Consider the following 72,089-nt stretch of genomic DNA (forward strand, 5'->3'; position numbering starts at 1 on the left):
ATAGCCTTTTAGATATTCAGTGAACGATATGATCAAATTGAGACAAGCATAAAATATGACAGTAGGACAATGCAACACTACATGAGGGTAGAGATAATAATTCATGCATACATCCCACATCTCATAAAGCAATAGAAAGAACAAGCACAATAGGCATTACAATAGATAGACATTGAGGTGGACGAAAGAGTGTAATTTGAACCAAACCCAATGAAGCAGAACCCAGACAAGACAAAAGATAAAAACAACAATTGAGAGAGACACACATACACACAAACATGAGGGATAAGCAAGAACTTGAAAAAGCCCTTGCTTGAAACCCACAAATAGGACTCATGGATACAATCAACCGATATACAATCTGACTCCCACATTAGGATAACAAGAATTGATGTAAAAGACCTACACACACTGACAACATTCACATAAAAAGCAAGTTTCATGAATTACAACATTAGAAGTAGAGAGCAACAAAGACGAAACTCATGTCAAAGCCAAAATAACCCGATACTCGTCCTATGACACAATTCTTTCTTTGCACCTTTCAAGAAGATATTAGTTTTGCGGATTAGTAGAGATCGGAAGTAGTAGGACGCAAGCTTGTTGTGGTCCAACGTTGAATAAAGACTTTCATTGTTTAGATAGATGGAGCAATTCCCACCAGATATAAATTGGTACCAATTAGGTCTGTGATGCTCCCCATTGGAGATAGTACCATTTGAATGCTACTTCTTCCATCATGCACGGTCTTTGCACTATCGTAGGCAACATGAGACCCTTGTATGGTCCTAAGCGACCCGACAAGAAAGAATGGCATTTTACCTAAGATTCTTATTCGCTTCTCTCATAGCTGTAAAAGACAAGTTATATAATTCTAACCTCATAACCATTTATTAAGTGTCTTAGCTAAATAGTACACAGTAGGTTATTTCTATGAAATAACTGGCATTTGTGTGTTGTGTAGTGTTTTGTGTGACTTGGGAGAAGGCTCTTTAGGAGAATGGCAGTAGATTGTGCATCTTGATGCAAGTTGTGGTTTCAAAGTCGTTCAAGCTTTCACTCCTAAAATCTATAAAAGCCTAAGTTCCTTCACTATCAATTAAATATGAACAATGTTGCAAGGAGAATTAAAAACCAGTATTGAGGAACATCAGTTGTGATGCATCATCAAGATCTCCACTTCAGCCATCACCTCGTTCAAGCTTTCACTCCTAAAATCTATAAAAGCCTAAGTCCCTTCACTATCAAGCATAAAATATGAACAATGTTACAAGGAGAATTAAAAACCAGTATTGAGGAACATCTGTTGTGACGCATCATCAAGATCTCCACTTCAGTTATCACCTCATTCAATCTTTTGTTGCTTTTTGGCCTACCATATGTGGTAGCCGAAGTCAAGCTGATGGGCTTTTGAAGAAGCTCATTTTTCCACGGGATCAATGCCACGTGGTGGAAATCTAGAGATCTTTCCCTCCACATTTTTAGCTCCCTCCTCTCTCTCTCTCTCTCTCTCTCTCTCTCTCTCTCTCTCTCTCTCCCCCCGCCCCCCTCCCTTCAAGTCTCGACTCCCTCTCATCCTTTCTCTCTCTTTCTTCCTCCTCTCGGGCAGGCCTATTGAATGATACATATCATTCATCTTGTTTCCTTTTCACTAGTAAACAAGGCTATTATATAGTTGAGAGCAATATCAAAGATCAATACAGAGGTTGCTTGAAGATCGCCATTGAACCCAGCAAGCAAGAGAACGTGGTGGCAAACTTGCTCGATACATTCAAATGAGTCCCGGCTTTTATTTCGCTTGACATTAGAAGTTGCTTCTATCACTCCTTTTGCAAGCGACAACTATGGCCTCTCTTTCATTACATGCATGCCCTTACACTTGACCACGATGGATGCTTTGATCGCTACCTCTGGCAAGCTACATCTTTGTAAAGGTTTTGCAGAGAAGATAATGGATTATGTCTCTAGAAGAAAGCAAGCAAAATCGTTGAACTAGTTTTTGGTGGGGTGTAGTCTATTAAAAGGCAATGAAGGAACCTAGCTTTTCAATTTAAAAAATTAATAATTACACGTGGAAATTCGCAAAGGAGAATCCAACTCTCCTCCCTCTTAGGAGGTAGTGCTAATAAATAAATCAGACCTATGGATTTTGATTGGCCCACTTTTTCAGATGTTAAGGGATGGCAAAGTAAAGGCTAACATGTGTAGAAACGGCCCTATTTCTCCAAACGTCTCCGTCATTTGTGAATCCTGTGGCGTACCACATTGCATTGCGGACGTCCGCTTCAATGGCCTCGATCAATCAAATAAAAAAAGGAAGACTAGTGGGTGTAGCTTGCTTTACACACTAAGCCCGAGATGCCTTGCAAAAAGGGAGGGCATTGAATGCTCTATTCTCCATTGATTATGGTTTGGGAAGCTTTCCCCCCATCTGCCAACAGTCCACCAATCGTTTGGAGCCTATAAGAGTGGTAGCTTGTAGTGGTCGACTATGCAGGGGGTCCACTCCAAATTCATCTCATAGACGTGTGTAAAGAGATAAGGACTTCTGATTGCGGTTCTCTTCTTGCCTCTCCGGTCCACAAACTAGGCGCAGCTTAGGTGAGGGGTGGTGGTGTGTAACCAACAAGCTTTGTAATTAAAAAAAATTGCACCCACACTCACCCACCTGTGGTTCTATCGAGGGGGATCATGCCCTAGAACGGTAGGCACAGGGTCCATAGCCATGATTAACTCACACACACCACACACACCACGAGCTAGGACATGAGGCATGGTGTTCAAGATTTGAACCACTGACTTGAGGATATGCTCAAATCACTATCACACCACCCGCCGCCATCCTCCAAAAGATGGTGTGAAGGACTGTTGTCCTAGTTGGCCCAATAGGAGGGATGGGCCTGGACACTGAGAAGTCCCACGCATCATTGCATGTGCTACCTGGTTGGCCCAATCCATCTCTTGGAATCGACGGGCGGTGTGAACCGCCAAGAGTCCACCACACCAAGCGAGCTGCATTCTCCAATTCTATTTCCTCCTAGTGCGGGAGTGGTCTCACTAAGCCATTTGGGTATTGGAGTCATCTTCCTCATGTTGCTGGATATGGGCATTTGTATTTGCTACAGCTTTGGCTATGGCGATTCCACTCCCGTTTAGGGTTTCTCAGCAGATTTCTACTTGCCCCGACGATCCATCATCCCTCATCCATCGCGCCTCTCCGATTTTCCTCAGCAGCTTCAAACCATCAAAATTCCAGCAGTTTTGTCTCCCGAGCCTCATAAATTTCTGCAGATTGTTGCTTGCCTGAATTGCGCAATCGGCAACTCCCTCGACGCAATAAACGAGTCGGTGCTGCCATTTTCACGCCGTCCGTCAGTCTGATTGATGAAGTTTGAGAAACTTGCTTGCCGCTGCAACAACAGATGGCATCACATGACGAGGAGATATGCGCCGCGCTCACCCGCATGGCTCTTGCGGGAGATGGTGTCGTTTTGGGATTTGGAGTAGCAGTGCTGGCTTTTCGCACATGGTTGAGATTTTATTCTCATTCGAGAGCTCTCAAGAAACTGGAAGAGACGCCCGAGTCTCGCATAGCTGATCTGCGCTCCTTAGTTTTGGAAGCTTCGCACGATAACCACGAAAGTAAGGTGAGTTCTGGTCGCGGTTTCAACAAGCAAGAGCACCGCCAACGAGGGGAGCCGTTGGTCATCGTGAGAGGCAAAGTCAGTACTAAAGCTGCAGTAGATTCTCAATGGAGAAAGAAAGACGACCAATTATTAACAGCACATAATGCTGGAGAGAAAGCGGTCATCGTGGAAAGGACTCAAACGGTCTGTTATTTACGTGCTTCAGAAATGAACAAATTTCACGAACATGATGTCACTTTTCCCCGACATAAATGATGCCTTTGTATCTTTCTTCATGTCCTTTATCATTTCTCTTTCACCCTTTCTGCTTTTTTCAAGAAGTATGCTTATTTCTTGGTATACACCGGAATCTTGTCTTGATCTTCTTGAATGTTTATTATAAATTAATAGCAGCTTTTAAAATGTGGTTGCATTCTTGGGTGCCTTCGGTATTCTTGGGCTTGCATGTTGTCTGTGATGCCTGCGGACCCTCTACTGAGATGAGAAGCATGGCGTTTCTCAATTGCATCTAGTGATATGCTCGTGGAACGAACTGGACGAAGGGTGCAGAAAAGAATGTCTCAAGGCTGGAATTAGGAGGGGCCTCAGGAAGCTTGAACCTCTACGGTCTGTTAGGCTGATGTTCAAATGCCCTGGCAACTTACTTATATGCATAAATTTGTATGCTTAGACCTGGGCAGAGGATGGGCTACTTGGTTATTGGGTCAGCGGGTTTGTTCAATCTCAATTTTCAAACGGAAGCTCTCTTTGTTTTGCAGCCTGAACTTGCTCTAAGCTTCTCTCTGTCTCTGTCGCCGTAAACATCCCCCCCCCGCACCCCCTTCTCTCTCTGTTTCTCACTTTCTCTCACCAACGGTTTATTGGTAGACTGGGAGCTGTAGATGAACATCAATGATGGAAGAGGCTGTAATAATACTATTGCCAGGATCCTATACCTTCAGCCATAACTTTTCAATGCATGTAGGAACTTGTAATCTGTTCTTTCCCCCTTTAAGGAGTATGCCTTTCTTACTCTTGTTTGCTGCCCTATTGGCACTTGGGGTCTTTGCAGGCCAAACAACACAAGGATGACCTTTAGGTCACTTTGCTTCAATCGTGCTTTCAAGTAAGAAGGGCAGCTTAATCATACGTGTAGAGATCATAACATTAGATGCATAAGTTCAAGAACCTGTCAGTTGAGCTGCTCCATTCAGATTGCCTTATCGAAAAGAGCAACAGTTTGGTATGCATCTTAGCAAGCTTCTGAAAGCAGCCTTCTTGATTGTTAACGAGTGACCCAAGTGGTAGGTGCTCTGCCTTGCAAGAGAAGGTTGGTCCACCATTGGAGCGCATTGCCCCTTAAAAAGGTGGCTGCCTTTTGGACTTTGGAAGATTCTGTGAAGTGTCCACTTGAGTAGGTAGCATCAAACTGTCGTATGAATGTCAAAGCCTTCAATTTGTCTTGCATCCCATTGAAGGTCTCAAACTTTATAGTTGCCCCTCCCTCCTTGTAATCTTTCGACTTGCCTTTAGGGGTGAGATTATCATAAGCGGGGGGCTGTAAAAATGGTGGAGGCATCACTGCTCCCGCATTTGGAGGCATTCCACTTGTACCCATGGTGGAGTTTGGCGTTCCAGGTCCCACTCCCTGCATCTGTGGCATATTTTAAGTATTGCCCATTGTCCAAGGCATTCCTGTTTGCATTCCAGGTTGCATTCCAATGTTCAAGTACATCATATTGGCATTTGCAGGGGGCATTCCACCCATCAAAGGTTGCTGGAAATTCTGCATTCCGAGCTGCGTTCTGCCCATAAAGCTACCTGGCAATCCGGGTGCCTCTGCGGATGGTGTAACTGACCTTAGAACACTAAGGGCAGTGTCTCTGTCTGTACTATCTCACAATGATGAAAATACAGCCAACTTAATTGATTGCCTTTCTTCACAAACCAAACTCAAAGCATAGAACTTCATTGCACAGCATCATGGAACCATTCAAGACAAGGGAGGCTAGAATGCCCCTACTCAGAAACATAGAGAGTGACACTTGTTGGCCCCAACACTTGGCGCCCCTTGCAGTATTTATTTAAACTGGTTAGCTCAAAGATACAAAGGGACTCCCTTCATGAGCTCACCCGCAGGTGCAACCCAGTACAACGCCAACCCGTGGCTGTGCTAGTGACCAACTCCCAGTGCTATTACCTTGGTTCCTTTCAGTAGACATGCATAATCACAAGTAGACCAGTCTGACAGCATACCAAGCAATGCATTACCCATTTCCAAACCATTACCGAGCCCAAGGCCAACCACTGCACCCCCGGGAAGAGAGTATCACAACCAGTGCCCCAATCCTCTCCCGGGCCAACGGCAGGGCATCCAACCTAGTAAGACTTAGTAAAGATAGCTGTAGCAAAGAGTAGAAAGGGAATATGAGAGTTCAGCCAATAGAAAGAGCTTGTTTCAGCCCGAAACAGCTCCAGAAGTAGGATGAGAAGCGGACAGCAAACTCTGGTAGGAGAGAGCTGTCTAGGAGTGTCTTCTAACACCAGAAAAGATCAGAGAAAAGTGCATCCAGCAAGCTGTAGCAGATCAGCCAAGAATTCGTCCACCAGAACAGTGTTTTCAGCCCACAAACAGCTCCGTTTTCAGTGCACCTTGCACCATGGAGGAGCAGGAAGAGAGGCGCCCGTGAATATGGCTTCAGATTCAGAAAAAGAGAACTTTTGTCGCGAAGAAAGTCAAAAACAGCTTCAAAAGTGGCCCAGAATGAAGGCGTCCAGGTCCCAAAACCATGCCAGCAAGAGAGGGCACCAAGGGGAGGAGAACTGTCGCGAAGAAAGCTCGAAAATAAGAGATCCTAAGAACTGGATGATCCTGTGATCGGAGCGGTTTATTGTGCACAAGTTTATACAGGATATTCAGTAGTGGATCTTGTTTTAAGAGATTTCGGATGGTATGTTTCCGTAGTCTTTGGATCACATAGGATGTTATTCCTATGATGGTTGACTATATTCATGTCTAGAATAGTACCATTGACTGGATATAGCCAACTGAATTTTTACTAATTATCCTCATGTTGGGGCATTTTGAGGATAGATCAGGGGGACCATATCTTTTCCATGAATATTCTTCCATCATGAGTTATGAACTGATACCTAATTGTTCTGCGATGGAAAGTCTGTCATGTATTTCCCAAGAATTTGAATTACAAGGGTATTCCGTTGAGGGATTTTCTAAATACTAAGTAATTCAAGAATTAGGGCTGATAGAAATTGCAACTCAAAAATTGACCTCGAGGGGTTCAATTGATGGGGTTGTTCGAACAATGATTCCTTTATCTCAACCTAAGATTTTGAGTTCAAGGATACTCAATAGATAAGGTTGATAGAATCATTTACCTTCAGGTACATATTTTACCATGCTTGTGTACGGGATATGTCAAAGGAACTAACTCTGTGGATTCAAGCGTTACTGGATTTCTTGAGGAGAGTACTCGACGATACGTAACCTTGTTTAGATTCAGAGATTTACTTTCCTTGGGTTAGTTATCAAAGATTGTGGCTTTGGCCTTAGATTCTCTTTGATTTGAATCTCATGGAACGTATAGCACACTCAAATTGATAGTCAGAGTATAGTTATTGGCATTGACTCATCTTCTCAGAGAGTTTTCAGGCTTTCTAGTGAACTCAGGAGTGAGTTCTTAGAGGAAGGGGAGTATGTCATGTGCATGGTGTACCTAGGGTTGGATAGTAGGTTAACGTGGGTTACGGGATAGCATAGGGCTGGATGGCTATTTTTAGCCGAGATTGCTATATATAGAGATTGATTCATATATAGTGCTCGCTTTATATGGAGGGAGCTATTCATAGCATTGTGCTATCTATAGCGGGTTTCCTTCTATATAGAGGGAGGGCCAGTGCTATTGTGCAGATCGGTTGAGCGCTCCTCAACTGATGGATGGGGCTTGGACCCAGGCCGAGACTCTGGCCATCTACATGGCGGATCATAGGTGGTGTATCAAAGGTCCTCTGGACGGGCTCAGGTGGTATGGGACGCCTGGGTTAGATATGGGCCTATGGATGAGTCGAGTTGTAGCCCACGTGCTCGGGGGTGGTCAGGAGGATCGAGGCACCTGCGCTATGATTCTCGTTGTATTGAGGACGAGATTCTAGGTCAGTGATAGGGTCTGATCCTGCAGGGTCGTGTCAACATCCACTTCAAAAGTAGTGGTGAGCCATGCGGTTGAGAATGCCTTTTTGAATTCAACCCATGTAGCAGGTGTTTGGCCCTGAAGGAGAAGGTTAGATCACCACTGCATGGCATTTCCCTTAAGGAATGTGGCTGCCTTCGTGATTTTCGAAGACTCTTTGAAGTACCCTTTAGCAAAAGCCAAATCAAATTGCTGCAAGAAAGTAAGAACCTTCATTCTATATGCATGACCATTAAAGGTCTCAAACTTCACTGCTGCCCCCCCTTCCTTGTAATCCTTCATCTTGAGCCTGGGCTCCAGCTGATCATAGCCAAGGTGCTGCAAATGAAGGGGCTGCTGTCCTTGGGGTCCTTCAGGAGCTTGAAGAACACCCCCACAGCTGGGTTTGCAGGCACATGTGGTATTGGCAGAGTGTGTGACATCATAGGGCTGCCTCCCTGCAATCCAGGCTGTATCCCCACATTAGCATACAAAGAATTTGGGGCTGGCTGTGAGGTCATGGCCTGAAAAATGGATCCTCCTCCAAAGTGTGTAGGCTGAACCACATACTATGGTTGGGCTTGCTGCCCTTGCTGCACGTTCTGAGCATTGCTACCATGCTCATTCCCATTGGTCCCTGCCTCTGTGGCACTGCAAGTGGCTGTACCAATGGTGTAGGTGGCTCTGATAGTGGCTGTACCACTGGTGTCGGTGGCTCTAGTGGTGGCTGTCCCACATGCATCTGTGGACCCTGAATGGGTTGTGCCTCTGCCCTTGGCATCAAAGCTGGATTATGCACAATCTCAGCAAAGCTCTGAGTGAGCTGAGTCAAAACTTGCAACACAGAAGCTATCTGTGTTTGCATTACTGCCATAGCATTTGCCTGCACACTTGGGTCAACACCCAATGCGACTGTACCCACAGGATTTTGCATTTGTGGACCTGGCTGCCCCAATGCATCAGCTTGAACATTTTGCCCTTCATGGGCTGCATCCTGCACTCTTATTCCGGGGTGTGCTCCCCTTATCTGTGGCTCTTGGTGAGAGTTTGAGTTTGCATCCTTACCAAGCCTGATATTATCCATATCCAAAAGCAATGGATGGCTGTACCAAAATCAGCAAAGGCTTTCTCTATCCAAGCTGCCCAGGGACTCCTCTAGATGATTTGATGAGGGTCCCGGCAATGGAACCACTGTAACCGACCTTAGAACACTAAGGGTAGTGTATCTGTCTCTACTATCTCACAATGATGAAGATACATCCAACTTAATTGATTGCCTTTATTCACAAACCAAACTCAAAGCATAGAACTTCATTGCATATCATCATGGAACCATTCAAGACAAGGGAGGCCAGAATGCTCCTACTCAGAAACATAGAGAGTGACACCTGTTGGCCCCAACACTTGGTGCCCCTTGTGGTATTTATTTAAACTGGTTAGCTCAAAGATACAAAGGGACTCCCTTCATGAGCTCACCTGCAGGTGCAACCCAGTACAACGCCAACCTGTGGCTGTGCTAGTGACCAACTCCCAGTGCTATTACCTTGGTTCCTTTCAGTAGACATGCATAATCACAAGTAGACCAGTCTGACAGCATACCAAGCAATGCATTACCCACCCATTTCCAAACCATTACTGAGCCCAAGGCCAACCAGTGCCCCAATCCTCTCCCGGGCCAACGGCAGGGCATCCAACCTAGCAGGAACTCAGTAAAGATGGCTGTAGCAAAGAGTAGAAAGGGAATATGAGAGTTCAGTTAACAGAAAGAGCCTGTTTCAGCCCGAAACAGCTCCAGAAGTAGGATGAGAAGCGGACAGCAAACTCTGGTAGGAGACAGCTGTCTAGGAGTGTCTTCCAACACTAGAAAAGATCAGAGAAAAGTGCATCCAGCAAGCTGTAGCAGATCAGCCAAGAATTCGTCCACCAGAACAGTGTTTTCAGCCCACAAACAGCTCCGTTTTCAGTGTACCTTGCACCAGGCAGGAGCAGGAAGAGAGGCGCCCATGAATATGGCTTCAGATTCAGAAAAAGAGAACTTTTGTCGCGAAGAAAGTCGAAAACAGCTTCAAAAGTGGCCCAAAATGAAGGCGTCCAGGTCCCGGAAGCATGCTAGCAAGAGAGGGCACCAAGGAGAGGAGAACTGACACGAGGAAAGCTCGAAAATCGACTTCAGCAAGCAGAGGGAGAGCTGCAGAAATCCACCATGAAGAGAATGAGGCTGCTCTGGTAGGGGTGAAGTCTCAAAACAGAAAGGAGAGCCAAGGAAGGGATTCAGGGCCTTCCAGGGGCTTCCAGAGGTGACAGAAGGCAAGCAGATAGGCCACCAGCAGACACCTAAGCAAAATGAGGCGTGGGATTTTTAATGCCCCTAGGGGGTCAGATGGCACACCATGACCCTAGTGCAAGGAACCAATGACCCTATTTTGAAGGATCTCTAGGGGGTTAGTTTTTAAAGGATGACCCCACTGAACCAAACCAATGACCTTAGAAAATGAAACCACTATAATAGCACTTAGAGTTGCACTTGTTGCACATAAAATCATAGGTACCTTTTGGGCATTAACTAAGGCCCCTAGCCTAGTACCCTAGGCCAAATTCAGTGACAGTTAGTTTAGACACTTCACCATCACCACCACGTCCCCGTGACAGATGGTGTCACCATTGCCTGAAAAACCGACCCCCCTTCAAAATATCTTGGATGGATCGTGGGCTGAGGAAGGGCTTGCTGATTGAATGAAAGTTGTTGGCATTACCTGCTACAGGGGTGATAGAAGGCATCTCTGAAGGCTGTCTGCTGAAAGAAACATGCCTAGGGGTCTTCTTATGCTTCTTATGTTTCTTATGAGCTATCTTTATGCTTCCAGGGGGAGTAACCATGGAGGGAGGAGCTTGCATAATCTCCATGACAGCATGTTGCAATTGTGACAGGGGTCCCGCTACACTTTGCATTCGCAACTGAAAAAGGGCATTGGGATCAAGCTCCTCTGCCTCATCTACCTCATCCTGTAAGTCCTTAGTGGCATGTTCAGGAGAAACTGGTTGTGCCCCACTATCCTGCTGGTCATCACCCTTGCTGTAAACTACTCGGTGCTTTCTATCAATTCAGACAACGGATTTTGCAGAGGCGTTTGAATGAAATGATTGCGAGTTGCCAAACACATATACTTGAACTTCAGAGATTGCAATTTAGCTGGAATTAAGACTTATACAGCTTTAAACACAAAGTGATATCATTGGAAATTGCAATATGATTGAGGGGCCAAGACGGGCCCGCCCCCCCCCTTTATCCAGGCTCACTTTATTCTTGAAATTGGAGATACAAGACCAAGATGCAATGCACCTTCCAAACTGATGAACTCAATGAAAACCTAGGACCTAGATACAAGACTCAAGAGCATATGTACAAGGTCGACAACAAAAAGGAGGACTCCAAGCTCAGGTTTCAACTCTTGGCTTGCCCAATCCACAAGGAAGAGGCCTACAACAATCACCACTTACATCTAACATTAGAGGCAAGTACTAGTTTCTAGAAAGATAGTAGAAACAACATGAAATAGTGCTGTAAATGAGATAAACTTGACAATACAGACTCCCTTCGTGACTTGACCCTTTTGTAGATGAAGTCCTCGATGCCTCTGAAGCTACCTTGGGTGAGGAGAGTGTGAAAATGGGGCTGGAATGAAAACAGCTTGTAGGCTAGAGAGAGAAAGCCTTTATGGAGTGATAGCTGTAGAGAGAGAGTGTCAATGCTGATCTCAAGGGAGGGGATGTAAGAGAGGAGCTGCTGCTGTTCCAGAGGTGCAGAGAAAGGCAGATTTTTGCAAGGGGAATGGGCTGGAACAGTAGAGAGAGAAATTCTGCAGTAGAGAGAGAAAGGCTGCAGCAGGAGAGAGAAAGGGGCTGTGGCTGCTCCAGGCTAGGAGAAGGAGAGAGGATGATGCTGCTGTTCCAGAAGAGCTGACAGGGGGCAGATTTCTGGAGAGGTGGGGCTGGAACTGTAGAGAGAGAGTGTGTTGCTGTAGAGAGAGAAAGTGCTGCTGAGGTGAGAGAATGGCCTGGGGAGAAGCTGGCTGCACCCAAGGAGCTGGAGAGGTTCTGCTGCATCAACCAAAAGGAGGGAGAAGAAAAGTGACGAATTTTTCACGTAGGGAATGAAGGGGAGAGGCCTTCTTTTATAGGCTCAGCTCCCCCCCCAGGCCTAGAGTGGAAGGTGGACACTTGTCCCATATTTTTGGTGGGCTGCAGTCCCAAAGAGAATAGCCCACAACCTGCCCCATATCTACCAGATTTGGGGCCAGACACTTGGCCTGCATGCCTTGCCACTTGCCATGCATGCTGCCACATGTGTGGGACAGGTGGACTGACCTGCCAGCTCAGATTCCATGTGGCAGTCTGCCACGTGTCAGCTGCCATGTGTCTCCAAAAAACTTTAAAATTTCAAAGTTGTCAGAATTCAATTCTGATCGCACCCACAGGTTCCTAACAGCTTGGACTATCTATTGACGTACTCTAAGGTCATAATTGAGCCATACTGAGCTCATTTGTTTGTCGTCTTATCTTGTATCTCCATTACTCTTGGCATGCTGCCAGGCCCACACCCAAAGCTCAGGGAACATTCTCTTGAATGGTTCCTAGGTCAGTATGCAATCTGTGCATTTGATTGGTCCCATGTTTGCTGCATTTTCAACTCAAAAGCCCTAAAAATCTTGTGCCTATATTTTTCTTTAAAAGATTCCAAGTTGGCACGCAAAGACATATCCTGAGCATCTATAGACAATGAAGGATATATTTGAGCCAAGGTTTGCAAAAGGTTCTTTGCCTCTCTCTCCAAATCAAAAAGCCATGTCTCCTTTGCAACCCACAATCTAAAACCCTTGTCCGAAACTGGGATTCCAAATGAACTCCGAACTGCTATCCCTCCACTCAACTTTATTAAACATTGCACGCTCATCTCATTTGGTAACTGTGCATTTCTAAGGAGGTCTAGTTTCTCAACACCAATTTTAACCCCTTCCCCCTCTAAGTCAATGCTAGTCACCAATTTGAACCACTCTTCACCCAATTTAGGATTTATAATTCCCAACCACTTGTTCATTTTATTCTCCCATTGTTTTTTCACAATTGTCTCAGGGTCAATGTTCTTGTCCTGCACAAAAGTACTCAGGTGGGGTGTGGTTTCGAGATGTCCCTCTCAAAGAGAGGCCATCACTCTTGTGGGTCACTAATGCCCATAACCCCAAGCAAGGGGGTCCACCCTCAAATGCTAGACCTAGTCCCCATTGTTTGTTACTGAACAGTTGGAAACCATTTCATTTCTTAATAAGCATACTATTGAAAAACAAAAAGAAATAGTACCAAGCAAGTGGATACATGTTGTTGAAGCAGGATGACACTTGCTGATGCTGTGCTCCTCTTCAAAGCTCTCTGATGCTTTGTCTTCCTACTGCCTCTCTTGCTTAGAGATGGTCATTGACCTCTCACGGTGTGACGTGCTTGCTAAGATTGATGGCTATAGCAACAATTGCAATGAAAGTGTCCTTCACCGAACACTACTAGGGCTCACCTCTATAGGAAGATGGTGATGATCCCGGCAATGGAACCACTAAAACCGGCCTTCGATAAACAAAAGGGCAGTGATCTTCTTTTACTGAGTTATAAACTTGATAAATGGCCACAATGCAAGCTTCAATGACTTCAATCACTTGCACAACTTAGAAACAAACTTCAACAATAACAAAGGTGAGGCTAGAATGCTCCTGCTTAGTACACAGTGCACCCACTGGCCCCAAATGCCTTGGCGCCTTTTCGGTATTTATTTTATACTTGTGAATAGAAATGCTTTACAGCAGGGTTTAACCATGCACTGTTCCTCTCTACAAATCCTCTACCTGTCGTCGAGGCATCTAATCCAAGTGCACCACTAGAATTCCCATTGGCAAGGCAAACTCAGGCATCCACTTCTGATCTGACCTAACTGAGAGTCATTCATGCATCCAAACCACTGGCAAACTGAGTTCAAGGCAGCCTCAAGGCTATCACATGCATCCACACTGTCCTTAGGCCTACCATAAGAACACCCTTGCCTCTGGGTGCTTGCGAGAACTTGTAGGAGTCCTCAAAGGATTGTAAACAACACACATGCACTGCAAAAAGCTGCAAAGCAAGAAAGAACAAGGAAAAATAAAACCTAGAACCAATTCCCACTGTTTGTGGCAGAGGGGTGAGTTCCTTTCTCTCACCTATCCTTTGTCTAGGCTCCCCGCAGGGTGCAGGTGGCTTCCAACAATCAGGATAAGAGAGAAAATGAAGGTAGAGAGCGGAGGGTGAGCAAGAAAGAGCTGTAGAGGTCAACAGGTAATTAGATATGCCCAAAGCCTCGACCTTGGGATCTGATGCCCCCACAGGCCATACAGCAGCAAAGAGCCTCGAATCCCGTGCCAAATATTCCGTACAGCAAGAAAAATGCCTCGAAATTCTTGCCATAGGTTGTACAGTCTTTAGGGAAGCGTGCTTGCAGCCAAGCTGTCTCAAAAAACGTGCCAAAGGGGGGGGGTAGCCAGATCAGCAGCACACGAGCAGGAGCAGTAAAAAGCAACGAAAAACACACAGGGAGCTTTTGCTTGACGTCCAGTCCCTCTAGGAGAGTGAGGGGAGAGAGATGGAAGGTGGGGGAAGGGCATGCATACACATGCATGACAAATGGCACCTCCTTCTTGCCATTTTCATTAAAGTCCTAATCCTCACATCAAGGACAACGTTGGTTGTCCTTGGGCCCAATCTTTAGACCCCTCTTTTAAAGTCTTTTCCTTTGCCTTGCCCCTAGGACCTAGTGGTGCACCTAGACTTTGCCCTTAGGAACTTCTAGAAAGCATGCAAATCCTCTAGCCAATCCCTCATAGCCAAACCATTACTACACTTAACCATGGTTAACCCTGGGTTGAGTTACAAAGATACCTTACATCACTTTTCACGTCCTCGTGACAGTATCCTACTTGTAGCCTCACAAGGACATGCCATCTCACGGTGTGACACGTCTGAGAGTCGGACCTATAGAGTAGGCCAGAAGGTGGCAAACATGGATCTCTGACATGCTCCCGAGGCACTGGGATTCCATTTGGGACCCTTGCCAAACTCATTCACATCTTCAGTCGCTCAAGATAGAGTCAATACAAAGTGTTTTTGCTCCTTGTCGTCAGCCCACTCGTTGGCAGACCGCAACACACTTCCTCCATACATGAGACATAGGGTAGATAGGGGGCGATAGTTGCAGACTTTAGACATCTTTCAGAGATATTAGAGCCCATTAGATCCTAGACATTGAGCAAGGTAGAGTGCTAGTACATTCTCAATATCTTCTGTGTTTTAAACATTTTAGAGTTATACCTTAGATGCTTTCGTTGTTTCATTTATGTGATATGCACTTTAGGAGGGCACCTTTAGTTGCCTATACGGGGTGTATTTCATGATGTATTCAGATTTTAGTCTCATAGGCCTTTTGGGTCTTTCACAGACGTTAATAAATATGTCTTTCCTTTCTTTCTCCCTCCCCTCTCTTTTATGGTGAGGTTATGTTGTGAAGATCCATATGTAGTCTCTCATAAATCAAGATTGCACCTATTTTAAATATGCTAGCGATGCTCCATCATTGCATCACGTGTATTTGTTTTGCTTGAATGTTCTTGTTTTGCCTTTTTTGAATTGTCGATTTTTGTCTTTCTGAAATCTTTTAGTTAATATTCTTTTATAAAGGATTTTTAAATTTTAGTCATGCTCTTTTTATTTTAGTCATGTTCTTTGAAAATAAAAGTATGTGGTTCTTACTAAGAGACTCCGCGGGTCTTTAGAAACCCAGTATAGCTGCTTATGCTCGGGCACTGATGACGACATAAGTGTTGCTTTGCTTGCTAAGTATGTCTTCCTTTTGCTTTTCATAAAAGTTTTTGTTTACCGCTTTTTTCTTCTCTTTCATTTTCTCTTTTATTTTCTTTGTAGATTTTTGATCTTTAGAACAACAAAAAATTCTAAATTTGTATGATTGGACTTATTCTAGTCTTACAAAGGTATATAAAGGTTCTTACTAAGATTTATGTACATTGGAAGGCTTTTTGAAATTGAAACTTGTGTTTTGTGTTATGATGTTGCTAGTGTCTATATAACGAATGGAGGGGGCTATTTGGATGGAGTTCTGATTGGAGAGGTCTTCTCGGTTGGGGTTCATTGAAGGAGCGTGTTACAGTGTCAATGAGAAAGGTATGTGAATATAATTATTGGAAGCACTATGGCTTCAAGATTTGGTTTTGTTTCGTTTTAGATTGTTTTCGGATGGATACATTTGGTTACCCCCCCCCCCCCCCCCCTCGCCCAATCCTGTGTAGAGAGATCCCTGTAGATATAGATCTACTCCACCAGGAATGCATCCAAAAACTCTGAAACTGTATCTAGAAGCCTCCGGGCCATAGCTCTTCTCAAGAATAAACCCCAGTCGTCCAGAGTCACCATTGAATCCTCCAATGGCCACCCATTCTCCAACATAAAGTTCTTGACTGGATCTATCACATACGACCCAGCCCGTGTGCTGGTCGCCTATATTCTCCCTCCAATGCCGGCCTGAGTCTCTCTCCCCAGCCCTCCTACCTCTCATTGCCCCTTGTCCCCTCAAATCGGGGGCTCACAGGTGGGCACAGGGAGATTCTAACACCCCCCCTCAATGTCACAACTGTGGGCCAATCCCCATACGTCTGATGAGGTGCTCCATCTGTTCTCGAGGGAGTGCCTTCGTGAAGGGGTCGGTCAAGTTGTCGGCGGTCAAGCAGTACATGAGCTCGATCACATCGTCAATGATGAGCTCTCGAACAAAGTGGTAATGAACTTCGATGTGCTTGGTCCGCGCATGGTACACTGGATTCTTGGCAATGGCTATGCAACTCTGCTTGTCGCACATCAGCACTGTTGCGTCCTTCTGACACACGTCCATGTCCTCCAGAATCCACCTCAACCACAGTGTCTCACAAGTTGTTGTACATGCGGCTCTATACTCTGCCTCTGTAGATGAAAGGGCCACTGTGGGTTCCTTCTTACTCAGCGAAGAGATGGCACCACCTAAGAAGCAATACCCTGTTGTTGATCTTTTGGTGTCAGCATCACCCGCCCAACCACTGTCACAGAACCCGCCTAGTTCGATGCCTTTGGTGTAGGTAATCCCGTAGGTGCAAGTACCCTTTAGATACCTCAGCACCCGTAAACCTGCATCCCAATGACTCTTTTTGGGAGAAGCAGAGAATTGGCATAATAGTCCAACTGCATAACAAATATCAGGTCGAGTATTGGTAAGGTAAAGCAAGCTTCCTACCAATCGTCGGTACAAAGGAGTATCGACCCGCTGAGATGTGTCGTGAACACTTACCGACCTCCATGGGAATTACTGTTGTCTTGCAATCCTTCATTTGGAATCTTTTCAGAAGTTCTCTGCAATATTTCTCCTGTGAAATGAAGATCCTATCTTTGGCCTGCTTTACTTCTATCCCAAGGAAGTAGTGTAATAACCCAAGGTCAGTCATCTCAAACTCAGACATGAGTAGCTCCCTGACCTGGGAAATCTTCTTGACATGGTCACCTATCAAGATAAGATCATCAACATAGAGAATGAGTACCAATCGCAACCCTTTCTCAATGAACTGTGAGTGGGAGAGTGAGAGAGTAGGAGAGTAAGAGCTGAAGCAATAGTTGCAATAGAAGAGTGTGTTACAACTGAAGAGTGAGATAGGTTTTGTCTAAGTGACAAAACCTTATCCTTCACTAACCATAGTTAGTGAACTAACTGTGGTTAGGGGGGAAAACCTTTAAAATGAGGGAAAAGTGCCCCTAACCTACTTATTACATTACATTGGTCACTGCTAAATTATAAGAATAATTCTAACACCCCCCTGCAATGCCAATGTCATGTACAAGGAAATGATCAATCACCAAAAGGAGATAAGTTATGGCACTGCGAAATGCCTCAAACTTTTCACGTGGAAGTGCTTTGGTGAAAATGTCTACAACATTGTCATGTGTTGACAAATAGATCATACTGATCTCTCCTGCATGCAACTTCTCTCTGACGTAGTGATAGTGAACCTCAATGTGCTTTGTGCGAGCATGAAACACAGGATTCTTTGCCACTGCAATAGCACTCTGACTATTAGTGAGACTTGGAGAAGGACCCTCCAATGAAAGATGAAGATCAGCAAATAAACGACGCAGCCAAACACATTCAACTGTTGCTGTGAAAGCTGCCCTGTACTCAGCTTCACATGAGGAGGTAGCCACTGTAGACTGTTTCTTGCTCAACCAAGAAATACAAGCTTTGCCCAAAAAGAAACAATGGCCACTTGTGGACTGCCTAGTGTCATAGTCTCCAGCCCAATCTGAGTCACTGTAGGCATGCATCTGCAAGTCACCCCCCCGGGAAACATCAAGCCAAAAGACTTTGTACCTTGCAAGTAACGGAAGATGCGTTTTACAGCCTGCCAATGCATAGTCTTTGGGCTGTGCATATATCTGCTCACCTGAGAAACTGCAAACTGAATATCAGGTCGTGTATTGCAGAGATAAATGAGGCATCCAACAGCCTGACTGTAGAGTGTGACATCAATTGATTCACCTGCATCATGCATTGTAAGCTTCAGCCCCGGCTCCATGGGAGTAGCTATGGGCTTACAATCCTGCATGTTGAATCTATCCAAGGGTTTCTGCACATACTTGGATTGAGACATAACGATGCCACTTTCTCTTGAGTGAATTGGATCCCCAAATAAAAGTGTAGCAGCCCCAAATCTGACATGTCAAAAGTGGTCTGCAATTCAGCTTTAAAATCTGCAATATTATCCTCATTTGACCCTGTGAGCAGTAAGTCATTTACATAAAGAATGATGACTAAAATATCCCCCCCATCCTTCTTGATGTAGAGGGTGCTTTCAGTTGAACTATTGTGCAGCCCCTTGCTGGTCAGAAAGGCATGAATTTTGGCATACCATGCACGCGGGGCTTGTTTCAGCCCATACAAAGCTTTATTCAGCTTGCATACTTGATGTGCATTTCCTGAAATTTCAAAGCCCGGAGGTTGTTTGACATAAACCTCTTCCAACAAGTCTCCATTAAGGAAAGCTGTTTTAATGTCCAACTGATGAACATTCCATTCAAAATTTGCAGCCATGGCTATAACTGACCGGATGGTTGTTATTCTGGATGTAGGAGCAAAAGTCTCCTCATAGTCTATGCCCTTTTTTTGAGCATATCCTTTTGCAACCAGCCTTGCCTTGTACCGATTAACGGACCCATCTGGCTTTCTTTTGACTTTGAAAACCCACCGTGTACCTATGGCATGTTTACCTGGTGGCAAATCGACAACTTCCCATGTCTGATTTTTCTGAATGGACTGCAATTCATCGTGCATGGCATTCATCCAATGCACATTATCCTGTGCTTTTTCAAATGTCTCAGGCTCCTCCTCATCAAGAAGAGTACCTGCATAAGCTGATTCAACTAAAAGAGCTCCCCCCCATGCCTTACTGCACTCCCGAGTTTTGCCAGGTAATGGAGCATCAATTTTACTCTCCGTGAGAGTTTGTAACAGCCAATTTGGAACTGTTTTTACTGCATGTATATCTGCAATTTCTTGCTGAACAACCTCTTCCACTACTGTGGAGGTGGTAAGATGTCCTGTGGCTGAATCGGAGCATGTGGAGGTATCTGAAAATTTTGATTTGCATCAGATATATCAGCAGGGGAACCCAAGGCAATGGGTAGTAATCCCTCAAAGACATCATCGGAAGAAGTAGGCAAATCAAATTCAGCTTGAGTGTGAGCTGAATTTTCTGAAAATATAACATCTCTACTGAGAATAATCTTGCGTGTGACAGGATTGTAGAGACGGTAGCCCTTGCTTTCTGCACTGTACCCAACAAAAATGCATTTGATTGCCTTATCAAACAACTTATGCCGAAACTCAACGGGCACATGAGCATATGCAAGGCATCCAAAAACACGAAAATGGTCTACAGAAGGCTTTCTCCCTTGCCAAACTTCATAGGGAGTCTTGGTCTTTAAAACTTTTGTGGGAGCCCGATTCAAAACATAATTGGCACACATGAGACCTTTAAGCCAAAATTTATGAGGCAATTTTTTGCTTTTTAGCATGCATCTATCCATCTCCATAAGAGTACGATTTTTCCTCTCAACTTTGCCATTTTGTTGAGGTGTTAGCCTCACTGTAAGCTGATGTGCAATGCCCTTGTCTTTCAAAAATGCATCAAAATCTGCAGACAAATACTCCCCTCCTCTATCTGTGCGTAATGTGTGTATCTTGAGTCGTGATTCATTCTCAACCATGGCTGCAAAGTGTTTGAAAACCATAAACACTTCTGATTTGCGTTTCAGCCCATAAACCCAAGTGTAGTTGGAGTAGTCATCTATAAAAGTGACAAAGTAAAGATGACCACCCAATGATGGAGTCCTCATGGGACCACATACATCACTATGAATAAGCTGTAATTTCCGAAAAGGCAATATGTGCATTTTACCAAGAATGCACCCTTCACAGGCATGTGGAGGAGGTGTTTCACGAGGAGGCAATGCATTAACCATAGCATGTTTTTGAAGTGTCATCAAGCTGCCATAATGCATGTGTCCATATCTGGCATGGCATAACTCCGCATTCTGCATAGCAGCAGTAGGAGTGGAAACTGCAAGAGCATGTGCTTGTCAAGCTGAAAAAGACCACGTAACAAAGTGCCAGACAATCTCAAGGCATAATCATTCTCTCCGTCATGGACTGCACACTTGTCATCTTAAAAAATGACCTGAAATCCAGCTCTATTAAGAGTGGACACTGAAAGTAGATTTTTTGTGATACGAGGCACATACAAGATATCAGAAATTTTGAATGTTGAGCCATCAATGGCTGTAAGTCCAACTTCTCCTATACCACGAACTGAATAGGAGGAGTTGTTGGCAGATGTGACTTTTTTACCAACAGGAGGTGGATGCAGAGATGTGAAAAGACACTTCCTGGAAGTGATATGCTTTGCGGCACCGCTATCAAAATACCATGTATTTTGCGTCTCCCTTTAGCGACCAAACGGGGCTTCTCTCAAGGTAAAGCTGTCTTGACATCCATCTGCATAAGCTCCATATCCTCTACTGCCACTAGTCCAAGCATGCATCTAAGTGTGGTCATCTTCACAACCGGAGAGAATATCTCATCAAAGTCCACACCCTTCTCTTGCTTGAACCCTTTAGCGACCAAACGGGCCTTGTACCTAGGCACATCATCACCTGTGACCTTCATCTTGTAGACCCATTTACATGGCAATGCTTTCTTTCCATGTGGCAAAGAAACCAAGTCCCAAGTCTTATTCTTCATAAGTGAACTCATCTCTGATTGCATAGCAGATAAGCGAAAGATAGCCATGGACCGTCGTCATCGTGCGCTACAATTCAAAGAAGACAATTGGGTTCTCTTATGCTTTCAAAAAGCACAGCTGAAAAAGAAGGGTAAGGCATGTAAAGCTTGGTATGTGGTACTACATTCCCTTTCAGATTCTGCAAAAGATCAATGACATAGCTTACAAGATGCATCCTTGGAAGAATCATAACTGCATGTCAAAAAAGCATAAGAGTCATCATCACAAGTGGCTGTAATATCCGGAGCAGCCAACTGAGAGTCTGAAATGCAAGGCAAGAAGGCATAGTCGTGCTCCACAAAGTTGGCTGTAGCTTGCTCATTGTCAGATGCATGAGGAGCTGAATCTGAAACAGCCATACCGGAGCTGTTTTTCTTTTCTTTTGCAAGTCTTTTCTTGCATTCTCCGATGTAGTGACCTGGCTTTTTGCAGTAATGACATATTCCCTTCTTCTTGGGCTTACCTGCATCACCCTTAGCTTTTTGAGAAGGCTGTCCTGAACCACTGGAAGGCTGATTTGCTGAACTCTTTGTTTGTCCCTTTGTTTTAGGCTTGAATTTTGAAAGCATGGCATGTTCACCTGCTCGTGAAGCCATGTTTTTCCTGGTCTGCGCTTCCTGTAACAGAAGTCCTATCAACTCGTGAAAATTGAGAGGATTTGCACCCCCCCTCAATGACAAATTCAGCGAGGTATGAAAGCTGAGATAAGACTCAGGAAGAGAATTCAGAGTAGTGGTAATCATCTCTGAATCAAGAATGATCTCATCAATATTCAGCAATTGCTCTCGTAAATCCTGTAGCTTTGTGAGGTGCACTGTCATGGAGTCACCCTCTTCCATATGTGTATGAGGCAATTCTCTTTTCAAAAAAGACACCCTGGCATCATTCCGAGCTGCATACATGCTCTCCAAAATATCCCATGCTGCCTTTGAGGTCTTACACGACCGGATATGCGGAATGATGAATCTTTTCACTGAAAGAGAAATACACGACAAAGCTAAAGCATCACGTGAATCCCATCTCTTTTGCTCTGGAGTGGTAGGTATAACTGCACCAATAACTTGTCCTACAGCTGTACCCTGTGCACGACCTCTGCCTCCTCCTTGCTGGGGAGGGGTATTAGGTGCCACATTTGCTGGACGGATCTCATCCCCAATTACATGGTCCCACAAATTACGGGAAATCAGAATGTTGCGTACCATAAAACTCCAGAGTGAATAGTTGGTACCATCCAGCTTATCCTCTTGTGAGAGACCATTGAACTGGAAATCATTCTGATTTTGTTGGGCCATGTTTGAGAAAGAAAATACAGCGAATGCAAATCTGAATTCCCTTGCTGGGAATGTAGTGCACAATTCCCAAAAAATACAGCCAAACACTGGCTGAAAATGCAACTCAAAACTTTGTAATGTCTCTGTCAGAAATCTGCCAGAGCATCCAATCTCTCCCAAAACGTGCCAAAAGTGCTTCAAAACACTCACAGAAAGGCAGTGTGAAGTGAAACCTGCAAAATTGCTCTCCCAACACAAAAGCCCCAATTTGTGGCTTGAAATTGCAACCAGAAAGGGGCAAATGGTCTAAAAGCCCCAAATGTTGCACAAATTGCACTCTGTCTGCAAAAGCCCCAAATTTCAATGCAAAATTGCAGTGTGATTGCAAAAGCCCCAAATTTTTGCAATTCTCTGTAACAAATGCAAAAGCCCCAAATTTGACAAAATTCCCAATACACAAAATGTGTCCAAATCTGCCCACAAAATGGCCTGCAAAGCAAAAATCATTACATTACATTGGTCACTGCTAAATCATAACAATAATTCTAACATGAACAAGTAGAGGTTTGCCTCATAACGACTCCGACTTAGCTCCATCTTTTGAAAGAATACATCTATCTTTGGTACCAAGCCCTGGGGGCCTGTTTTAGCCCATATAACGCCGCCTTCAACGTGCAGACCTTTAATGGGGACCCTCGATCTTGAAAGCCCTGTGGCTGCTCGACGTATACCTCCTCCTCCAGGGTTCCATTAAGGAAGCCAGACTTCATGTCCATTTGAAAAATAGGCCAATGGAATTGGGCAGCAAGGGCAATCACTGTCCAGATAGTAACCATGCGAGCTGTGGGAGCAAAAGCTTCATCAAAATCCATGCCTTCGGTCTGAGCAAAACCTTTGACCACTAACCTTGTTTGTACTTATCCAAGCTGCCGTCTGATTTGTATTTAAGTTTGTATACCCACTTAGTGCCGATGACTTTCCGTCGCGGGGGCTTGGCCACTAAGTCCCAGGCATTGTTCTTCTGGATAGCATCCATCTCTGCCTGCATGGCAACCTGCCATTTTGGATTGTCCTTTGCCTCCTCGAAGGTCCTTGGCTCTTCAAGCTGAGCCACCAATGCAAAATTCACGGATGGGGTCTTCTTAAGACGTTGGGACCGACGCAATCCGGAACTGCTACTCTCTGGTATATCAGTGACCCGAGAGTCTTCCAATGTTCTTAGGTACCATTGGGGCAACCTCTTCTGCTTCTCAGTGGGAGGAGGAACTGGAAGTGCTTTTGGAACATCCTGCTCTTTCTCAGTATCTTGTGAAACATCAGTTTTCGATTTCTTCACGTCTTGGATGGTCAACCTGGGGCGGGTGGGTTCGGGGATTGAACAATCTCCTCCTCCTCAATCTGAGGCTCCTCCTGGGGTTCAGATTCCTTTTTCTCAAAGATGACATCCCGATTGATAAGGATTTGCTTCTTTATTGGGTCGAAGAGTTGATAGGCCTTGGATTCTTCGCTATACCCAACAAAGATACATTTTCTGCTTCGGGAATCAAGCTTGGTTTTTTCTTCCTTGTGCACATGCACCCATGCGTTAGAACCAAAAATGCGAAGATGAGTGATAGTGGGCTTCTTACCATATAATGCCTCATATGGAGTCTTGTCCTTGACGGCTTTCGTCTTGGTCCTGTTGAGAATGTGTACTGCTGTATTGACAGCTCACTCCAATAGGCTTTAGAAAGGTTCTTCCCTCGGAGCATAGCGAGCCCTATCTCCGTGGTGGTTCTGTGCTTCCTCTCGGCTACCCCGTTCTGTTGAGATGTATGTGCTGTGGTGAGTTGTCGCTTAATCCCATGCTTGCGACAAAATGTGTTGAACTCATTGGAGGTGAATTCTCATCCCCTGTCTGTTCGGAACATCTTGACATTCTGCCTTGTCTCCTTTTCAACTCTAGCCTTCCAGTCCTCGAATTTCTCGAAAGCTTGTGACTTTTAAACCAAGCAATACACCCAGGTCATTCTACTGAAATCATCCACAAAGGGAAGTGAGTACCTGGATCTTGCCCATGATGCTGTAGACATTGGGCCACAAATGTCGGCATGAACCAACTCAAGTGGTTTGCTGGCCCGAAACGAGGCCTCTTGTGGGAACTTGTCCTTGTGTTGCTTGCCTTCGAGACAAGCCCTACAGACACCATCATTGCCTGTAATGGGTGGAAGTCCATCCACCATCTTTGACTCTGACATTTCAGCCAAGGTTCCATAGCTGACGTGACCGAAGCGCTCATGCAAAAGTTTGGACTTTCCGTTGTCTTCATGAACCAACATTGCACTGAGGCGGTACAGTCCGTTTTCTTCAACTCCTTGGGCCACCATCTGTCCATGTGCTTTGGATGTCACGGTGACCTTGCCATCCTCAAAGAGAACTGACATGTTGTTCTTGTCCATCTGACTTACAGACAGTAAGTTCTTGCAAAGGTTGGGTACATAAAGTACTCCAGAGATTTCCTTCTTCTCACCCGCGGTTGTAATGAAAGGAATGCTACCAATGCCCTTCACAGGACATGTCCGGCTATCCCCGACATAAACTTTGGAATCATGGTTTTGAACCAAGTCTTTCTGTTAGACATGTGCTTTGAAGCTCCGTTGTCAACATACCAACCCTCTTTTCCTTCACTAACTGCATATGCTGAACAATGTTCACTGATTAAAAACAACTATCTTGTCGTCACATTGGCATAATCATTCTTAGGCTTTTCTTTGATCCTGGCTTCTCTCTTCCGCTTCTGATCCACCTTTCGGCATTCTTTGACGGAGTGGCCAAGCTTTTCACAATAAAAGCACTTCATTTGCTTCTTTCGGTCAGCGTCCTCTGACTTCTTGAACTTCTTTGACTTGCCTTTTCTAGGCTTGTCTTTGGCCACTAATGCCTTCTCGTCGGTTTGTGTAAAGAGTTTCTCTCGAGCCTCCTTCTGAAGCAGGAGTGGGCCAAGCTTCTCAAATGTGATTGGTTTAGTCCGTTGACCCGTAGTGACCGTAGTCAGAAAACTTTTGAAACTCCGTGGCAACTTGTGGAGTGTGAGCAACGCCAATTGACTCGAGTCCACCTTCTGACCAACTGCTGCGAGCTGGTCCCGCACAACTTTCACCTTTGTCAGATGGTCATGCACACTATCACCCTCATTCATATCAAGATTATAAAGTTGATGCTGAAGAGTAATGATATGGGATGTATTGTCGGTTTCATACAGCTCCTTCAGTATGGCCCACGCCTCTGAAGACGTCTCTGCCAACTGGATATGAGGGATCACAGCATCTGCTGTCGTGCCGATTAGCATTGCTAAGGCTTGAGCATCCCTTTCCTCCCATGCACTGAGTTCATCCGCATCTGCTTCAAATAGAACATCACCTCTTTTGTCCACAATGTCCTCTGGCTTTACCTCGGTCCCAATCACTATCTTCCACAACTTCCGTGCCACCAGATGGCTTCGGATCTTGACTTTCTAGACAGCTTCACCAAAATTGGGAATGAATGAAGAAGGAAGATGACTAGAGGAGGAAGGACGAGCAGTGGGTGTAGAGGCTTTTGAACGCTGATCCATCTCGGTGAATAGCAAACTGAAAAACTGAAGCAAAAAAGATATACTGACCTCCCGTGCTAGCCTGAGCTGAAAACAGAATCGCCTTTTTGCCAAGGGACTCCTTCCTTCAGAGAGTGCTTTGATGAAGAAGAGTTGAGAGCCTATGGCTCTGATACCATGTTAGAAATGAAGAGGGAATGAATCACTCAATCCTTCACCCAAGATCTCTCTAACTTTTACACACTCAGCTTAGATAGATGACCACAGATGCAACAGAAACACACTCAGAAATAACAGCAAGAATAGATGGAGAGAGAGAGAGTATATTCATCCACCGGATGGTGGGCAGAAAATGGCTCCAAGGGAGCAGTACAAATCACAGCAGGATGTTGGAGAAAACTGATGAACTCTCTCTCACAAACTCCCCCAGATCTGGGTGCTGAACACTGCCTTGGAGAAGGCTTTCTGTCATGCACTGGATGCTGGGCTCAATGGAGAAGTGGGCCTTTTATAGGCTCTGCGCAGGCCCCTTCAGATGACCGACCAGCAGGGTCGGTACCCTGTCTGGTGGCCGACTTCATGGGCCCCATAAACAGACCAGGGTTGGCCCTGGTTGGGCCGACTTGGCCAGCCACAGGCCCCTATATAAGAGCACCCTGGGCGGCCAGTCGGTGCTGCTGCTGGAGCTTCCATGTGAGGCCTAAAGCCCCCCTCATACCTGCTGTTGCAAGCTGCGACCCAGCCCGTGTGCTGGTCGCCTATTTTCTCCCTCCGATGCCGGCTTGAGTCTCTCTCCCCAGCCCTCCTACCTCTCACTACCCCTTGTCCCCTCAAATCGGGGGCTTCAGGTGGGCACAGTGAGATTCTAACAAGAAGAACCTTTTTACATCTCTGCATCCTCCACCTACTAAAAAGAAGGTGACATGTGCAAATAATTCTTCTTATTCAGTGTGTGGAGTGGGGGACATCATCATCACATCCACTGATGGCACAAATTTCAGAATTTCAGATGTTCTTTATGTGCCAGGTATAAAGAAGAATTTGCTTTCGGTGTCCTCTCTCAATAGAGGAGGATTTTAGGTTATATTCGATGATGCTAAGTGTGCAGTCAGAGACAAAGAGAATGACAATGCTTTGATTTTGTCTGGCACTTTGTATCGGGGTCTTTTTCAACTTGACATATATGAGAAAAGATCCGATTTTGCGCTTTGAGTGAGCACTCCCACTGCTGCGATGCAAAATGCGGAGTTATGGCATGCTAGGTATGGGCACATGAGCTATGGCAGCTTAATGACATTTCAGAAGCATGCTATGGTTGATGCATTGCCTCCTTTGGAGTCACCTCCTCCTCATGCATGTGAGGGTTGCATCCTTGGCAAGATGCATAGATTTCCTTTTAAGAAGAATGGTGCAGTTTGAGATACTCGAAAATTACAGCTCATACACAGTGATGTATGCGGTCCCATGAGGACACTTGCTTGTAGTGGTTATCTCTATTATGTTACATTCATAGATGACTTCACCAATTATACTTGGGTCTATGGTCTTAAGGCAAAATGTCATCCTGCTTCAACATGTATCCACTTGCTTGGTACTATTTCTTTTTGTTTTTCAATAGTATGCTTATTAAGAAATGAAATGTTTTCCTACTGTTTAGTTACGGACAATGGGGACTAGGTCTAGCATTTGAGGGTGGACCCCCTTGCTTGGGGTTATGGGCATTAGTGACCCACAAGAGTGATGGCCTCTCTTTGAGAGGAACATCTGGAAACCACACCCCACCTGAGTACCCAAACATGGGACCAATCAAATGCACAGATTGCATACCGACCTAGGAACCATTCAAGAGAATGTTCCCTGAGCTTTGGGTGTGGGCCTGGCAGCATGCCAAGAGTAATGGAGATACAAGATAAGACGACAAACAAATGAGCTCAGTATGGCTCAATTATGACCTTAGAATACGTCAATAGATAGTCTAAGCTGTTAGGAACCCGCGGGTGCGATCAGAATTAAATTCTGACAACTTTGAAATTTTAGGGTTTTTTGGAGACACGTGGCAGTTGACACGTGGCAGACTGCCACATGGAATCTGAGCTGGCAGGTCAGTCCACCTGTCCCACACATGTGGCAGCATGCATGGCAAGTGGCAGGGCATGCAGGCCAAGTGTTTGGCCCCAAGTCTGATAGATTTGGGGCAGGTTGTACCAAAAATCTGGGACAAGTGTCCACCTTCCACTCTAGGCCTAGGGAGGGGGGCTGAGCCTATAAAAGAAGGCCTCTCCCCTTCATTCCACACATGAAAATTTCGTCACTTTTCTTCTCCTTCCTTTTGGATGATGCAGCAGAACCTCTCCAGCTCCTTGGGTGCAGCCAGCTTCTCCCCAGGCCATTCTCTCACCTCAGCAGCACTTTCTCTCTCTACAACAGCACATTCTCTCTCTACAGTTCCAGCCCCTCCTATCCAGAAATCTGCCCCCTCTCAGCTCTTCTGGAACAGCAGCAGCATCCTCTCTCCTTCACCTAGCCTGGAGCAGCCACAGCCCCTTTCTCTCTCCTGCTGCAGTCTTTCTCTCTCTACTGCAGAATTTCTCTCTCTACTGTTCCAGCCCATTTCCCTTGCAGAAATCTGCCTTTCTGTGCACCTCTGGAACAGCAGCAGCTCCTCTCTTACATCTCCTCCCTTGGGATCAGCATTGGCACTCTCTCTCTACAGCTATCACTCCATAAAAGCTTTCTCTCTCTAGCCTATAGGCTGTTTTTCTAAGCTGTTCTCATTCCAGCCCCATTTCCACACTCTCCTCACCCAAGGTAGCTTCAGAGGCATCAAGGACTTCATCTACAAAAGGGTCAAGTCACGAAGGGAGCCTGTTTTGTCAAGTTTATCTCATTTACAGCACTATTTCATGTTGTTTCTACTATCTTTCTAGAAACTAGTGCTTGTCTCTAATGTTGGATGTAAGTGGTGATTGTTGCAGGCTTCTTCCTTGTGGATTGGGCAAGCCAGGAGTTGAAACCTGAGCTTGGAGTCCTCTTTTTTGTTGTCTACCTTGTACATATGCTCTTGAGTCTTGTATCTAGGTCCTAGGTTTTCACTGAGTTCATCAGTTTGGAAGGTGCATTGCACCTTGGTCTTGTATCTCCATTTTCAAGAATAAAGTGAGCCTGGATAAGGGGGGGGCCCGTCTTGGCCCCTCAATCATATTGCATTTTCCAATGATGTCACTTTGTGTTTAAGCTGTATAAGTCTTAATTCCAGCTTAATTGCAAACTCTTAAGTTCAAGTATATGTGTTTGGCAACTCGCAATCATCTCATTCAAATGCCTCTGCAAAATCCGTTGTCTGAATTGATAGAAAGCACCAAGTAGTTTACACAAAATCAGAAGTGTTTATGCATTTCAAACACTTTGTGGCTATATGAGAATAGGACAGGACTCAAGGTGCAAACACTTCGCACAGATAGAGGGGGGGAGTATATGTCTCATGAGTTTGAGGCATTCTAAGAGAAAGGCATCATGCATCAGCTCAGAGTGAGGCTTACACCTCAGCAAAACGGCAAAGTTGAGCACAAGAATCGCACTCTTATGGAGATGGATAGATGCATGCTTACCAATAAAAAGTTGTCTCACAGGTTTTAGCTCGAAGGCGTCATATGTGCAAATTATGTTTTGAATCGGGCTCCCACAAAGGCTTTGAAGACAATCACTCCCTATGAGGCATGGCATGGGAGAAAGCCTTCAGTCGATCATTTCAGAGTTTTTGGTTGTGTTGCATATGCTCACGTGCCTGTGGAATTTCGACATAAGTTGTCAGATAAGGCACTTTGCATTTTTGTTGGGTATAGTGCACAAAGCAAAGGCTATCATCTCTACAATCCTGCTTCACGCAAGATTTTTGTGAGTAGAGATGTTATATTTTCTGAGAATTGAGCACATACACATGCTAAATTTACTATTCCAGGTTCTTCAGATGATGTTTTTGAGGGGATGCTTCCTATAGCATTTGGTTCCCGAGGCTCATGCTAAAAATCAGAATTTACAGCAACTTCCTCCAGATCCAGATTCAGCCATAGGCTGATTTTGTACCTCCACAGCACAGCCAAAACAGTCCCCAAATTGGTTACTACAGACTCTCAGAGAGAGTAGGCTTGAGGCACCTTTGCCTGGTAGGACTCGTAGGTGCAGTAAGGCACGCAGGGGGGGCTCTTTCAGTTGAGACAGCTTATGCAGGTACTCTTCTTGATGAAGAAGAACATGACTCTTTTGAAGAAGCAAAGGATAATGTGCATTGGATGCATGCCATGCACAATGAATTGTAGTCCATTGAGAAAAATCAGACTTAGGATGTTGTGGATTTGCCACCAGGGAAGCATGCCATTGGTACCAAATGGGTTTTCAAAGTGAAAAGGAAGCCGGATGGGTCCATTGATAGGTACAAGGCAAGGCTGGTTGCTAAAGGCTATGTAAAGAAGAAGGGCATAGATTATGAGGAGACTTTTGCTCCTACATCCCGGATGACCACCATACGGTCAGTTATTGCCATGGCTGCAAATTTTGTTTTGAATGTCCATCAGTCAGACATAAAAATAGCTTTCCTTAATGGGGACTTGCTGGAAGAGATTTATGTCAAACAACCTCCTAGATTTGAAGTTTCTAGCAATGCATTTCAGGTTTGCAAGCTGAATAAAGCTTTATATATGGGCTCAAACAAGCCCCACGTGCATGGTATGCCAAGATTGATGCATTTTAGTATCAATTGTCGGAACCTCCAATTGGGAGGCCTATCTCGTCCCGTATTCCATTATTATCCTAGGTTACATAATAGTGCCACAGAAAGCACTCTCTACATCAAGAAGGATGGGGGAGATATTTTGGTCATCATTCTTTATGTAGATGACTTGCTGCTCATAGGGTCAAATGAGGAAATAATTGCAGATTTCAAAGCTGAGTTGAAAGCTGAATTTGACATGACAGATTTGGGCATGTTAAATTTTTATTTAGGGTCCAATGTTGCATTGTTATGTCTCAATCCAAATATGTGCAGAAGCTCTTGGATAGGTTCAACATGCATGATTGTAAGCCTATAGCCACTACCATGGAGCTGGGGTTGAGCTTACTATGTATGATGCATGTGAATCAGTGGATGTCACACTTTAAGCCAGGCTGTTGGATGCCTCATCTATTTGTGCAATACTAGGCCCAATATTTAGTATGCAGTATCTTAGGTGAGCAGGTATATGCACAGCCCAAAGACAACACATTGGCAGGCTATAAAACGCATCTTCCGTTATTTGCAAGGCACAAAGTCTTATGGCTTGATATTTCCCAGGGGGCGTGACTTGCAAATGCATGCTTATAGTGATTCATATTACTAGGCAGTCCACTAGTGGTAATTGTTTCTTTTTGGGCAAAGCTTGCATTTCTTCGCTGAGCAAGAAGCAATCTATAGTGGCTTCTTCTCATGTGAAGCTGAGTACAGGGCAGCTTTCACAGCGACAGTTGAATGTATTTGGCTGCGTCGTTTGTTCGCTGATCTTCGTCTCTTATTGGAGGGTCCTTCTCCAATTCTCACTGATAGTCAGAGTGCTATAGCGGTGGCAAAGAATCCTGTGTTTCATGCTCGCACGAAGCACATTGAGGTTCATTATCATTATGTCAGAGAGAAGCTGCATGCAAGGGAGATCAGTATGATATATGTGTCGACACATGATAATGTTGCAGACTTCTTCACCAAAGCACTTCCATGAGGCATTTCACAGTGCCCTAAACTTATCTCCTTTTGTTGATTGATCACCACCTTGTACACCACATTGGCACTACAGGGGGGTGTTAGAATTATTATCATATTCTAGGTAGTGGCCAATGTATTGTAATAAGTAGGTTAGGGGCACTTTTCCCTCATTGAGGTTTTTTCCCCTAACCACAGTCTAATCCCTAGCTACGGTTAGTGGATAGGATAGGGTTTTGTCACTTAGACAAAACCCCTCACTCTTTCTTTGTACTCACTTCATTTCACTATTCTATTCAGTACACTTACGTTTGCTCACTCTCATTCTTACTCCATTTTGTTCACAATATCTAGATGAGTCTAGTAATATGCCCAAACTCATCCTCTACAAACACAACACACAGTTTAGTTTCAATCTCATGACAGTCACTCACAAGGTTCAAAACCATAAAATCCATCATGCATAGCAAGGACTAGCTACTATGGCATCACCATTGGCATCATCAGCGCCCAACAGTGGGTGTAGGCCTTAGTATAAACATATGTCCTAATACATATAAATCCACACACCCACACATACTTGAGTATCCAAAGGTCTTCGTGTTGAGTTTCCGTCGGTAACTCCAAAGGTGAAAGTAGACTCAGTGATGACAAAGGCTAGCACTAAAGCAGAAGGCTAATCGAAAAGTAGTCCACACCTTCATTCAAGCTACAACTGCTTGTGAAGATTGCACAATTTCATTCATTACCACTTCTGCTCTAGTCAGGGTTTCCAGAACCATCATATTGTCCTATCCCGTCCTCATCTCCACCGATGATGATAGTTATGTACTTAGCTGCCTTAATGAAGAAACTGCAATAGTTGTCAATCGCCTCTAAAGCATCTCGATCTATAGACTCCACACACCACTGCTCCATGTCAGACATAAACATGGCCACACTCTGAATACCTTATCTTAGTACCCTCATGGACTACACAATGAGCATACAATAGGAATGCCTTTTCAGTCCCATAGCTAATGAAGTCCTCATCAGAGGCACGCAACAGGAGGAGGGAGAAGCATATTATGGCAACTCTTGTGGCCTCAGTGGGGCAGCTCCACATAGTATGGTTTGTGAGTGTAATATTTTGTAATACATTTTGAGTCCTCTCTTGGACGTTCTTATTCATTTATTGGTTGCCATATCTTGCTGTCTATTCCCAGTCTGCCCGTGGTTTAGATTTACATGTATGTGTGCACAGCCCAAGTGGTCTCAGCATGGGTTACAAATGCATGTAGGTGTGCACATCCCGAGTAGGATCTAGAGTTCTGAGGAGGGGGAAGGGGGAGCACGGGAGGAGGGGGAGGGCCTGGAGAGGGAGAGGGGTCCGGAGGGGAAGGGGGGCAGAAATAGGGGCAGTCACAGGCTGATCATGCACATCTGGGCTCTGAATCCCCTTTTTCTCAACTGTTGCCGGGCTGCCCTCTGCAGCTTTTGCCATCGCAACGTCAGGAGCTCCTAAGGCACACTACTGACGCAAGGGTGACTGTGGTCGCTGTTAGAGACTCACTGTTCCCACCTGTGAGCCCCCGTTTTGTGGGGACAAGGGGCAGTGAGGGTAAGATGGGATGGAAAAAGAGAGACTCAGCAAACAGCAGCATTCTGGGGGGGCTCCATGCCTACCTAGAGGCAAAGGACTGGCTGCACAGGGCGCCCTTTTATAGGGCCCTGTTGCAGGACCAGTCGGTCCAAATGAGTGAGTATTGTATCTGTGATCAGTTATCTGAGTTGAGTGTTGCTAGAGTGGGAGAGGTCTTGGCTGGAGGTTAGAGTGATTCTTTCCTTCTGTTTTCTAACATGGTATCAGAGCCATAGGCTCCCGACTCTTCCTCATCAATATCACTCTCTGAAGGAAGGAGTTCCTTGGCTGTAAGGAAACTCTGTTTTCAGCTCAGTTCAGTACAGAAGGTCAGTTCATTTATTTCTGTTTCAGTTTTTCAAGTTCTGTAGCTATTCACCGAGATGGATCAGCGATCAGAAGCCTTTACATCCATTGCTCGTCCTTCCTCCTTCTCCAGTCATCTTCCTTCTTCGTTTATCCCTAATTTTGGTGAAGCTGGAAAGCTTGATGGTACAAACTTTCCAATATGGAAAGTCAAGATCCGAAGCCATCTGTTGGCACGGAAGTTGTGGAAGATTGTCAATGGTACTGAAGAAAAGCCGGAGGATATTGTGGACAAGAGAGGTGAAGTTCTAGCTGAAGCAGATGCAGATGAACTCTGTGCATGGGAGGAGAGGGATGCTCAGGCCTTAGCAATGCTTATAGGCACGACAGCAGATTCTGTTATTCCTCATATCCAGTTGGCAGAAACGTCTTCAGAGGCGTGGACCATACTGAAGGAGTTGTATGAAACCGATAATACAGCTCGTATCATCACATTGCAGCATCAGCTTTATAACCTTGATATGAATGAGGGTGACAGTGTTCATGATCATCTGACAAAGGTGAAAGTTGTGCGGGACCAGCTCGCAGCGGTTGGTCAGAAAGTGGACTCGAGTCAATTAGCATTACTCACACTCCACAAATTGCCACGGAGTTTCAAAAGTTTTGTGACTACGGTCACTGCGGGTCAACGGACAAAGCCAATCAACTTTGAGGAGCTTTGTCCACTCCTACTTCAGGAGGAGGCCCGAGAGAAACTCTTTACGCAAAACGACGAAAAGGCATTGGTTGCCAAAGACAAGCCTGGCAAAGGCAAGTCAAAGGATTCCAAGAAATCAGAGGACGCTGAACGTAAGAAGAAAATGAAGTGCTTTTACTGTGAAAAGCTTGGCCACTCTGCCAAAGAATGCCGGAAGAAGAAGGCAGATCAAAAGCGGAAAAGAGAAGCCAAAAACAAAGAAGAGCCTAAGAGTGATTCTGCCAATGTGACAACTGGTCAGTTATTCTTACTCAGTGAACATTGTTCAGCTTATGCAGTTAGTGAAGGAAAAGAAGGTTGGTATGTTGACAGTGGTGCTTCTAAGCACATGTCCAACAGAAGGACGTGGTTCAAAACCATGGACAGTACACACCCGGATTCCAAAGTTTCTGTTGGGGATAGCCGGACATGTCCTGTGAAGGGCATAGGTAGCATTCCTTTCATTACCACGGCAGGTGAGGAGAAGGATATCTCTGGAGTACTTTATGTACCCGACCTTTGCAAGAATTTACTATCTGTAAGTCAGATGGACAAAAACAACATGGCAGTTCTTTTCCAAGATGGCAAGGTCACCGTGACATCCAAAGGGAGTGGGCAAGTGGTAGCACAGGGTGTTGAAGAGAATGGACTTTACCGTCTCAGTGCAATGTTGGTTCATGATGATCACGGAAAGTCCAAACTTTGGCATGAGCGCTTCGGTCATGTCAGCTATGGAATCTTGGCTAAAATGTCAAAGTCAAAGATGGTGGATGGACTTCCACCAATTACAAGCAAGGATGATGTCTGTAGGGCTTGTCTTGAAGGCAAGCAACACAGGGATAAGTTCCCACAAGAAGCTTCGTTTCGGGCCAGCAAACCACTTGAGTTGGTTCACGCCGACATTTGTGGTCCAATGTCTACTGCATCATGGGCAGGATCCAGGTATTCCCTTCTCTTTGTGGATGATTTCAGTAGAATGACTTGGGTATATTGTTTGGCTAAAAAGTCTCAGGCTTTTGAGAAATTCAAAGACTGGAAAGCTAGAGTTGAAAAGGAGACAGGGGAAGATGTCAAGACATTTCGCACAGACAGGGGGGGAGAATTCACCTCAAGTGAGTTTAATACATTTTGTCGCAAGCATGGGATCAAGCGACAACTCACCACGGCACATACTTCTCAACAAAACGGGGTAGCCGAGAGAAAGCATAGAACCACCACTGAGACAGGGCTTGCTATGCTCCGAGGGAGAAATCTTTCTAAAGCCTATTGGAGTGAAGCTATCAATACAGCGGTACACATTCTCAACCGGACCAAGACAAAGGCCGTCAAGGACAAGACTCCATATGAGGCATTTTATGGTAAGAAGCCCTCTATTTCTCATCTCCGCATTTTTGGTTCTAACGCGTGGGTGCATGTGCCCAAGGAAGATAGGACCAAGCTTGATTCCCGAAGCAGACCATGTATCTTTGTTGGGTATAGTGAAGAATCCAAGGCCTACCGCCTCTTCGATCCAGTAAAGAAGCAAATACTCATCAGTCGTGATGTTGTCTTCGCGGAAAAAGAACCTGAACCCTAGGAGGAGCCTCAGATTGAGAAGGAGGAGATTGTTCAACCCCCGATCCCACCCCGTCCCAGATTGACCATTCAAGAGGTTACCCAATCAAAAGCTGATATTCCACCCGATACACAGGAAGAGCAGGATGATCCCGCAGAGGCTCCCGTTCCTCCTCCCACAGAGAAGCAGAAAAAGTTGCCCCAATGGTACCTCCGGACATTGGAAGAGTCTCGTGTCACCTCTTTACCTGAGAGTAGCAGTTCCGGATTGCGTCGGTCTCAACGTCTTCAAAAGACCCCATCCGTGAATGTTGCTTTGGTGGCTCAGATTGTTGAGCCAAGAACCTTCGTGGAGGCGAAAGACAATCCCGAATGGCAGGCTGCCATGCAGGCAGAGAGATGCTATTCTAAAGAATCATACATGGGACTTAGTGGCCAGGGCCCTTCGACGGAAAGTCATTGGCACTAAGTGGGTATACAAACTCAAATACAAATCTGACGGCAGCTTGGATAAGTATAAAGCCAGGTTGGTTGTGAAAGGTTTTGCTCAGACTGAAGGCATGGATTTTGATGAAACTTTTGCTCCCACAGCCCGCATGGTTACTATCCGGACAGTGATTGCCCTTGCTGCCCATTTCCAGTGGCCTATTTTTCAAATGGATGTGAAGTCCGCATTCCTTAATGGAACCCTGGAGGAGGAGGTATATGTGGAGCAGCCACCAGGCTTTCAGGATCCAGTGTCCCCATTAAAGGTCTGCAGGTTGAAGAAGGCGTTATACGGGCTGAAACAGGCCCCCAGAGCTTGGTACCAAAGGATTGATATATTCTTTCAGAAGATTGGGCTCAGTCGGAGTCCTTCTGAGGCAAACCTTTACTTGTTCATTGAGAAGGGATTGCGATTGGTACTCATTCTCTATGTTGATGATCTTATCTTGACAGGTGATCATGTCAAGAAGATTTCACAGGTCAAGGAGCTACTCATGTCTGAGTTTGAGATGACTGACCTTGGATTATTACATTACTTCCTTGGGATTGAAGTAAAGCAGGCTAAAGACAGGATTTTCATTTCTCAGGAGAAATACTGCAGAGAGATTCTGAAGAGATTTCAGATGGAGGATTGCAGAACAGCTTTAACTCCCATGGAGGTCGGGCTGAAGCTAAGTGTTCACGACACATCTCAGCTGGTTGATACTCTTTTGTATCGACGATTGGTAGGAAGTTTGCTTTATCTTACCAATACGCGCCCGGATATTTGCTATGCAGTTGGATTATTATGTCAGTTTTCTGCTTCTCCCAGGAAGAATCATTGGAATGCAGGTTTACGTGTGCTGAGGTATTTGAAGGGTACTTGCACCTTTGGGATCAGCTACACCAAAGGCATTGAACTAGGCGGGTTCTGTGACAGTGATTGGGCAGGTGACGTGGACACCAGAAGGTCGACGACATGATATTGTTTCTTACTTGCATCTGGAGCCATCTCTTGGCTAAGTAAGAAGCAACCCACAGTATCCCTTTCATCTACAGAGGCAGAGTACAGATCCGCGTGTACAGCCGCTTGTGAGACATTGTGGTTGCGGTGGATTCTGGAGGACATGGATGTGTGTCAGGAGGATGCGACAGTGCTGATGTGCGACAATCAGAGTTGCATAGCTATTGCAAAGAATCCAGTGTACCATGCGCGGACCAAACACATTGAAGTTCATTATCATTTTGTTCGAGAGCTCATCATCGACGACGTGATCGAGCTTATCTACTGCCCGACCGCCGACAATTTGTCCGACCTTTTCACGAAGGCACTCCCTCGAGAACAGATGGAGCACCTCATCAAACGCATGGGGATTGGCCCACAGTTGTGACATTGAGGGGGGGTGTTAGAGACTCACTGTTCCCACCTGTGAGCCCCCGTTTTGTGGGTACAAGGGGCAGTGAGGGTAAGATGGGATGGAAAAAGAGAGACTCAGCAAACAGCAGCATTTTGGGGGGGCTCCATGCCTACCTAGAGGCAAAGGACTGGCTGCACAGGGCGCCCTTTTATAGGGCCCTGTTGCAGGACCAGTCGGTCCAACCAGGGCCACCGACCAGGGCCGACCCTGGTTGGTTTTACTGACAGACCTGGTCGGTCCCCAGTCAGGGAACCGACCCTGCTGGTCGGTCAGACCAACAGGCCTGGGCAGTGCCTATAAAAGGCCCTCACTTCCCTTCATTTCAGCCATCCAGTGCAGGACAGAAAGCCTCTGATTTGGGCTGTGCTGTGCACTCAGACTTGGCGTTTTCTGACAGAGAGAATTTCTGCAGTTTGTCTCAGCACTTGGCTGAGTTTTGTATTGCTCTCCTGGAGCCAGTTTTCTGCCCACCATCCGGTGGATGAATATATTCTCTCTCTGTCTAAGTTTTCTCTGAGTGAGTATTGTATCTGTGATCAGTTATCTGAGTTGAGTGTTGCTAGAGTGGGAGAGGTCTTGGCTGGAGGTTAGAGTGATTCTTTCCTTCTGTTTTCTAACAGTCGCTGTACCTCCACTAATGGAGGATCACCTGGCTGAATTGTGGCCCCTGCTATTGAGAGGAAGGTACTCGTTTGGATGTGGCAAGATTCAATGTCTTTCAAGTGACAATATTTATGAACACAATGCTGAAAGTAAAGCTTGATATAGAATATTTGACAAGTCTTTTTAACCAAGATTCATGGAAACTTGAAGCTGCAGCTAACCTTGTTAGCAGAACATAATAATACATGTATTTTCATTGCGAATAAAACATCAAGCATATGAATACAATGGAATACATGTACGCGTGGAGGAACTCCCGTTTCAAAAGTTTCATGTCCAGGTGGCATAGGAGGCGGTCTGCCACTCTGCTCAGGCTAGTAACTCTTAGTGCATCCTGCACCTCTGGCTCCTTAAGTGCTGCATAGGCTATCGTTGTATGGTAATGGAGAGTGTAGTCGTGACCCTCGTAGAGGCAAAGCACGAGTGAACGATGCATGCGTCTAATTCCTGAAGCCAGGATTTTGCAAGCGGTGAGTGTGATTGGGAGCGCACGACCTTGTATTCACTTTCTGTGGGATCCGGGGTGCGCTTCCTAGATCGTTGTACCCTCCTGGGTGGCTTGTCTGTTGGATACTTCCTCCTCCCCTTGCAAATATTCGATGGGGAATTTGGAGGGCATACATGTTGCAGAAGGCGTGCTTTGAGAATATGAGGGGCCAGTGGCATGTGGAATAGGGCAGGGGTAGAGTCCCAACTCAGTTTCAAATTCGAAGAATTCATTTTCGGGATCCATGGGAAAGAGTGATGACAGTTGAGTGACGAGGGAGTTGGTGGAAGAGGAAGAGTGGGAGGACATAAATAGGTTGTTTTGGATGGCAGTGGAAGAGGGCAGGAGGCTGTGAGAATTCTGAGGAAATTTTATAAGAGTCTAGAGGAAACTGCTATGGTGACAACCCACCGAGATAAGGCTTGTTTATATAGATTTTGCATCCCCACGGACGGCGGGGTCCTCCAATGGCAACGGTCGGTGGGGTACAGGATGGCGACAATCAACGTGGTCCGTCGATGGCGATGGTTGGCATGATACGGGATGCCGACGGTTGGCATGATATGGGATGGCGACGGTCGGCGGGATAATTCTATAGCAATGATTGGTGCGATATTGACTATGTAGAGAAGGAAAAGAGGGGAAGTGTGAAGGAGTGGGAAGGTGAGTAGGAGAGGGGATGGCTGGAGTGCATTTGTGCAGTGTGGGACTGATTGTGAGGCCAGTGTGCAAGATTGTGAAAAAATGCAAAAATGGACATACTCACCCTAATCACCTAGTGCTGGGCATGGATGTGTGTGTGTGTGTTGTTCGGCAGTGACTTGTGGGCTGCGGGTGAGTCGGGTGAGATGCCTACCATAAGGACTCACCTAGACCTGGACTTGATGATTATGAGGAATGCGGTGTGGACAGATGTTGTGCTTCCACATAGCGTGTTAAAAGCCATGTAGAGTAAGTGTTCAGCTTGTGTTTTACCTTGGACACTAGAGGCACATTGGCATTGGGACTAGTTATCGCGGCATGGTCCGTTGTCGTGGGGGAAGCGGGTTCTTGTGTGACCACCCTTGGCGCAGACCCTTGCTTTTGTGAGCAGGACAGTACCAGCGGAGATGGTACGATTGCAATTACCCTCGAGGGTTTGCTTTTGGATTTGGAGGGAGGTTTTTGTGTAACACCCCACAGTGGAGGGGTCGGTTCTTGTGCTGCTCCCTGGCTGGGGGGGTTCAGCCTGCCTCCCCAACCCCTATATAAGGGGCACTCCATAGACCCTCTCTATCCACTGGAGGCCCTTCCAAGGCCACACATTGGAGGGGAGGGAGCAGCAGCAGTTCAGTTTTTCTTGTCCATCTGTTTTTAAAACTTGTGTGTCTGTGGATCTATGTTTGGAAAATCATTCTGAGCTTTGCATTTAAGATGGAACATTTAACTATAGCATTTTGTTTTACTTCAATCTAGGAGTGCTTTAGGAGTACTTGAAGTAACAAGTTGATGACATAGAAGTTATTCTTAGCTAAATCTTGTTGCTTTCTAGCTTTATCAGTTTGTCCTTAGAAAGAAGGAAAGAAAGTCTAGCAAAAGTTTTCGGAAGACCAAAAAGGTCTATGAGACTAAAAGAAGCTGATACAATGAACTGATGGGTGGATGAGCATTTTTTGTTTAGGAGGCAAGAGTGGATGAAGAAAATGTGGATTATTTTTTAGTTAGCCTGCTCACTAGGTACAAGTCCAATAAGAATTAAGTTTTCCATTTGTAACATTTTCATGGGAACCTTTGAGCAATCTTATTCTTACAGGTGTCGCATAGGCCTCTGTATATATGCTGATTTGCATGCTGTTAACCAGATATACATTTGCTAAAGGCACACTTGAGGTTTGTGGCGAGTCTTTAATATGCACGATGAGTTGACAGTTTGCAGATTCGTGATTATTAAGCTTGAGAAGTTCTTTTTTCTAGATTTTATGGGTTTATAGCACCAGGCACTTAGAATCCGCATAAACGGACACATCAGCTCTTATCTAATGTGATTATTTTTGTGACAGGTGCCATTCGTGCTTGTAGAGGGAAATGGGTTTCATAACAATGCATTTGCCCATATTAGCATCGATGAGTCGAAACACCCATTGCCATTGGTTACTATATACCACCAATTGCATCCTGTACAAGCATCCCCATATACCTTTCTACAAGCAATATTTGGACGAGGCTATCCGGTATGTTTATTATAAGCTTAATTTCATTCCCTGTTATGCAGTAACACCATGTAGAATGCATGCCTTCAGCTCACATTGAGGGTTGCTTTGAGATGCCTGTGTGTTACTTGAAAATTTTACGGTTTGTGTTTATTTTTCTGGTTTCAATCTTCAACCTTGTAATTGAGTATTGCAGGTTGGTCTTTTAGACGAAGAGAAGATTCTACCGCCAGGAAAGGAGATCACAGCTGTTGGGATTCTGGGTATTTCCCAAGATGGCCAACCTGAAATAAACGCGTCCAAGCACTTACCTTGCTTCTTGTAGGTATCTTTTTGCAACTTTTTTTTAACTTGATCAAACTGAACTCCTCTGGTGGTAGTCTCTCATGCTTGTAATAATTCGAATAGAAAAGGGGAATTGTACTGTTTTCTTAAAGGCACCTTTCAGCAATTCTTTTAGATCACATTTCTCTCCTTTATCATTTGAGTTATTAAATGATGTGAATCAAAGGCTTTCTCGGATTCTCAGGATTTTCACTTTCAAAATTTAATTCTGTATTTTCAACTAGGACCACCTCCTTTTTTGCCTCACAATTTCATCCTTTTCATTCAAGCCTCAATCATGGGTGACATCCCGTCTCTTCCTATTTCACAGCTTTCCTTAAGCTTTGTTTAGTATTATCATAGCCTGCAAATGGAAGCACCTCACCAGACATGTCGAAGTCTCTCATGCTCTGCTAAAGATGGCTAAAGTATAAACATGAGTGTTTTCCATTGGTTATTAAGTGGCTATTTCATCTTTATGTTTGTCACCCTCCACAGAAAATGATAGCCCAAAGTTCAGAACCTTCCTAATGCAGCAAGTTGCTTTTCTATTTTGACTGCCTGCTGATATGTGGACACTTAATAAAGTTTCTAACAGACGCTTTACAAATTACCATCATAGCTGACTTTTTCTTACAACCCAGTCTCATTTGCTAGCTTTTTTGGTATTTTTTGCAACCACATGTGTGCAGACCCTCATGGCTTCGTTGCATTTTATGCCTTTCATGGGTCTATAAGATCCCCCTCAAAACCTCTCTTACTTCTTTAGATGCACGTGATTAAACTGTTTGCTTTTTCCAAGCTTGCTGTCAAATGATTTCCCCCCCTTTTTTTCTGTTTCTCGCATTGATGCCACAGGCATAGCTTGAATTCTGATCGTTCTTGGGGTTGTGGGAGGTTGGAGGAGAGAGAGAGAGAGAGAGAGATATATATATTTTTCATTGTGCTCTTTTTGTGTGCACAGGACTGAACTAACAAGGGACCAGTTGGTGACTGAGATAGCAACTGGCACAAAGGTTCTTTTGTGGACTGGGATTTTGTTCAGCACTTTTGCGGTGGGCGTTTTGGGATATGCTTTTTTCAAGTACGTCAAATTGAAATGATCTGGAGTCTAAGCTTCCCACCACCCACATTCGCCCCCCTGGCGCCCCCCTTTTCCCTTCCCTTAAACCTGTTCTAGCTCTATTCCCTGCCTTTTGCCATTGCATGAATTACTAAAAAACAAATCATATGCAAGCCAAAGTTATGCCAATTGTTGAAGGCTGTTCTTGGTGTTTCACATGCTTTTGGGTCTGAAGTGATATGCAGTAAGTTTGTTGAGTGAGATGCTTAGTGTTTGCAATTTAAAGAATGCATGTGGATTGTTTCTGTATATATACCCCCCCCTCCCATCCCCCGCCCCAAGGCATTGTCAGCACCTGGGCTTGGATCACTGCCTATGGTAACCCAGGAGCAGGTTGCCAGTGGCGAGTAAGGTACTATGTAACCAGTGGATGTCTTGATTTGTGAAAGTGTGAATGATATTGTAAGCCAAGCCTTGTAGCGACGCTAATGACTGTAAGCTTTTTTCGTGGAGCCCTCTGTGCCATGCCATGCGGTGCTTCCATATCGAGTGCAATGTTTATATAAATGTCGACAAGTCTGGAATTTGCTTGAATCTGCTCTCCTCCACTAGGTTGTGGCATGGTACCTAGATCATTAAGGCTGTGATATTGGCAACAGTCTCCCATCACAGGGCTGCAATATGCTATCCAGATTGTGAGGGGACCTGTATGACTGGAGTGGGGCATACCATCCCTTTATAGAAAGCGTGTAACAGTTGTGAGATGATCTTGAGTGAGCGTTGCCAACCCTCCTATGCTGCAGGGCAACTCCACAAGTAATCAGAGATTGTGTCTTGTAGTCACTAGCAATGAGAGAGCATCTCCTTTACTCACCAGCAAAGGTGGTGGTAGAGGTGAGGAGCTTTGGGGGAGGTAGGTCTCAGTGAGGATCCAAGAGCGCAGGGGTGGTGGTTGGGGGGGCAGGGGACATGGGGTGGTTGACGGAGGTGGATTTGTGGGGGCTTAATGTGCTTCATGCTTCCCATTTGGGCAAGAACTGAAGAATAGGGTGAAGAAGGTGGGAATGAGAAAGCAGCCAACTTCTATTGATACAAAACATGAGTGAGAAGTCTCACATGAAAATGGCACATCAAATTGATGTAGTTACAAAGTTAGGGTTTTTAGACCCTATGATCACATGGCAGGCCACAATTTTTTATTGGCCCATTATAAAGTAAGATGCCACTTAACTGATGGAAGCTTTTTAAAACGACCAATAGTTGGTCTGGGGATGACACGAGTGAGCATGCTAATTGAGCATCAATTTCTAACGCTTTGCCTCAATATCAATTTGATGTCTTGCAGTCCTACATTCAAACTTTCTACCATGCAAGGTCGCTAGTTGGTGATTTGTGGTGCAAGTGTGAGATCTCTCTCTCATGATATACAAGTTTCTCTCTAATGTAGTGAAACTTTACCTCAATGTGCTTAGTCCTTGCATGGAAAACATAATTTTTGGCCAAACATATACAGCTTTTGTAGTCACAAAATACAGCATATTGTCATTTTGAGGCATTCCAAGCTCTTTTAGTGGAAGCCTCAACCAAGTGGTTGCATATGCTTCTGTGCCACCTTGTACTGCACTTTAGTGGAAGACAATGCTTTTTAACTGCTCCAAGCGATTGCCCTATCAACTAGATTTAGATGCTCGTTTGGGAGAGACTAAAATGAAATCCTTAGACTTTACAAGCAGTTGTAGCTTGAATGAAGAGATTTTGGACTAGTTTTTTATTAGCCTTCTCCTTTAGTGCTCACCTTCGTCATGGCTGAGTTTGCCTTCACCTCCGGAGTACCACAGAAACTCAGTACAAAGACTTTGTATAAATGGATGCTCAAGTATGTGTGGGTGTGTGGATTTGTATGTGTGAGAGCATATTTTTATACTACGGTCTACACCCACTGTTGGGCGCTGATGACGTCAGTGGGGATGTCATAGTAGCTAGTCCCTGCTATGCGTGATGGAGTTTATGGTTTTCAAATGTTCCTGGATTCATCTAGGTATATGCTCCAAGCAATTGCATGTAAGCCAAATGAAACACACCCTATCTTGTGCGCAAGGCCTTATCATCACTTAAGTGCTTGTTGGCCTTTGAAACTATTGCTTGTTGACCGGCTGGTCCAGGATGGATTTTGAGGACCTCATCATCCAACAAGGATTTTGGAGGATGTGTAGGGGTCTATGGCTGACCTCTGCAATTTTGACACTAATGGTTGACGCTTTAGAGACAGCAGCACCAATGGCACAGGTGGCCGAAACAGAGGCACAATGAGGCGATATGTCTACTCCAATATGCCTAGATATCTAATGTGCATCACTGCTTTGTTCATGCAATTGAGTGCCTGGGGGCAAAGATAGAGCAACACTACTGCAACCATGGATGTGAATGGCCTCACAATTGTTGCCACCTCCAAATGTGCTGAAGTATGAAGAATGACTAGAACAGAAATGGTTTCCCTAAATCATCGTCACAGGTAGACAGAAGTGCAAAAACCTTCAGAAGCATTCCTCAACACTAGATCTTCTCTGCAGCAGAATGACCTTGAAAGAGTGCTCATGTGACCAAAGACGATATAGAGTTCCTGTATTTATTTTTTTTCTTTCATAGATCTGTTTTCCAACCTCTGGAGACTGGGCCTTTTTTAAGGCAAGAGGCAAACTGGTTAAGTCAAATTGTCCTTTGAATGGAAATACTAAGGTGGATGGAGAGCATGCGTATGGATTGGAGCGGTTGACACAACTGCTCTTTGTTGAGTCAATATGTGTGTGCTTTTGTAGATAATGCTCTCATGCTGTTCCTGAATGTAGATGGCATTTGTTTTGGGGAAGTGTATGAACTTGAGGGAAGCAGAGCTGAAGGGAGAGAACATGTGCCAAGAGCATGTCCTCTTATACCAATGAAGTGAAGGGGACGAGGCAGATTTGAAGAAGGGCGATAGGTATAGTAGGAAGGAGAGGACGGGGGAAAAAGGGAGAGAAAGGAATGTGGTATAGAGAAAGAGGAAGAGAGGTGAGAGAGATAGAAGTGAGAGCAAGAAGCAAGTGGGGAGAGTGTCAACTTCAAAACGTGCCCGGAACCTTTTGAAACCCAGGTTGTAGCTTATGCTTGGGTCTTGATGAGACACATAAGCATAGCTTTGCCTAATAAGTTGTTTTAAGTTTTTGTTTCTTATTAACCCTTAAGTTGCTTTAAAGTCCCTTACAAACTCTCTTTTTTCCTTTGTTCTTTCGCTTGTTTTATTAAAATGTGTACACCGTACTTTGTAAGATTGGATAGATTCTAGTCTTATGAAGGTATATATCATAATGTGTCTAGGGGCGTGGGCTTATATAATCTCCTCGTCGATATATCCCTTTTAAACCTTCTAGGCCCAAACAACCCCTAGCCTAGTTAGTCCTAACCTCCACTAACTAGCCCAGTTTTGGCCTTTTGAACAACCATTAGGTAAGCTGATAGGAATGTCGCCAATCCCTATAATGATCAGCTTCTAACCGTTTCCATGTCGAGTGGGAGGTTTCAATTTAACATTTGTATTTAAATGAGTAAACCATTTCCTTTGGGGTGTCAAATGACAAGGAGCACTCGAATCCACTAACCAGAATCTAGACTTGATGTGAGCTGTGAATTCAGCTTACAAAATGTGTCTCTCAACTTTCAAGGAAAGTCTGTGCAACAATCAATTTCATGCCATACTTAAAAATCATTCTCATCCTTTTAGTAGGTCCGTGAAATTCATCACTGCATAACCCTTGGCTCTACCTCTTCCAATATCATTTTGGACCAACCAATGGACTTTTTTGTAATTTGACATCAGTTAAGATCAGGACAAGCAGCTTATCTTTACAATGGGCGAATGAATTTCTTTGGCCTGCCACATGGCACCATCATAAGTCTAGAAACCCTAATTTTATAACTACACCCTTTAATATCTTTTTCATGTGAGTACTTATCACTCATGTTTTGTATGTTGTCCCTGTAAGAGTTCTATCAATTCAAGCCAGTGGTTTTCTCCTTCCCACCTGCAGGCTTCAAGCTGTCCCAACATGGTATCAGAGCAATTTTGGAGTCAATTTGAGCAAGGATTGTGATAGAATTCACAACATTGCAGCTCTTATTTGCTGTTGGAGTGAAGCAAACAGCAGCCTTGTCAAAAAATTGTTCTGCAGGCTGGAGTTTCTGTCAGAAAATTGAGGCTTTTACTCTTGTGCAGGAAATTGCAAACAATCTCAGTGTGAGCTTGCCCCTTTTCGTATTGCGAGAACATTTTGCATTTGTGTTTGGACAGTTAAGTGCAAGTATGTCTACAAATATTATACCAGACTATCAGTGATGCCAATAAACTGGAAGGAGCTTCATACTACCACACTTGGAAGCATGTGGTTTAAAATTGTCTTTTGGCATTTGATCTGCAAGAACTCTATGCAGCTTAAAATACTCCCATAATTTTAGCCTTGAAAAATAGGCTTTATACCCCAAGGCAAGGTGATACATAGTCCATTGGACTTACAGCTCCAGAATAAAAGAGATTCAAAACGAACTTCACAACTGTGAGACAAATTGGAAGATGATGAGATGGTATGACTCTTATGGAATGGGCTGAATCATGCATTCAGCACAGTGTCAAGTCTTTCTGCAAGGGACAAACTACCAAACTTTGAACAATTAGTTGGTAATCTTCTTCAGGAAGAACATAGGAAGCATATAAGTACCAATCTTGAAAGAGGCACAAAAGGTAGAGCTTTTAATCGCCAAAGGCAAAAAGCACGTACAATCACTGAAGGGTAATTTTAAACAGAAAAAATGCCCATGCTTGTATTGTGACAAGCCAGGTTATCGGGCTTCTGAATGTTACAAGAAAAGAGGCTGATATGGGCGCAGGTAGAGACAAAGGGGCAAAGGCTATGGTAGAGGCGGAGAGAAAGAGGCACTAATGCATAACTAGTGAGTATGATAATAAATTAAAAAAGAGTCCACTTTTCATACCTTGAACAAAGGAATGCTTTCTGAGAGTATTGAATTTCCAAGGTGCATCCTGTGTTCTGTCTTTGGTAAAAAGTTTTAACATAGTCAAAGTGTAGCTGTAATTTACAAGATGTATCCTGTGTTCTTTAAAATGTTTAACATAATCAGAGTATATCTGTATGAGTTTGAATAGGTCCCCCAAAGAGTTCAAAAATGTATTAATTAGTGGAACAAGGAGGACGGGAGGGGTAAAGAGGAGAGTGATTAGTGAGGACGTTCCTTGATTTATGAGGGAAGGGCCCCTCCTCTTGTATTTACGAGGGTGAGAATTTAAAATACTTTACAACATCTTCATGTAGCCCAGTGGTAAGACCTTGGGAGTGTGTAATGTACATCTTGTTTTCAAGTCCCTCCTTTGCATGAAATTTTGAGGCGATCCTTTTGATCTTAGCTGTTGGGTATTCCACCTTTTCACTAAAGAAATCAATCAAGTTTCTCAATTTGTATGATTGGACTTATTCTAGTCTTACAAAGGTATATATACAAGTTTCTCAATTAAAAATTTAAGGATTCCCCACAAAGGTTTTGGGCAATGGCATTGGTATGTGTCCAGGCTTACAGTCGTCTTGCCTTTTCTCAGTTTGAATACTCGTTTTGTCTCCCCCCCCCCGCCCCCCCCCCCCCCCCCCGGTGCGTGCTTCCTCTTACCAGAAATTCTTATTTTGTTGATTTGTCCTCTTCAGGAACTGGAGGAGGTGGAAGGAGTGGAGGTTACAGAGAGAGAGGCAGCAAGAGCGAGCCAGGCAAGACAGGCTTTCAGCTGAGGGAGTCGATGAGGAGGCTGCAGATGTGCCAGATGGCGAACTCTGTGTGGTTTGTTTACTTAGACGAAGGCGAGCAGCATTCCTTCCATGTGGACATCTTGTTTGTTGTGTGGGCTGTGCCCAGAGGGTAGAACAAGATCTGAATGCTAGGTGTCCTGTATGTAGACAAAATGTCAACGGCACCATACGAATTTATGATGCATAAGCCTCCGCCGCACTCTAAAAGAGAAAAAAAAGGAAAAAAAAATGGAGCAGCAGTTCACGTTAGTTGTTCTCCATGCTGCCATTTTATGTTGTAAAAGATTCTATTATACTATTTCAGGAATCTAGCTATAGCTTGAATCTCATACGCTTGACCTGATTTATATAAGAAAAGTCATGGGACGTATTGTCTTTGTTGGATGGACTCCAAACATTTTGAGTCTGGAAGGCCTGGAAGTTGGAACAATGTAGGAGTTTGAACTAAGACACCAGGGATGTTTAAATTTCTTCAGAAATATGCCAAAAGAGCATGTTTTGCTGTACTTCAGATATGTTTGGCATTGTGATTATGCAGTGCTTGTACTCTGATACAAAGTACAAGGCTGGCCTGTTTATTGGTTTCTAAGGTTTGTTTATGCTATTAATTGGTATGCAGTGGCTTCAGCTACTGTCCTTAAATGCCAACATTTGATGTTGCCAATGTATATAGTCGACCTCAGTGAATATAAGGTTTCCCTGAGAGCTTCTGGTGTGTTTCGATCATTCCTTCTATGCACTTTCTATTGCCTGGTATCAAAATTATCTGGTAATTACCCTTGAAGTGGACCTTAAATTAAAATTAAACTTTGTATCACCACAAACATATGCTTGAATGGGTGAATCTTTATGGGGTAAGGTTATCTTCCACGGAAGCAAGGAAATGTACAAAATCTCATGTGAAGGATGTTGGCCAGTCTTGTTAAATTAAATTAATTCTGATGCATCAAATTTTAAAAAGTAACAAATACATGTGACACACCATAACATCAAGCCACAAACGTGGCATAACAGCCTCTCCCAGCCATTATGGATGTGAAAAAGCGTCCATCCACTTGACACCCACACCCGCGAACTCTACACAACCAATTAAACAAGCTGAAACCTACAAAAATACCAACACGAACCAAACCTTGACATTCTAGCACCGAATCAAAATTCTAAATAGAAAACAACACACTTGCTTCATGTTACAACCCTAGTTGCCATCCACATCATCACCAATCATGCTTATCGAGTCAGAATTTGGGAGATTTTGACTCTTGTTCTAACATCCGGAAGCTGGATCCCTAGATTCCTTCTGAGTCCCCAAGAAATGATCATTCCTTATCACACTGAACATTTGACACAAGTGGTATCATCTTCTTGCTGTACTTACCCTTGCAAAACTTAAGTCATAAAATATGGATGGATGGGTACACTCAATTTGTCATTGTATCCCTCTTATCACACAGTCTCCATTTAGAGTGAAAGATGACACAGTTTACTTTATTTCTTACTGTTTTAGCATTCAGCACTCTCTGAACTAAATGAACTTGCTACATAAATAGAGAAGCTATTTTTATTGTAAGGGGGTTGTTTAAAAAGTCTTAGATATTGTGCAAGCTCCTAGTTCCATCAGTGGTGTTATTTTTCATGCACTTTCTACTCAAATTTAACCGCATGGAGCATTTAATGTGCTTCATGACGATGATCATTATGTGTATCTTGCTGTAGAAGGTCATCTTCCATGGCACAAGAAAGTTCTGGTTGGTAACAGGCACAGGGCGGATAAATCAGTCCAGTATTGTACGATGTTTGAAGATCAGGAGTAGGTAGGTAGAAAAGATGACATGGGATTAGGATTTGAAAAGAGGTGTTGAGAACTCCAGAAATTTGTTTTTTGTTCCAGAGTACTGAGCTATGTAATATCTGAGGAGTTCTTGCTGGCACTAAAGGAGATTGAGGCTGGTTGAATGCAATGTAAGGTTCGGCCTCTCAGAGCTTTGCCTTGTGGAAATGATGTGCCTCCGATGCTCTCTTTCCTGCCTTCTTGTTCCAGCCCTCAGTGTATCTAGACGTCTGTTTGTCTCTATACGCCATAATGTCCAAAGTCTCTAAAAATTGTGTATTTTTTGTTGATTGTAAATGTTCAAGCTGTTTTGTGTAACAACACTTAACGGTGTCAAGTCACACTGCTTGAACCTCGATCTTTGACACATCATAGACGGCAATGATTTTTGGCGGTCAAGCATTGAAGTATATCGTTTACTTAGGAAACAGGAAGTGGTTCCCTTGGTGAAGAAACTATGTACTAAGGACACATTTAGGGTAGATCTTTGTTTCCATATATCTTGTATTGTCTCATTGCCAATACGCTGGCTAGCCCATCGATCGCTAGTAGCAGACTTCATGTGCAAGAATGTCCAACCTGCAAAGTTGAGTGGGAAAAATGGTGGCCTTTCAACTAATGGAACCCTCCTTGTCAAATGGTTGCTATCCATAAACCGAAAGTCGAAACTTAGCCTTGTCTTTGATTCTCTACCCATTGATCTCCCACTCCCTTAGTGAATAGTACACACTTTTGAGGGGGGTGAATACACACACTTTGATTGGCATTGTTGTAGCTAGTGGCTAGGGACAGTCAATGCATTCCAAGAGAGGATATATCGAACTAGGAAAGCTCATCGGATACTTATTTCACCATTCGTCATAACTTTTCCACCAATGCAACGCTAAGTTTAATATCTTCATCCAATGGACCTTGCCTTACAACCTCAACGTGCATCTCTTTACCCTTGGTTGCTTACTCTAATGTTGTGGTCAGCTTTGGAAATGCAAATGAAGGTGATTGCATCCATTCAAAGCACTTATGAGCTTTATCACATTTACACCACCCCATGGTGTGGTTGCAAAATCACACGTAAATTTCCACCATTGGGAATACCGTGTGTAATGGACTTAACTTTGAGACTCATCTTGTCTCTAAAATTGCCAATCGCCATGTCTACTAGGAGTCAAATCTAAGCAAGCTTACAATGTACTCAACACTTCCACAATTAAGCAAGATGATGATTGGGTGGCCTCAATAGTCCTTGGAAAAGAGAGAAGGGAGGACATATTATTGGGTCCCAAATAGCCCTCTTAGTGATGAGCTTATTTTCTTGAGTGGTAGTAGTGTGGATTCTACTTATTTTCATGAGTTGTAGATGTGTCGATTATACCTATTTTCATGAGCGATAGCTGTGTGGATTCTACTTAGTTTCATGAGTGGAAGTAGTATGGATTCTGCTATCCCCATCCAATTGCTTTGGTCAACATACTACCCATCTTCAAATTCCTAAGTTCTATGGAAGTGTCCGCATAGATTTGACCATGTAAAATGGCTAGGGCTGCTCAAACACAACTATGGCCACATAGATTGCTAGGATGACATGCTTATGTATACGTATCCTTCTCTGAACATACCCAATGGATTTGGTTGTATTCAAACAATTTACAGACCAAGAAGTCATCCCTTGTAAGTCGTCCCTTCAAGATTCGACCCTCTCTCTATCCACTTTATCGAGTTTCCAATCCCTCTATGAACACACTCAATGCAGTCCTTGCAAGATTTGAGCCTCTCTCTCGACTTTTTCTGGTTTCCAATCCACCATTGACTTTGCTCACAACATCAATGGACACTATCCATAGGGCATGATGTATGATCTAATCCATCCTGAATGATGTCCCATGTTCTATGCTTGTTGACCTTGGGTCAACCTGCACTTAATCCGAGCTCCAAGTGACCAAGCACACAAGATCACACCCTCTAGGTATCCAAGCGATGAGTGCACGAATGGCTAGGGCAAGCACCAGAAGGCCATGCAGACGGTCCAATTAATGGTTCACAGGAGATTCTGGGTGGAATTTAGGAAGTCGGTGCACATAACCGCCAAGTAGAGAGTGCATCCTAGGGTTATTAGTTAGATCGGGCTTACTCATCCGATCTTGCTTGTACTTATGTATGTCATTTGTTTGAGTATGAGAGCGAGTCTTGTTGCTCTGAGAGAGAGTGTTGTGCCTTGGGCTGAGGCGAAAGTTAGCAAGTTACACACATTGGTTGTTGCATAAGCACTATCACAACTACGACTGTTTGAATGTTGTTCTATGGCCTGCACTTTTTGTCCTCAGCAGCCAGTTCCCTACTCTGCTCCTATTTTTAGCTCTCAGCCACCTCTTTCTGACCCATTCACTATGGAAACCCTAATCTATAAAGAACTAGGTGCCAGCTAGCCAAACCCAAGCCCTTAGCAGCAGCTGAGTCCTTCCCCATCTCATACTCCTTCCCTTGCTCCGACAGAGTAAAAGACCAAGGTGTTGAAGGAAGAAAAGAAGTCACATCCGAGTGCTGGGACAAAGAGCCCACTGCCACCACCAGGCTGCAAGAGAAGAATGAAGAGTACGCTACTTCTTAGCAACATGGTGAGGAGCGCACTGCCTCGGAATGCAGCATAGAAGAACGAGTTGAGTCCGATCAGCTAACTAGAGAAGGTGAGACTGCCTCCAAGTAGCCTGATAACAAAGGCAAGGGCAAGGTCATCTCTAAGCAACTAAGTGCAAGTGGAGAATCCTCACGGTCTGAGCCTCAAACATGGCAACCCCCTTAAAATAGATATGTTCTTTCCATTTGGCACTCCATAAGGTGTGGTTATCCCATATGTGCTTTTCTTCGACGGAGTAGGGCTACCTCCTATAAGGTTGACATTCGATGCACACTGTGGAACGAAGGAGGTACAAGACTTCGTATCCTGCACCACGTGGATAAGCATTGGGTCCCCACAGATGCTACAAAGTTCCCATCGACAATATGCGGCCTATGATATCGCAAATCAAATGGCCTTGAATCAGTTGCAAGTGGAACACGACTCTTTGAAGGTGGTATTTACCTCACTCACCGAGAGCCATGAGAAACTGCGGGCAGATCATATAGCTTTGGTTATCTAGCTCTAGGAACATCAAGCGTCCATACAAAGTGCGAATGATGCCAAGCTTGCTAAAGTACACAAATGGGTGAGAGTACAATGACAAAACTATTGGGGACCTTGAGTTGCAGTACAAGCTTTGGCCTCCATAGAAGAACTTGCCTAGTTGCAAGCCAAGAATGACAAGTTGTGGACAGATAAAGGCCTATTCCCATTACCAGTTAGGGAGCATTAGTTAAGGCTCTTAATTGAGAGTCCACATTGGTGTGCATTCCCATCAGCATTTTAGAATGTAGTTAAGTTAAATCTCCCAACTGCTCGTTATAAATATTTATAAGTTTAACCCCTTCAAAATAGGTACTTTAAGGAGTTTTAAGAAGAGAAAGAAGTTGGAATGTGAAAATTTAATGGTTAACTTGAGGGTGAGTAGTGGGAATGATACTTAAAGCAAGATTCTTGTTAAGAAAATTTCATGGTCAAGATCAACTCGGAACTATACAACATGGGTACTCATTTGAAAGGTCTTAAAAAGATTGAACAGAAGAATCCATTGTGACCTTAACGTTAAAGAACTGACTTTGGATTGATGAAATAAACCATTTTGTATAAAAAATGTATTCCAAGGTCATTAGGGGAATTTTGAACTCAAAAAGGGCCTCATAAGGAGTGGATTAGCAAAATGGACTAAGAACTAATAAGACCTACAAAGGGTCCCATCACCCCATATGGGGACAAAAAAGTACATCTCCCTAGGTCCTTGGTGGTCCCTAAACATGCACCTCCCTCTTGGAGGGCCCCCCCATTGTAAAAAGTTAACTCTCTTTACAACCTTTAGGTGGTCCACATTCCCAAAAAGTATCTCGCAGGTACACCCTAGTCCAAAATTTTGAAAATTTTCAAAAGTGCCCAAAATGGCCCAAAACTCTTCAAAACATTCCCCCAAACCATGCATATGCACCCAAATCACTTTTCAACATCTAAATCCTACTCCTTCTCACTGTAATCATCTTCTAATCCCACATTCATACTCCTTCTATCATAAGCACTTTGCAACACCCAAATCTAATATCTTCTCATCATTTTGTCTCAAACTTGCTTCTATTGATCCTATTATATCTTTCCACTGTCCCAAACTTGCTTCCATTAATGCTATTCTATTCTTTGAACTGATCCAAGGCCTTATTTCTAAATCCCTCTCATGGCTCCATTGGAAGATCGCACCAACAAGCCACGAAAAAGCACCTTGCACATCGAAGTTGCACCAGAGTATGCCACAACTCGTCAATGTTATGGCCACAAGGTTGCCGGGGCAAAGATACACTAGATTAATTACGATGACAAGGAACAAAGCATGAGTGTTGGTGGACTCTATCCAATGGATTCTTTGATAGGTGCTCCACCTTTGTTTGAAAATGTGACGAGTTTGATTCAATACGTAGGCGATGGTCTTCAAGGCTTACTAGGATATTGTAAACGCATCGGCCATTCCAATGCTAAAGCACACTTTGTGAAGGTTCGCTTGTTGAGAATGGAAGGAGAGACAAAGATACTTAGAGATACCGTGCATAACCTCCAAGAACAACTAACCCAAGAACAAAAAAAACTTGCTGACTCAAAAATTGCAAGAGAGAGGTCACAAGAGACAATCACAAGATTAATAGATGAGAAGAACAAACTGTTGAAAAAGGCTTGGTGTATCCAATAAGAGCTTGCTACATTGACTAGGAGATTCGAAAGGATAAAAAGAACCCCTGTAGGTTACAAGCATAGGATCAAGCCCGCCATGCAACCAATGGAGAGCTTGGCATATGGTGGTGGAGCAAGGAAACGCAAGGTGAAAGCTACATTTTTGTAATTATGAAGCATTACTTACAAATGAGTCATTTATTTTTCTAATGTTATCATGATTTCTGCAGAAATTTTATGGAGAAGGTTATTGGAAGAAATTCCTCTGACAAACTTTGTGCCGTAAAGAGTGTAGTTAAGAAGAAAGAACTCATTTCTATTCTTAGGGACCCTCGTCGGCATGCATTGCGACATGCAATATTACAAGAGGTTGCAACAAATTTAGAGAATCTTGTAGATCCATCAAAAGTTGTCCATGCATGTGATGCTATTGGCATTAGTCGGCAAGGGTACTTAGCTGTGTATAATGTCTTTGTAAACGCACTTCGAGGTCAAGGCATTAAGAATCCTCTATTGCCAAAACCAGTATACATTAGAAATGTAAGGAAAGAAACAAATTCTGCTGCTCAAGATTTGTTGGGTGGATTTATACACATCTCAGAAAGCATCACGTTAATATAGCAAAAAGAAAGGAGGACCAACTACCAAAGGGGCAAAACAAGGACCAAGAACCTTTGAGTACACAAAGCATAATAATGTTTTTTTGGATGTACGTAGGATCCAAGCTGCAATGGTGGAGTTTTACAACATGAAAGCATGGGGTATGTTAAAATTATATTATTTAGAGAGCTGGAATTTTTATTGAAATCTTTTCTAATCATGTAAATCTTTTAATCTTTCAGTGAAGGAAAGTTAGTATTTGTTATCGAATTGGATGAGTGTGAGGTTGTAAAAGGCCACAAGTTGGAGAGGGTTAGTATTACTTTGATGAATAAAGCCCTCACACATGCCAAAGATAAGGAAATTAGGGAAGATTTTAGTGTGCAATCGGAAAAGCACATTTGGTGGCTTGCCACATTTGAACTTCCTAAAGAGACACACTCATTCTTGAAATGGGTATTTGATAGATCTCCAATTCCAAGTGTCATAGATGCACAAACGAAAGGAGAGTTGCTTCAAGTTGAAGGGTTCGGATCATTTAAAGTTGAATGGCACATGGCAGGAGATCTTAAGACATTGAAGTGTATGTTTGGAACGAAATTGAATGCAAATGCGACATATCCGTTTCTTTATTGTATGCACTTACACCAACCTCGAGGTAGTAACATAGGAATACATAGAGGGAAAGAGCAAATAAAAAGAGAAAAAGACTTTGGGAATGCTAAACATGTAATGAATGACATCACAGATGATGAGACTAACAAACGGATGTATTGGAGCAATGGATTAATGAGCTACAATCAGGATGCTGCACCCAACAGAGATCAGAATGATAAAAATTGGGATCCAATTTTAAACATTCCATTACAAAGAGTGCATTTTTGTGTGTTACATGCGGAGATGCAGCTCATTGATAAATTGCTTTACTTGCACATTGTATATGCATGGAACATGAAACCGGAGGAGAGAGTGGCATCATGTATAGCAAGGGTCGAAGCTTTACTCTCGAGCATGGGTCTACATGGGGGGAATGTAAAGCTAATCAAAGACGCACAATTGTCAGGAAAATCAGGAAATCTTCCAAATAAAGTGTCCATGGGAGGCTCTAAGGCACTAAGGTTTTTGTCCAATCATGGAAAACATCGATTAAGTCTACATTGAAATTATTGGAAAAAGTTATGTGATTACACCACTAATTTGGAAGCTAATCCTCATGTCAGACTCTTGAGAATACGTGTTTGAAAAGAATTGGATAATCTGGTAAAAATCTTGAGGAAGCCTTCCATAAACAATGATGATATGCAACTATATAAAGTCATCGTGAAAGAGTTCATTGAAGCCATGGTAGATGGATGGGGTGAATCACACATTACTCACTACATGGTGTGTTTGGTCTTTTCTATTTTCAAAATTTTAATTGCAATCAATTTATTCTTGTTTACCTCATGTGTTTTTTCTATGTATGCAGCACATTCTTTATGCTCATGGTCCATGGTTTCTTTGCCAATATGGTTCCTTGAATGCTTGGAGTGCCCAAGGGATGGAAAAGTCTCATTATAGAGCTCGAGGTGCTTATTTCAAGAGTACTTGACATGGAGGGGGGATTAATGGAAGTAATGCCCTTCATGAGATGTTTGAGTGGTTCTATCGTGGTATAGTCGGGTCCTCCTATGCAAGGAATAAAGCTTTGCAAACGGAGTTAGCCCAAGCAGTTCGTCAAACTCAAATGAGTAAAAGAAGGCATTCATGGATATCTTCACAAGCTTCCCAAAAACATAGAAGTTGGATAGCAACCAGAAGTCATGTTGGAAAGCGTTGAATTGCTAAACCAAATGTACTTTGATATTAATTAAAATCATACTTTAATATTTCTTGTGGAGATTTGATTAATTGGCTCTTTTTTTTTTTAACGTTAAATTTTGTACTTGTGGACCCAACAAGGGTGGGTGATGAGAAAAGGTTGGGGGAGCGACCTCACGGGAGTTCAAGGGGAATTTTAAAAACCCCTTAAATAAGTTTTTTTCCTCAAAACAAACACCCCTCCTCTTTACGTAATTTTTTCCTAAAGTTGAATGAAAAAACCCAATGTTTTAATGAACTAAGTAATTTTTTTAATAAATATTCCTTCTTTACAATGCACGTGGTACACTAAAATTTTGTGAGGTTAACCCCTGAGGGGACGATGACAAATAGGGGTGGGAAGGAGGGGTTGAGGGGGGTAAAGGGGGCTAACTAATAATGATGCACAAAATAAATATACCCCTATATATATGCAAATACCTTCATTTTCTCAGTACCACCAATACTCTCTCATACTAGTACATTCCTTCCTACCATCACATTTCCCATAGCCCCACCATCACCAACATGGCAAGAACAAAGCAGACTGGAAGACCGGTTGATTCCAGAACAAAGCTCCCAATTCCTCTCGATGTATACAATGCAATGATCGAAGAGAGAAGAAAGAGGAGGCAGGAGGAGGAGAGGATAGAAACCAATGAGCAAATAGATAACGATGAAGAAGATCATGGGGAGCAATCTAATCCTCAGAGTAGGCACCTCAAGAGCTAGAAAGTAGACCAAAAGAACATGAGCGCAAAAGAAGCAGATTGGAAGAATGGGCCAGAGGACAAGAAGATGCCAGGCAAATGCGGATTCAATTGGCTCAACAACAAAGGGCACAAATAGAGGGCCATTAATTAGATTTTTTGTTGTATTCACTATGGACACCAATTTTGGTTGTCAAAAGAATTTTGTGCAAAGATGGTTGTAAATATTTTTTGTAATAGAATCCTTTGGAAACTATTTTTCTTGTAGATTTTCAACTTTGAGCTTTCATTTTCAAGTGGAATCTTGTAGTGTATTATTTACTTCCATATCTGATGTATGTACATAATGTAATTGATTGTTGATGGCAAATAATCATGGTAGAATGTAATTAGTCAATAATCATGATAGGATGTGATTAGACACTAGTATGTGATGGGGGATGCATCCCCCAAAAAAACAAAAACAAAAAAAAGCCCCCGAGGGTGTGATGGGTGGATTTGTTTCTTGTTTGTGTGATGGGTGTGTGTGTAAGTGATGGGCAATGCATCTGCGAAAAAAACAAAAACAAAAAAAAAAACTCCCGAGAGACCCTGGTGCATGCAAGTGCGACTTTGGGCTAGACGGGGTCCAAGTCGCACCTGCACGCACCAGGGTCTCTCGGGGGCTTTTTTTTGTGCACGTTAAAAAAAAAACAAAAAAAAGCCCTCGAGAGGCCCGTGCGCACAAGCACGACTTTAGGCCAAACAGGGTCCCCATCTGGCCCAAAGTTGTGCCTGCGCCCATCTGGCCCAAAGTCATGCCTATGGACGCTAGGGTCTCTCGGGGGTTTTTTTTGTTTTTTTTTATTGGGGGATGCATCCCCCATCACTTACACACACAAGAGAAATACATTTAACAAAACAAAAAACCTATGTCATGGCCACCTTCCGATTAAAGACGCAAAATCTTTGCCCAAATCAATTTGCTTCTTCAATGTGTCCCAATTTATAAACCCATATCTTGATCATTAGCATTCAAAGTTGGGACCCACTTTGAATCGTGATTTCATATGTCATGTTATTCACATCATTTTAATCCATTGTTGCTCATAGCTATCAGTGCATTTGTCAACCTTACCATTTTGTATCAATGCCTTTAGAATATCAAGGCACACTTCTAAAGCAATTTTGGCCATTCCTAGCATACTTTACAACTTCTTACACCATAATGGCCTACATTTTCAATTGTGTGTAGCACTCCTTAGCCACTATTTCCATAAAAGTCAAAACTCAATCTCCTATGCTAGGATTGAGTCAGTCATATGCTTGTTCTCTATCTAAATTTGATAATACACAAACACCAACCAAGTATACATGTGGATTATTGCCATCTCCATGTGGAACCATTGGCATAAGTGAGAGCTTGCCATCTCAATCATGGAGCATATATCCTCTTTATTTACATTAATCCTTCCAACTTACCATGCACATAACTAAATTAGCTGCCATATTATTGTTCTAATTTCCTCCTAGGTTCGGGATGCAAAACATTCCTAGTCCCAAGATGAATCTAAATATGGAAGGGTTTGAGATTATGCATCCAATTTAACCTTTTGTTGCTATCTTGATTAAAGTTCATCGGCAATCTTGATCTTGTCTATTCATACACCTAGTAACTTGAAGAATTCTTGAAACCTTTAATAAGGGAATGCACTTTTCTTCAAAATCAACCGTATATTTAAATTAAGGATACACTAAAATCCAAGAAATGAAACTCAATTATAATGCAAAACACCACCCATCTGGAAAACAAGAGAAATATATATTAAATTTTGATGTCTATACAATATTTCTTGTATATTGCATCCAATAGATGCACTTTTTACAAAATATTTGCTTGCTTAGCTTTACCTACTATTGTTGCTCTCCTTTGAGTTGACAAAACAGTAGGTTCACTGAAACATTCTACAAGTTGCCCAGCATCATAAACACCTGCCGAAGCACCCATAGCAGCAACTGCCATGATTCTTCCTGCTAGTTTCTCTCCAAAAGTAGATAGTGCCAAGTCCCGCGTCACCAAAATACACTTGCATGCAGAAGGGGGTAAAGGCATAAGGGAGACGATGACGTCCTAAAAATTGAGATAACATCAGTAATCTTCTTAATGCCAAACTAAGAACATAAATTCATTCATATTGACAAAATATCATGAACTTACAATGTGGGCAGCATCTTGTTCATCCATTCTCGGCCGAGTTATATCGATGGAGCTTTTGCTCTCATCAATTGCTAGAGGTGGTGCCAATGATGAGGCCTCTGCAGTACTATCAAGACTCTGGCATTTCTGCACCCTCTCTACCTCCAATCTTTCTTGGACCTTGTAACTACTGCATTAGTAGAGTCATGCATTTCCTCCCACACAGTTAAGATCGGATGCTCCAAAGTGTTTGCAGGTGCCAAATCTGTGCACCTATCCAACCCCTCTTCTGGGTAACCTAAGTTACTACTACTCTCCCAAGCGGAGAGTGCCCCCAGTACTACATCTTCTCTCAAATTTTTAATATATTGAATGTCAATCAATAATAAATATTCTCTGTTTTCCATTAAAATATACGGAAGGGTTTGCATCAAAACCTCATCTGTCATACCTTCTTCCTCCTCTTTTTGCTCTCCTCTTCCTCTTCTGGCTCTGCTTTCCACAATCACCTATGAATGCCACTAAAATAGGAAACATTCGTAGAGCACCATTGGTTTCGACCCGTTTTGATAGAGAGAACGTCCATAGGATACACAAAAGGCCATGACCCCAAGTCCACAACTATGTACCACATAAGTGATCTACACCAGTAGGACGGTGCCATCACATCCAAACAAGAACCTATGAGCAGTGCCTTCTAGGCCAAGCACACCAAGTTGGTGGAAGGGAAACCTTCCATCTATGGACATCATTCTATCATCGAAAAAGCAGTAACCTATGGCTTCTCCTTGGTTTGTAGAGTCTCCTCCATGACATGCACAAATTGCGTATGCCCGCTGGAGCAATTGCAATTCAACATGTAGTCGAGCGGGGGGAGGCACATGCAAAAGGCAAAAATCAACGTTCCCAATTTCCCACATTAGAGGGAAGCACATGCAAGTGGGCCCTATCCAATCACAACTCTAGAATAATAAAATGCCATGTCAAAGGGAAGCACATGCAAGTGGGCACTATCCAATCACAACTCCAGAATAATAAAATAAAATAAACAAGAAAATACTAGAATCTTCATTTTTGAAAAGTAACGCACTTTTATATAGCCTACCCCCTCTAGGGCAGGCCAAAAAGTAGAGAAGCTGCCACCTTACAATCCACATCATCACCACCCTTAGACTTGAGCTAAACTTGCTTAGCAGTGTAAGAGCGCATGCTCATGTTGTTGTTGCCCATGTATGACCAAAGGATACTTCTTATCAAATGAAGTGTAAAAGGGTTGTAGAATGGCATTGTAGGAGGACTCTTCTACTCAAATGCAATGTTAATGAGATCACCACCTAGGTGAGTGACCGGTAGAATAACAAATTTGGGGTTTTTCTTTTAGGCACTAATTGCACCCTCATTTCTTTACTTGGGGCTTTAGCTCATGCACCTCTACCTTATATGTTAAGGATGGTGTAAAATGTAGTACACTAGTGCATTACCATGGGGCATAAGTAAACCTTATCCAAAGAGATGTATATTGAGGTATGTGGAGCAACTCTTGTCCATTGAGATGTATATATACACTTATCTTCATTTTTAAATATCATGTACCATTAGTCATTAATGGTGTGCACTCATGTGTCTCTCTCATCCTTGTCTTTTAGCATGGTATTAGATCCTATGGTGCTCCTTCATCTCTTGTGAATGTTTCCCTCTTACAAAACCTTGCTTTCATTAAGGTATGAAGCCCTTCTTCTAGCCCTCGCTCTAACGCATTGCCCATTTTCTTCTCTCCATTGCATAGTATGGGGTTTGCTATGGATTCTAACCATGGGAGCTCAAGACATGGTTGTTTGATAATCATGTGCAAGTAACATTAACAATGCATTCTTTCTTTCAACAATGACCTAGAATCTTTTACTTGTAGGCCACGTGACTAAGTAAGATACAGGGAATTAATATTTAACTGGGCATTCAACAAATTCGGCTACACTATAAGAGGTGGAATTTATATGCAAATCTCATCATGGATCAAGGAGACTATAATGTAAATTAGATTAGGCATCTTTAATCCAAGAGTTGTGGTATCATAGGACCATATGCAACTACTATGAGCATCTATATGTGCAATGGAATGTTGCTATGAATTGCCATTATGGGCTATAATGTAAATTAGATTAGGCATCTTTATTCCAGGGGACTATAATGTAAATTAGATTAGGCATCTTTAATCCAAGAGTTGTGGTATCATAGGACCATATGCAACTACTATGAGCATCTATATGTGCAATGGAATGCTGCTATGAATTGCCATTATGGGCAGATGCATGGACCATGTGTCAATGTTAGTATAATGTAGATTGAAAAGCCATACTTGATGATAAGCATAGCCCATGAGAAGCCATAAACATCATATGTATGGAAAGGTAAGAGGTAAATTGCTTACTCTATAAACCTTAAATCTCTTCTAAATAGATACAGAGAATGAAAAGAGTGGCATATAAGTTTTATTTCATCATAGTGCATAAGTAAAGCATGATCCATGTTAGACCATGAAAGGCCATATCTTAGGGAAAGATAAATAATGGCCATAGCCTAGTAAGATCAAGGATTTGATATAAGATTCATATGCTAACTCGCAAAGGGTATTAAGCCAAAGGCTAGAAGGAAAAACATTTGTTTAATGTTGCCTTAAACATTTGCCAAGGCGTCAATAGCCTAGCTTGCCAATGGACATGGCATATGAGAAGTGGGAACCACAAATAATTACATGTGAATGGATAACCAAAGAAAAGATGAACTTAAAGAAAAAGCCTTAGTTTATGGATTGAAAGATACAGAGCACATCGCTCTTTGGGAAGCTAGTGTTAGAGGTCCTCAACCCAGGTGTGGAAGCTCCTCCTCTAACAGGGGATCCTTGGGAATGCTCCTTGCATAGGTAGGCAATGGCAATAGTCCCAGTATATTTCCAGAGGCTTCCCTCATAGGGAAGGGTTCCCCATCATATGAGGAGCCTCTTTAGGGTCTAGCAGTGTTTGGCTAGGGGGCTCATTTGGGCTAGCCCTTTGTGGAGGGGGGAGTTTGAAAATTGAGAGGCAACCACACTCATATCGCACCCTATAGTTTTGAGACTCTGAGGGGCATATGTTAGGACAGTGGATGCATCATAGTGGAACAACGGCCTAGCCAGATCTTTTGGTGTTCGAAGACAGCTCCCTAGGGATGTAAATGCAATGAAAGAGACCCCCGAATAGTAGAGATTGATGCAATGATCCCTGCTTCCTGGTGGAGGTGTTATGTAGTCCTTCGAGCCCTCACAACTAGTCTAGGCAGTTCTCATGGATAAGGGTGCTCCTTAGGGTTTGGGTTTTTCAAGTCCCTTGGGTCCTTTTATTGCGAGTCTTATAGGGTGGGGCCAAGTATTACAAGATAAGACAAAGAGGGACGAAGGGGATGAGGCAGCTCTAGATGGTTTGGAGTGGCAGTGAATCAAGATAGTGGGCCACTTGGGCAAGGTTTGGCACATTGATGCAAACACAGACTTGTTAGCCTCGGAGGGAGCAGTTTGGTGCCTGTGGCTCTAGGAGGGCTGGCCTCTCTATAATATTCAGTGGAACCCAAGAGAGTGGTTCTGGCCAGCTTGAGTAGGACACTCAAACATGGTAGAGGAGGTAGCAGCTAGAGGTAGTAGCTTGGACACCCTCGAGGGAATGCCACTAGGTTGACAAGGATGTCCCTCAACATGTTGTCTCCCACTTCTGGCCTCATCTTTGGGCCAGCCTAAGACCACAAAAGACTTTCCATTAATTCTAGCTACTGCTACTTCATTGGGGTTTGCCCTTCAGCCCTTGGTTAAAGCACATGCGGGTTGATGGGGCAAATCATTTAGTTGCACACAGGCAGTTTTCGAGATGATCCTCCACTAGGTATGGGGTTGTCCTATGGCTCATAGGATTTGGCTAGCATCATTTAGAATTGTTGCTTACACATAGTGGCTGCAATGGGACTTCACATGGGGGATGGTTGCATGGCTCATAGAGGGAGGGCATGCTTTCTCGATTGATCCAGATTCTCCAACCTACATGATTTATGGCATCACCACCTTCTGTTGAGAGATCTCAACAATAGAAGCGGAACGAACAAAGGTGAGAGAGAGGGAGATCCAAAAGAGAGAGCCACACAAGTTTTGGTGGGTGCAGAACACCCTAATCTTCTATGTCATCCATATAATATATATATGTATTTGAGTAGTACATAACCAGGGTTAAGGTACAGTGGCCTTTGACCCCCACAACCTCCCACTTAAAGGACAATGTGCCTTTAAGGGAGAACAACCAATGGACATACTATCAATGCCCATCAATACACGACAATATCTGTAGGGTTATCCTCTGTATAAACCTTGACAAGCTCTATGCGCTTGTCCTCAAGTACCTCCCTGATAAAATGGTACGTGACCTCAATGTGTTTGGTCTTTGCATGAAAGACCGAATTCCATGCTAGCTAAATAGCACTCATGAAATCACTATGCAATGTCGGTACACCTGTATGATACCCCAAATCTCCCACTAGCCAATCAAGCCATATACCCTCTTTGCAACAATTTGTGGTTGCAACATACTCAGCCTCAGTGGGTAGACAAAGCAAAGCACTTCTGTGCATAAGACATCCACGACACTGCACCACCTGCAAAGGTGAACACATAATGAGAAGTGGATCTCCTACTATCCACATGCCCTACATAGTCTGAATCTGTGTACCCAAGTACACGCATCTCTCCTCTACCAAAGTAGATACACATCTTCTTGGTATCCTTCATGTACCTCATGATGCACTTAACTGCCTCCCAATGCCTCTTTCTTGGATTAGCCATATACCGGCTAACAACTCCCATTGTAAATGCAATGTTCGATCTAGTAGCTATTATAGCATACATAAGACTCCCAACCATTGATGCATAAGTGACCTTGGACATCATGGCCCTCTCCTTATCTCATTTGGGACTATCTGCCTGACTTAGTTTCCCATATGGAGGCAATTAATTACTTACTGCCTTCCCCCCCTCCATATTGAAACGATGCAATACTTTTGTAACATACTCCTTTTGTGAAAACCAAAGGAGTTTCCTACTCCGGTCAAGTGTGATGCACATACCAAGAATATGACCTACAGGTCCCAAATCCTTCATGTCAAAGGCCTCATGCATTTTGGCCTTCAATGCATCCAGCTCATAAGTGTTGTTGCTAGCCAATAGCATATCATCCACATAAAGTGCCAAGAGTATCAGGCTATTATCCTTAGCCCTTATCCTTAGCCCTTTTAGTGTAGAGACAGGTGCTTGTTTAAGGCCATAGAGACTCTTTTTCAGCTTGCAAACCAAATGTTCTTTGCCCTTTTCTTCAAAGCCTTCTAGCTGTACCACATAAATTTCCTCATGCAGATCCCCATGCAAGAAAGCTATCTTGAGATAATCCATGGAGAGCCTTTTGAGGGACATATTTCATTCTTCCCTTAAACCACCATTGCCTACTATTTCCCATGGGCTTCATCTACTATAAAGTTAGGTTCAGGCAATATATTCAAAGTGGCGGGGGTATTGTCGCATTCATGGTAATCAAAGTGGACTACAAGGGCTCTGGAAATGACCAAGTCATTATAACCGATGGCCCACGAAAGGAGGATCAAGCCACATTAAGCTGTAGTTAATTGCAACATTCTCGCATATGCTGTAATGTCTCAAACGTATCTAACTTCTATCTTTATAGCAGTTGACCTTCGTAAATGAGTGCAAGAATTTGCAAACACAATTCGTCCAAGAGTTTAATGAGACTGGTATAGTTATGTACACATTACAAAATGTTTCATACGTGCGTGCGTGTGCACGACTCACTTTGTGTGTACGACTTCACCATCCTTGGCAACATTCCTAAAGGCAACCAAAGAGAAGAACTAAAACAAGTGTTTATCACACACGTTTCTAGTTTAGGGTATAGAAGAAAGGTAAGAGTCTCAACTATTTGCTTTGTGCATTACTACATTGCTAGAAACTAATTTGTGCATGTTCCCACCACTCCAAGTTCATGGGATTTTGCATTTCACTGGGCTCAACAACCAATTGCTAGAGTATCAGTGATGCAGCTGCACAGGGACCCGTGATAGTCGAGATCCCACATGCCCTTATTGTTGTCTACGATGTCATGCATGTTGTCGTGGTAGTTCCACATGCATGATGGCTTCAATATTTCTGTTCAGTTTTTTGGAGTGCATGTGGACGAGGTGTTGTTGTTGCAAACACAGTTCTCTCTAGCACCACTGATTGCAACAACTACGAGAAGAAAGTATTTTTCATGGAGTAGGGAAGATGAAGAAGAACGTGAATTTGTACCATGTGTCGATGCTCTGCAAAAGAAATCCCCCACACATATCTAGCCATGCATACAAATGTAAAGTATATAGTAGATGTAATCACAAAGAAAATATACAGAATGGTATGAACAATTCACAGTGCTCAAGTTACGGAGACAATGCATAATGTGTCAAAGAAAACATCTTCTCCCTGATGCTGTCCGATGCTAACATCACAATATCACAACAACATTTGAACAACTCCGAACAACAAAAACACCAGCCAACAAAAAGAAAGAGAGTCATGGAATCACAACAAGATTTATACAACAAGAAAGTATTAAAATCGCCAAGGTTTACATGCACAGGTTGCGGTACCCTAACATTTCTAAGTAAGCTAAAAGCGATGACAAAACATACCAAAAATTTCTTAGAAGAACATTGCATCATCACAAACCAATTGAACTCCAAGGAAAAGTGTTTATGCTCCTTGTGCACTAAACAAATAAATAAGAACATGCTTACAATCTTCTCAAAACAAAACATGATCATGTCTATGCCAACAACATACACATCCACACTAAGTACCATTGAGAGCCAGTTGGTATCCATCCCAATTCCTTTCTCACAAATAAGGGAGTTGTCTTATGAGGGGCAACTCGGAATGTGTGGAAGCATAGTCAATGATTTTGCAAATATAGATTGAACACAGCGTGTGCTTCCTAATTTCATGGATGATACTGCAACATTGATGGTCTCAATAAAGAGAAGGTTGGAATACAATCATAGCTACATAAGTGGACTTGTCACTTGTATGCCCAAACTTAATGGTACGTGCTCTAAAAGAACACCTTTATACAAAGAAAACAATGTGACCCAACTAAATTTGACATGGGCAACGCACATTACAGAGTTACAAAGAAAATTTCCACCAAGAGAAGAAGTACTCGAAATGCATACATAAGATTCAATAGATGAAGACACCAACACTAATACTTTAGTCCATAGCATATACATCACCCAACAAGTAGTCAACTATGAAGACAAAACTATGATAGTTGCGCCCTCTAAAGGGTTCCCATTGAGCATGTTCAAAGTTCAACATTGCGAAGAGTTGGCATTCCCAACTATATTCTATGGCCATGCTAGACAATATTAAATCCCAGCTTCTACATCATACCAAAGCATAGCACGATGGGAGCTAAGAAACAAAGACAGAAGATATAGGAAATGTGGGTACAGGAAAAACATACACACTACTTATTGTACAGGCACTACTTTGACACCACACCCACACTGAGACAATTGATGTTGAGAAGCCCAAGGTCTTACTTATTGGATACACATGCAAATTTGCTTACAACATCGACGGGCTTATGATACATTCTGCACTTCACTTGCCTCTACTAGCCATGAGTTATACTGCTTTTTAACACAGAGAAACTGCAAACACTTTCAACACAATATTCAAACTTGGAGCTACTTGTCATCGACAAAATATCGCTAGTAGGACAAAATACATTTCTTGTGCTAAGCAAGCCCAATGAAAGATAGTTGGATTTTCTCGGAAAGCTCGACAGTGTTAAAAGTGACAACGTCACTATGGAAGGAACACATCAAATATTATGAGCTACTTCAACCGATGCGGCAAAGTAACCCACTATTCCTACAAATACTAAATAGAGTAAGAGTGGGACAATATTCTAAACAAGATATTGAAACTTTATACAGACTATATAATAGACAACCACAACACAAAGAGCTCTTTTTTACACAAATGCATCAGAAGATAAACACGATGAAGAAGTCTTCCAAATACTCAAAGATGAAGCACATGTACTTCATGCGGTTGACAGAAGACAAAAAACATGCAACAAAATGGTTAAAATACCAAAAGACCTTAAATGCACCAGGGGTTTGCATACAAAACTGTCCCTAAAAATATGAATGATTGTTGAATTTGCTTAAAGAACTTAGACGTCACTGATGGACTTGTTAATGGTGTAGATGGAACTTTATGGACTCTGATACACGAGTAAACCCACCCATAGTATGGACACAATTTCAAGATACTAAAATAGGAACAAATTGAAGATATAATAACAGAGTTCTATTTTGTGTAAACACGCCACACAATTGGACACTAACACACCAAATACAATGTGAATTCCAAGTGGGTAAAAACCACCTAAAGACTATTAGGAGAACACAATTTCCTATCCAACCTACATCCACACGAACAATTCATCGATCGCAAGGGCTATCAATGACTTCTTTGGCATTTAATCTATTGAACATAAAATCACATGGACTCGTCTACATGGCCCTTTCAAGAATACATAACCTAGACAATCTATTCTTAATACAAAGAATTCAAGCAAATCAAATCAAAGTAGACACAATGGTACTCAAAGAAATCGAGCGACTTAGAAAAGAATCGACATGGAAAATAAAACAAAGAAACTTCTCAATAATTGATCTAAAAAATATTAACATTCAATCATTGAATGCACACTTCTTTGTTTCGCACAAAGACGACATAATATCATATAAAAGCATTATGGCGGCAGTGATTATATACTTTCAAGAAATGCACTTGACAAAAGCCATCTTCTACACCTCGATGGATTTAATTGCATACATCAATATGAAGGCGTTGGAATTGCAACATATTACAAAGACAACCTAGAGCTCAAACAACAAAATTACATCAAGAACGAAGGATGTTATTGCTTGCTCACAATCTTTGAAACAACATCACTTAAAACAATAACTGTAATTAACGTTTAGAAGCAACCAAGGGCAACAACAGACGTTCTAATACAAAACATACAAACACTCCTTCAAAAAATCACACAAGGAATACAAACTTACATCATTGGCCACTTTAACATCGGCTTCAAAAAAAGAGCAAAGGACTCGTCCATTTAAAATAATTCATGGATACACAAAACAACCCAACTAATCAAAACACCAACTATACACCAATCAACATTAGATGTGGACTCCTCCATTTAAAAACAGTTCATGGATACACAAAACATGACCCAACTAATCAAAACACCAACAACTCTACACTGATCAACATTAGACCACATCTGGACAAATGACGAATCATGTTCAAAAGACTGTGGAACCAACCTCGTCGACTGGAGTGACCATTCGATTGCCTACACTACTACCTACAAGACACTGTGAAGATTAAAAGACTAAGGGCAGGCCTAGTGAAAAAAATTTGGTAGGTAGCTTAGAAAGAAGTTTTCCTTTTCTAAGCCCTTGTTAGGCCATGTGTCGTGATTATAGGTGTTGATCTTTATGACGATCCAAGGGTTTGAAATATGTTTTTTAGAAAAGCAAAACTTTTGTGAGCTCTCCTTAACCCACATGTACAATTTTAGGCCCTTGATTTTAGATGGATCTAAAGGACTAAAACACTCCTTCCAAAATACTTTTGTATTCATTCTTCTCGCAAATATACTATATAAGGAGGGAGATAATTGCATGTTTTGTTTCTTGCCATGAGTTGATTGAGTAATTGTTGGATAAAGCTCACTGAAACTCCAATTGGATAATAGTGAGGATTCGGGTTTAGTTTGGACTTGGAGCCATGACGGAAAGGCAACCTAGTTTTTTTTTTCTTGGTTGTACTAAAATTGAAAGTGCCGACAGCGTCCTCATACGAGGTCAGGAGTGGCACATACACACCCACAAGTTTTAGGGGCTTGATCTAAAAGCAGTTGGTGGGGAGAAAAAGAAATTCACCTTGGTGAAAGAACACAAGTGTTGGCATTCTCTTGTGCTTTCTCTTCTACTTAAATAGTCATAGCCAATAGCCATAGCCATAGCCATAACCATAGCTAACCTTGTTTGATACGATCAACCCCTTGTTCTTTCTCATCCTCTCTCCGGCAGCTTCCCCCGTCTTCCTTTCCATCGATCTTGGCTTCCCTATTTGAATCATCTCCGGCTCAGCTTTTTCTCATGGATCAGCAGCGAGTAGGGAACAAGTATCGATTAGGTCGCAAAATTGGAAGCGGCTCGTTTGGTCAGATTTTTATGGGTACGTCCCTCGCTTTGCTTTCACCTCTGCACCTTTTTTCTGCTCAGTTCATCCATTTGGCGCTTTAGCCACAACGGTTTGAGTTGCGGTTTGTGTCGCTTTGGTCTTGTCATCATCATCCTCTTATTTTGTTTCTTTCACAGGCACGGATTTGAACGATCAGGAGCAAGTGGCCATAAAGCTGGTATGTACTTTTCTCTACGCGATTATGCCTTTTCATCCTGGGACGGGGGTCTCAGAATTGCAAAATGCTTTCTTATGGCCTGATCGTACCTTGGCGCGATATCCGGCATTCCTTGATGAACATTGGTTCGCCGCTAATGTGGGAAACCTAGCATCTATTGGAATTGTTGCTTGGATATTACAACAGCTTTACAGCTACTGCCTTTGATTGCAGGAAAGCACAAGAACAAGGCATCCGCAGTTGCTGTACGAATCGAAATTGTACCAAATCCTCCGCGGGGGACGTAAGTAACTGCCGAACGATTTTAACTGTTACATTGCCTTATTCACACCCTATCTAATACTTGTTTATCGTCATTGCAGCTGGTATACCCAAAGTGAGATGGTTTGGGATGGAAGGGGACTACAACATCCTGATAATGGATTTGTTGGGTCCAAGTCTGGAGGATCTTTTTATCTTTTGCGGTCGCAAGTTTTCTTTGAAGACTGTACTGATGCTGGCTGACCAGTTGGTGTGTTTCCATCCGTTTTTCATGTCTGGTTAAATAGCACAATAGGAATGATACGTTTTTGAGTCGATACTGTAATTTTTTAAATCAGTTATTAGATTCTACTTCTTTTTCATTTTCTATTAATTGATTTTAACTTAGCACCCAAACGTAACTCCTTTCATCACCAAAACGATTGGTGTCTACTTTACTTTATTCTGCATTTCAATTCTGTGTAATTTATTCACGAGTTTCATTTGTATATCTACTTGGACAGATAAGCAAGATCGAATATATACATGGGAAGTGTTTCATACACAGGGATATCAAGCCAGACAACTTCTTGATGGGCCTTGGAAAGCAGGCCAATCAGGTTTGAAGGCGCCTAACGTTTCTCCTACGTGAAGAATGGGAGATGGCATTCATTCAGGGTTTCTAAGCAGAGCTTTTATTTTGGTCAGGCTTGTATTTTCTTTGATATATAATGAGTTATGTTATTGGGAGCGTAGGTGCATATTATTGACTTTGGTCTGGCAAAGAAGGTTCGAGATCCTGTAACTGGTGCACACATTCCTTACAGGTATTC

At 43.3% G+C, this 72,089-nt stretch overlaps 2 protein-coding genes across 7 annotated transcripts in view; both read left to right on the plus strand.

Annotated features, from left to right (window-relative positions):
- The first annotated feature begins 3,063 nt into the window (after nt 1–3,063).
- Nucleotides 3,064–49,166, plus strand: SPL2 (E3 Ubiquitin ligase family protein). 2 transcript variants are annotated; one of them, XM_087374892.1, is made up of 6 exons: nt 3,064–3,830; nt 15,959–16,063; nt 41,112–41,282; nt 41,458–41,582; nt 42,550–42,669; nt 48,393–49,166. In XM_087374892.1, exons 1-6 carry the CDS (start codon nt 3,423–3,425, stop codon nt 48,676–48,678), a joined length of 1,215 nt encoding a protein of 404 aa, XP_087231018.1. In that variant the 5' UTR covers nt 3,064–3,422; the 3' UTR covers nt 48,679–49,166. The 2 variants fall into 2 exon arrangements, with proteins under 2 accessions (XP_087231018.1, XP_087231020.1); XM_087374894.1 differs by having other exon boundaries at nt 42,550–42,640; nt 48,393–48,621.
- Nucleotides 49,167–70,611: 21,445 nt separating this feature from the next.
- The window catches only part of LOC147901651 (serine/threonine protein kinase HRR25-like), a 22,063-nt gene continuing 20,585 nt past the window's right edge, over nt 70,612–72,089 (plus strand). For all 5 annotated transcript variants that reach the window (XR_015540967.1, XR_015540966.1, XR_015540969.1 and 2 more), the window contains exons 1-6: nt 70,612–70,832; nt 70,976–71,016; nt 71,230–71,299; nt 71,379–71,527; nt 71,781–71,876; nt 72,013–72,083. Coding sequence is in view for 1 of the 5 variants with exons in the window: in XM_087374347.1 (XP_087230473.1) it covers nt 70,754–70,832; nt 70,976–71,016; nt 71,230–71,299; nt 71,379–71,527; nt 71,781–71,876; nt 72,013–72,083 (506 nt within the window). In the remaining 4 variants the exon portion in view is untranslated. The remainder of the gene's footprint in view (nt 70,833–70,975; nt 71,017–71,229; nt 71,300–71,378; nt 71,528–71,780; nt 71,877–72,012; nt 72,084–72,089) is intronic.

The sequence above is a fragment of the Dipteris shenzhenensis genome, chromosome 5 (assembly GCF_047967505.1).
Source record: "Dipteris shenzhenensis isolate YYH24624 ecotype China chromosome 5, Dip_SZ_1.0, whole genome shotgun sequence".
In the NCBI taxonomy this organism is placed as follows: domain Eukaryota; kingdom Viridiplantae; phylum Streptophyta; class Polypodiopsida; order Gleicheniales; family Dipteridaceae; genus Dipteris; species Dipteris shenzhenensis.

Excerpts from the sequence above, each read along its gene's own strand:
- SPL2 (XM_087374892.1), top strand. The coding sequence starts at position 3,423 with ATGGCATCACATGACGAGGAGATATGCGCCGCGCTCACCCGCATGGCT. Across the intron at positions 16,064-41,111 it reads TTACAGTGTCAATGAGAAAG|GTGCCATTCGTGCTTGTAGA; the intron begins GTATGTGAATAT and ends TTTTTGTGACAG. Across the intron at positions 41,283-41,457 it reads TATTTGGACGAGGCTATCCG|GTTGGTCTTTTAGACGAAGA; the intron begins GTATGTTTATTA and ends TGAGTATTGCAG.